Raw genomic sequence first — 64,900 nt, 5'->3', positions numbered from 1 at the left:
CTAAATAACTAATACACGAGTACACTACAATCTGACATGTACTATATAAATCATCATCTAATACAATAAAGTATAAATATAACAATCAATGATACAACTCAATTTCTATATAAACTATCATCTATATCATCTCGCGCCTATAGCTCATCTCATCAATTTAAAATATCTTCTCAGGATATCTAAAGTCACTATCATGTACCACATATCTAGGAGGGTTAGAAAATAAATAAAGAGAGTCATGAGCAAAACGATCAGTGAATAGACTTTACCCCGAATCAGTGATGCCAAACAGAGAGTAAATCATATACTGGATAATATGGATCAGAAAGAGCATGATTCCATGTATGAGCATGCATATATGTATCCTCAATGACATATATATAAATAAAATCAATTCTCATGAATGAGCATATTATATTCTCAACCAAAATTATATCTCATGATGAAATTATAATATAACATCATCGAATATAACAATATATCATGTATAACAATCATGATCCAATGATATTAGTCACATCAATGATGATGCATGATGCATGCCAACCACTAGATAATCGTATATGTCAGAGCTAGATATAATCCATATATCTCTCACTATCACAATCATCCATCTCAACTCTGAATATCATCTATCATGCTGGACTATGGTACCCAGCCCCAAATTCGATATACATCATGCCACAAACTCAGAGTATACCCTATCATACGTTAAGACTATTTTTGAAGATAAATCATACCGTGCCAAATGCTAAGGGTATCTTAGAAGAAAATAATTATACCCTGCCATACGCTAAGGGTATATCAATGATAGTTGTACTCTGTCATACGCTAAGAGTATAACCATCAGCCATCATCATACTTTGCCATACGCTAAGAGTATATCCAGTACTAGTCGGACGAGATATCGTTCCAACCATCACATCACATCACATCACATGACATACATATGTATTTTTATGATTTTCTATACATAATAGATCATATGCATATATCAAGTACTACAACAGATCATGCAACTCAAAAATTTAGGTGGTAAAGAAGCCAAGAGAAAAATGATGTAATGCAGACTCCAACCATGTATCTAACATATGCATACTTCTGCTAGTCTATCACATGCACACTCATGATAGAGATCATCCTGACATAAAATCATAATAGTATAATCATCTCCAATTATCTCTATATATCACGAATGTACTCATATCCTAGATTAGTCTAATCAAATGCATGATAAACTACGCTTGACTGAAATTATCTCTATATAAAGTCATATAATCATGCTGGAGGCCAAAATATGTATGTACATAATATATAATATATCCTAATTTGAGAAAGGCATCTAAGGGATAAGACTACTCATCTCTGATTAGAAGACCCAATACACATATCCCTCACGTCTATCAATCAACCGTCACACATCACTAGCAAGGTCCACGGGGTCTCAAATAAGGGGGTTCGAACTCTAAAAATATTTAAGTAACATTAGTTAGTCGTTTATCCAATTAGAATTAGTTCAAACAGAATATAAAGGTTTATTATGTTTAGAATCACTTCTTTTATTCTATGCACAACTAGATCAACATTATAGGTATGATTCAAATACTATAACATACTATTAACGTAAAATGCTAGTTATAACATAAGGAGAAAGGTTTATTTCTTTTTATTTAAAATATTCTAAATATGTAATTATAAAATAAAAGCTAAATAATTATAAATAAGATATACGTATAGACAAGATCTATTTTTTTATAATAAATTTTTTAATTCTTACTCTATCTTGATTAATCAGAAATTATACAGTATTTATTTAATTATGCAAAATAATTAATTAATTAATTAATTAATAAGACTAGTATCTTATTCTACACATGAAAGTATATAATAAATTGTTAAAATTACTTAAAATGCATATATTATGAATATCAGTACATAAATCAAATAATTATAATTTACAAAACTTTCTATTAATCTAATAGAAATATAAATACATAATTAAATAAATATAAGTATTACCTATATTTATGCGTAATAGTTTATAACCTAGTTAACCATTAATTATACTAATTATAATTAATAATCATCATGTTGAAGAATATACATTATTATTAAAATAATTTAATGTCTAAATAAGTTATCTACATTAATTAAGAAAGCAATACCTAACTAAATAAATAAACAAAATTAAAATAAAATAAATAAATAAATAAATAAACAATGCCACCAATGTTCTGCCACCGTGCTTATAGAAAGAAGAGGAGGAGAAGCTGAGGAAGAAGAAAGGAGAATGGAAGAAGAAGAAGAAGAAGAAATAAGAAATAAGAAATAAGAAGAAAGAAGAAAGGAGGAGGAGAAGAAGAAGAAGAGAAGAGGAAGAGAAGAAAGAGAGAAGGTGAGGGAGGGGGTTGGGGACCCGGGCTGGTGGGGAAGGCACTGGCCGCTGGTGGCCATCCACCGGCCAGCCTCTCGCTGACGGCTCGGCTCCGGCAAGCCCGAGCTCGAGGTAAGAAATAGAGAAAGAGAGAGAGATAGAGATAGAGAGAGAGAAGAAGAAAGTGGAAGAAGGAGGAGGCTCACCTGCGGTAGCACGGCGACAGCGGCGGCGAGTCGGCAGTGGGAGAGAGAGAGAGAGAGAGAGAGAGAGAGAGTTTGAGGGAAGGAGGATAGAGAGAAAGACCGAAAGAGAGAGAGTGGGGAGGAGAAAAAGATAGAGAGAGAGGCGGTGGGGGTTGGAGGCACTGGGGGCAGTGCTGGGGCCCACCGCAGTCGATTGGCTGCGGCGACGCTAGGGGGTGCGTGGGACCCCCATGCCGCATCGCGTTACATGGCCATGAGGCCAGCCACAGTTGTGCCCATAACAGTTTTTTTTAAGGATAGGTTGTTACAGTAATACTCATATTTTCTAAAAATATTCATAAAATTTTTATAAGATAACTCACTAGCATTAATACAAATCAATAGATCATCATACATAAGGTGGCTAATAACAATATTATTCTGAATTTTAAGAGGTTGAATATTAGAGTTTAATACAACTTCTTTCATAAGAGTTGAGAAAATTTCATAAACTAAAATGAAGAGGTATGGGGACAGGGGATCCCCCTATCAAATACCTCTATTACTTTGAAATTATTTGGATGGAAAACCATTTAACAAATCAGCAAAAGAAGGCAATGAGATGCAAGCTAAAATCCAATCTACAAAAACTTATGGAAAACCAATTCAAGACATAGTGGTTGTGACAACCTCCTACTGTATATCATAGGTTTCTCATGATCTACTTTAATCACAATATAGTTCTCGTTGGCCGTAGAGGCAACAAGAGAGTGGACTACTTCCTCGATTAAAATAATATTGCCATGGATGTGTCTACTAACGATAAAGGCTATTATGTGTCTACCAACGATAAAGACTATTATGTGTCTACCAACGACAAAGGCTGTCTACTCATGTCCTACCAAAGAGGTTAGGGCAAGCTTTATTCTATTTGCAAGGATTTTAGCCAACATTTTACAGTTTACATTACGGAGAGAAATGAACCTATAATTCACAACCTTGATGGGATTATCTCTTTTAGGGATAAAAGGAATATAAGTATAACCTCAAGTCTAGGGAATAATATTGGTGTGTTGAATCTGTGAAATAGACTTATACAAGTCCTCACCTATGATATCCCAATAAATTTTACAAAATCCACATGAAATCTATCTGGACTAGGAGCTTTCCTACCCGGCATGGACCACAAAGCCTATTTCACCTCCATAAGATCAACATCATAATTGAAATCATCATCGCAGATAGTCCTAAGGTAAGGAACCATTGGCTAGCCCTTCGAGGACATATGTTCCTCGACCTCCTTGCGCCAGATATTCCTATAAAAATCAAGAAATTTATTTTCAATGTCATGGAACCTACTAGTTATGTCATCCACCGAATTGGTAATGTTCAAAATCTGGTTTCTCCGACGGATTTTGATATAAGCATGAAAGAATCTAGACTTAACATCTCCATCATTGAGCCAAACTACCCAAGACTTGCTCTACCACTTTAGACTAATCTGTCTAAGCAAGGTAACATACTTATCGTTAAGGGTAGAAACTACTATCGACCTCATTAAAAAGCCTCAGGCCCTCTTTGACCTCAAGCTTAGTGATATTAGCTTTGGAGGTCAAAGGACAAGTTTTCAACTTACCAAGACAGTGCATATTCTAGTTTTAAAATATAGTATCTGACTTTGACTAAATTGTTGTTTAATTTAGAAAAGGGATCATAGCTATCCTGAGAAAAGGAAAGAGCCCAAATTTACTCCATAATATCCCTAACTTTAGGGTACTCAAACCATAACCACTCAAATCTAAAGGGAGTAGGGTGTAATTTAACATCCATACCAAAATTTATCACCATGGGAGCATAATCAGAAGTAACTCTAGGAAGATGATTAACAAAAATTTTGGAAAACAAATTCATGAGAGCATGGTTACTAAAAACTTTATCCAACCAAACTAAAATCCTAGCGGTGCTATGATGATTATTACACCAAGTAAAAGGTAAATTACAAAAACCAAAGTCGATCTGGGTAGCTGTAGAAACAAAATCACATAAAGTCTTAATAGAATATGTAAGCCTAAAGGAATTTCCACCAAGTATGTCCTTAGAATTTAAGATGCAGTTAAAATCTCTCATGATACACCAAAGCAGATTCCTATAGTTCAAATAACTAAGCTCATGCCACATCCAATTTCTATCAACAGCTGCTGCGCAGATAGAAGCTAAGTAAACTTACCTATCTCAGACGCTATATAGTGTAGATCCTAGGGGAGGAGCTAATGATAGTAGTCATAATCTAATCGACCTTGAAGCAGATCATAGTGCCCCTTACCGCACCTGAATCCACCACAAACACTTATCCTAAGTAGGTCTCATTCTACAAATTAAACCCAAAGATTTGGTATCATTAGTATGCATTTCCAACAAAATAAACATATCAAAATTTTAATGATTTAATAAAGTGAACAGAGAAGTATGCCCTTCCTTTTTTGTAGAGCCCCTACGATTCTAATAAAGGACCTACATCAGGAAACCATGGGGGAGGTGTTGTCCGCCTCGGAAGTGGCAGCTGCCTGCAGGGAAGCAAAGGAAAACTTTTCACTAATTCCTTCACTAACCCGGCTAAGCTTGATTGACCCGACCTTACTAGCCTTGTTCTTATTGGTGGCTTTTGCTAAAACCATTGTTTTTTGGATCTTGATTTTGTATAGTTGGATCTTGGGGTCCTGGCTCAAGATCGCGGTTTGGAGGTTCCTCAGGCATATCTATGTTGGTTGAGCATGCTCGGTAAGAGGCAGCTCGAAACACATTAGCCATAGTACAAGTAGCCTCCTTGAAGGTAGTGAGAGGTATGGTGGAGGTGGCAAGATTTGAAGGGGCAAGAGTGGGTCCGGCAAATATGGATGGCTTGCAAGACAATGATAGTGAATAAGGTAAGGGTGAAGGATTTAGAGAGTGAAAAATAAGAGAGGATACTAGGAGGAATAATCCCATTAGCCCCAACTTGGTTGAGGGAAGTCAAAGTGATGGCTTGTCTATCAATAGCCATTAATTCTCCTTGACAAGGATCATCAGAGCCGTTGGAAGGGTCAACAGAAAAATTGAGATAAATGACAACAACATGAGCCTTATGAGCATCCATCACATCAGCATTAACATTCGGCCCAACGCTTATGGCATCAAAGACAACATCATCATGGCTCGGGGTGAGAGGAGCATTTAATTGACCCCTTCCTTCTTAGGTCATACTAACGAGCTCAAGCTGTCCATGGGTAGGATCTTAGATCTTAGAAGATCTAGCATCAGGGGAAGGCTCCCAAGGCAAAAGATCCTTGAGGATACCCTTCCCTTTAAGCCTTCTTTCCGTAGATCTACCATAGTGTAACCGTTTAGGCTGAGATAGATTGGATCCAGTGGGATTAGACCTAGTATGTTTTGGACTAAAGATAGACCCGATAGTTTTAGCCAACTTAGGTTTGCGAGAACAACAAAAACCACCATCTCGCTCTTTCCTTTCTTCAGTGCTACCTTTTTCTTTCCAACGGATGCTCCTCGTCGAGTAGATCTTGCATCCAACCAATCCTTGTTTCACCAAGAAATGGGGGAATTCCCACTACTACTGGCTGGCTAACCGAGTCGTGAGCGCAGTGGGAACGAGCTTCCCAACAATTGGATCTTTCTTCCTGAGCAATCCACCCCATTATAGCTATTCTTGGGTTGGATAAATTATCTAAGGAGGATCGTTTAACTGTAGCAAGAGCATGAAAAATTGAGCATTTCTTATCGCAATCCTTCTTCATGGCAGAAGTATTTACTGGTTCTCCAAGCGCCATGCCACTACATTGCACCCGACCAATTTGGAGCTAAACGGGATCATTTACCATATAAAGAAAGAAAAAGAGTCAAAGAAAAGATGGTGATTCAAGTCAAGATGTCTCTAGTACCCGATGTCAATAAAAAAATAGAAAAAGTAGAATATTTGATGGAAGAACAAGAGATCTTTTTGAAATTAAAGCGAATCTTGGTTTTCTTTTCCCTTGTGATGGACCTAGACGAGAGGGGATATGTCAAGTCTATGCCTGGAATCTATTCATTGAAAAGAAAAAGAAGAAAAGTGAATGGTGATTGGATTGATTATAAAATAGAACCCTGGGTTGTGAATAGTGATTCGATTGATGACAAAGAAAGAGAATTCTTGGTTTCGTTCTATGAAATATCCGAGAGATTAAAAGAAAAAGAGTCACAGATGGTTTATTTATCACCAAATAGAGATGAATATTATATGGTAGCAGCAAGAAATTCTTTAGCCTGGAATCTCGACATCGTGGTTCGTAGCCATGTACTCTAATCCTCTAAATAGACATTACATACACTCAGTGTGACCTCCCAAACCATCTTTTTTTTATTTCATAACATCATCCATCTTCTTTCCTATGACTCGAATGATTTGTGGCACTATTCCAAATAAAATTTTAACATATTTTACTTTATTATAATTATGAGAATCAATCCTACTACTTCTAGTCCTAGGGGTTCTCCTTTTCATCCTTCTTCAGTTAGATTGGCGATACATATACATATTCCGGCGGCTCGGATGAGTATAGTGACTGCTTTAGGGGATCCCAACAATACAAAGCAATAAGTTGGAATTCAATCTCAAGAGATTAATTCAACTAAAAAAACTAAAAAAATTCTTTGTGCTCAATACTAGTAGGCACATAAGGTATTGTAGTATGAAAGTCTAGGTCTCCCGAAAAGCTTCTAGCTAGGCTACTGGCTCTGCGGGATCCGCTAGGTATCAAATTGCTTGCGTTTGTCAAGATCAAGAAACCTCAATGGATGCTTATGTTTATTTTCAACTTTTCCATTTTCCTTCTTGTTTATAAATCTCCAATCAAGACAAACCGAGCACTACGGTGAGACGTGAAAACACCTGATCCCAAACCGCAAGGCAATTTCAAAAGTAGTTTATTCATCTTATTTACATTTATATTTTAGTGAAAGGATCCCAAACTGCAGGGCGATTTGAAAAGGAGTCTATCTTCAATTTTTCCTGATAAATGATTAGTTACAAAAGGATTTTTTTTAGTGAACGTGTCACAGCTGATTACTCCTTTTTTTTTTACCTTTTAAAGATTGGCATTCTATGTTCAATACCTTGATCTAAGTATAGAGGTTAGACACCGTGAAAGAAGATGGAAAAAGCAATGATGAAAATCCCGAAGAAGGTCTTCTAGAAGTCAGAACATAGTCGGCTATTATCTGATCAGAGTTTTTATTTATTTATTTTTTAGAGTAGTTTTGATTAAAGTTCCATTAGTTTAGTCTAGAAATGATTTGCAGGATGTCTCAGCTTATTAATAATGTATAATCAAACTTATTTTCATAATACCCTTACTAGTGACCCATTCGACCAAGGTAGGTGAAACACTCAAACCTTTAAATACACGTGTAAATCGCATGGGTAAATCCCCTCACGCGGTGCATCACATGACCCGTCAGTAATAAGATTTCACAAGGCACATAACAGCACAAGTTCATACCATAAATAAACTCAACCATAAGAGTCCGGATACAAGTTTCACAAGACACAACAAGCCTTCAAGGTACACATACAAAATATGACTCTAAAGTCCAAAATATAACTCTAAATTCCAAAATACAACGTCAATCATAACGTTCTCGTAGGGGCTCAATACAACAAATATACATACTGAAATGAAAAGCAGCTACTCTTCGCTAGCCACACCTGCGTCCCCTAGCTCTGAAATAATGCCACCAAGAGATGGTGAGCACACAACCTCGCAAGTAGGATATATACAATCTATAACAATGAAATTACAAGTGCATATCCAATGCATGCCTATACTTGCTAGCAATAATAATATGCTTGTTTAAATAACTTACCATGAGTTACTAAATCAATACAATCAATAAGGATTACACGTCACTATCCTGGAACATGCCAATTCCTAAACGTATTAGGATAAGTCCACATAGATATGAAGCTTACTATAATCTTTTATTCACACAAATCTCAATCATAGTGTTTACATATTATGCACAGCAATAAAAGAGTAGTCTAGTCATCTTATGCCCACCAAGGCATTAATCATGTTTATCATAGCTAACCGAGCTATTCACCATACATGGTAATACTCTTAAAAAAATTATTCATCACATAACCATCCATCATCTTATACATCGAGGGGAGGTATATACACATCTAGCGGTAATGCCACCTAGACATGCATTGTGACACTACATGTGACTGGTTGTCTGTGGCCATCAGATTAAGGACCCCGGTCGTAAGCCCATATCTCACTCTCTCTAAATCATCACCGCCCTCAATGGGAGAATCGGGAGCCCTCGCCTCATCAACGGACGCCCTAACCCTGCGTTGTCGGGTACCGCTAAAGATATATCTCTGCCTCATAATTATGTTATTCTATCATCATAATCTAGTCTTGACTATGCAGTATAATTACCTAAATGCCACACAGGCTCCCGATCTCATGTGAAGATCGCTAATAGTATAGTCATATAAGATACACTCTACCCTTAACCTTGGGCAAAGTGAGTAGGGGCACTGCCTAGTGAGAACGCGACTATTAATGATAGGTGGAAGTGGTGCAGTGTCTGTGACTGTATAAGGCATGTCATAGTCACCATGATCGTCACATTCTATATTCACAACAGATATTTATGGAAGAGTCTATCATACATGATACATGTAGAGCATCGTTATACTAATGCATATGCTAACATTCTCATAATATTATGATGAGTAAATTATCAATAACAGCACATGTCAAGATATATCATGGTACACTAGATGCATATATTAATACCGATATTTCCTACAGTGTTATGAAAGGTATAATAATTGTAACTATATTATTCTAGACTTGTATAAACTCTACTCGCTTGGGGGATCTCCACAGTATATTAAATATCGTCAGCTAGCCGGCTCCTCCGGAATCCCAAAATCCTCCTCACGCAATGTCAATCCTATTAACTCACGCAAGTAAAGCCATACGTAAGATTAATAAACTAATAGAATTAATTATCTTTTTAGAGAATTTATGTTTAGGCATATACACGAGTCAAGGGTCCCCTAGGGTGAATTCTATGTCATCCTAAAATTCACACTAATTAAGTCATAATAATTTGTCCTCAGGGGAGTGGTTAGGCTAAAAAATCAGGTGAAAATAGATAAATAGAGTTATTAGGTCCAAATGGCTCCAAATGGGCTAGGCTGGGGCATTGGGTTAGGCTCAAGCCTACCCAATAGGCAAGAGGGGCCTTGGTGGGCTAAGGTGGGCTGGGGTCCAACCACAACCCACCAAGGTTGCATTAGTGGGCTGCAGTCTGCAGCCCACCCAACATTTGGGGTTAGTGGGCTGCGGCCTGCAGCCCACCAACACCTATCTCCCCCCCTCCCCCCATCTCATTCGAGGGAGGGAGACGGAGGGGACGAGAAGCGGAGGCCCGGTGCTGTCGGTGGTCCATACCACCGGTAGCCCGCCCTCAGGTTGGTGGCTCGCGACCCTCGCCTAGGAGGGAAGGGAAGGAAAGGAAAGGGAAGGGGGGCTCGGCTCAGCTCGGCTCGACGGGCATAACCCACGCCGCGGAGGAGACATCGTTTGTCCTCCCCGCCTACAAGAGAGCGGGAGAAGCTCGCCCCGCAGCCGGGGTGGCCGGCGAGGCAGTGAGGCATGCTCTATGGCCGGCGGCCATGGAGGTCCCTTCTCCCAACTCAAAGGCCCGAAACCCAACTAGAGAACCCCTTCCACCGAAGCTCTCGAATCGATGGCCGAACGCGGGGTCATTGGTCGCCGAGGACGATGGTGAGGGGGAGAGGAGCTAGCGACCAAAATTTAACGATGAGGTAGAGGCTTACTGCGAGCTGCGCGCTCGGCTTCGTCGGCTCCTGGGCTTTGTCAGCTCCGACATCGGCAACCTGACAGAGAGGATAGGGAGAAAGGTAGCGAGGTGGAGGAGAAACGGTGCGGTATGAGGGGAGAGAAGGGGATTAATGGAGGTGGGGAGGATGGTGTGCACGGCAAGGGAAGAGGAAGAAGAAAAGAGAAGAGAGGATGGGGGGAGGGTGGCAGGGCCTAACGCACATGCTCGGCTCGTGCGTCAGGTTATTTTTTTAATTGGAGTGCTACAGTAAGGCTTACCACTCGAATTCCAAGAGGTAAGGAAACATCTAGTTGGTAACCTTAGTAGCACCTCGATCAGGCTCATTTGCTTTCTCCGACAGCATCATGCCATCACTACCAATAGAGGTAGCGGCGGCGCCACAAGAGTTGTGAGGTTGTTTTCACTTTTTCTAAACTTTAATCAACATACCAATCTTGGCTAGCAGTAGGAGGGTCGATGCCCTTTTCAATGTTATCCTTTGAAATACCTTCACTTGGGGCTGAACGACCCCCCTTCTATCATCACTGGCACCCGGTTCCGGACTATCACAAGTCGCCAAATTATGCCTGATCCTCCCACATCGAAAGCACATCGTGGGAAGGTTTTCATAAACCACAAGTTGAAAAAAAAATTCACCCAATGGTCCGACCTCGGTGGACTGCTTCAACGGGGTGAACAAATCTATTTTGATATAGATCTGCTCGAAGCATCCCCTCACCCGAGCCAAAGTATAAGCATCGATATTTATGGGGCAGCCAATATCAGACGCCACCTCTAGGGGGAGATCTTTCGGCTAATATTCAATCAGTAAGCCCAAAAATTGGACTCAGACTATAGCCGACTTGATCTCCTCCATTAGTTGCTAGAAATTTAGGCACCAAGGAATTAAATTTAATACCAAACGTCTAAAAATTTAAGGCTCTCCTATAAGAATGTTAACCATATCAGCTTTAAAACTAAATTTGAAAGTGAAAAAACATGCTGCCACATTGAGGACTTCTAGGGTTCCTGTCTCCATCTCTCATCGTTTCCTTGCTCAGATAGGCCAACGATGGGGGCAGCCTAGAAACTTTCTAATGAGGATAAATCTCTATTCACTCTACTACTTTATAACCTCTATATATCAAGGTCCACTCTGGTGGACGACGATGCCTAAAGCCCTCTTAGAATGGAGTTGCATGTGGAAGTATCAAATGGAACACCCGCAACCTCATGTCCCTTTAAACAATTGGGCCCAAGAGGTGGGAACCGTATGAAGTTTTGTAGATGAAGATGTAGTATTTCTTTGGGAGGTCGCATTATCTTTAGAAGATGTAACGCCCCCGCCCGGCACGGGCACGTGCACGCCTAAGTGCCCACACGGCACGCGCGGCGCACGCGACAGAACGGGCGGGGCCCGTCACGCATAGATACTCTCCTGTGCACATACAATCATGACATCATCAACTACTACCTACTAATATGTCCATGCTCACATAATCTAACACCAAATAAAATATACTATCAACCAAATAAACCTGTTAACATGTGAATATCCGAGTCCACAATAATATACACCAGACCACTAATTAATTTGATAGGACCCCACACAGCCACAATAAACCATCAAGGTACAACTAAACAATTAATGCAAGAGTACACTATAGTTTGACCTATATTATACCAATTATCGTCTATACAACGAAGTACAAATATAAAATAATGGTACAACTCAATATCTGATTAAACTATCTTCTATACCATCTTGCGTCTATAGCTCACCTCATTTTTCTAAAATATCTCATCGGAATATCTCGAGTCGGTATCACGTACCATATTTTTTGTGGGGGTTAGAAAAGAAATCAGGAGAGTCATGAGCAAAAAGCTCAGTGAATAGACCTTACCCCGAATCAGTGATGCCAAACAGAGAATAAATCATGTACTGGATAATATGAATCAGAAAGTAGCATGATGCCATGTATGAACATGTATATATGTATCCTCAATGATATATATATGAATGAAATTAATTCTCATGAATGAGTATATTATACCCTCAACCAAAAATATATCACATGATGAGATTACCATATAACATCACCGAATATAACGACATATCATGTATAACAATTATGATCCAATGATATTAGTCACATCAATAATGATGCATGATGTATGTCAACCACTAGATAATCGTATATGTCAGAGTCAGACATAATCCACATATCTCTCACTATCATAATCATCCATCTCAACTCTGAATATCATCCACCATGCTGGACTACGGTATCCAGCTCCAAACTCGATACACATCATGTCACAAGCTCAGAGCATACCCTGTCATACGCTAAGAGTATCTCTGTAGATAAATCATACCCTGCCATACGCTAATGGTATCTCTGTAGATAAATCATACCCTGCCATACGCTAAGGGTATCTCAGAAGAAAGTAATCATACCCTGTCATATGCTAAGGGTATATTAATGATAGTTGTACCCTGTCATACACTAAGAGTACAACCATCAACCATCATCATACTCTGTCATACGCTAAGAGTATGTCCAGTACTAGTCCGAACCAGATACCGTTTCAGCCATCACATCACATCACATACAGATGTACTTTTATGATTTTCTATATATGATAAATCATATGCATATATATCCAGTACGACAATATATCATGCAACTTAGGAATTTAGGTGGTAAAGAAGCCAAAATAAAAATGATGCAATGTCGACTCTAACCATGTATCTAACACATGTATACTTTTGCTAATCTATCACATGCATACTCATAGTAGAAATCATCTTGACATAAAAACCATAACAGTATAATCATCTCTATATATCACTAATGTACTCATATCTCAGATCAACCTAATTAAATGCATGATAAAATATGCTCGATTGTAATCATCAATAGATAAAGTCATATAATCATGTTGGAGGCCAAAATATGCATGTACATAATATATAATATAACATAATTTGAGAAAAACGTCTAGAAGATAAGACTACTCACCATCTGATCAAAAGACACAAACCATGCATCTCTCACGTCTGTCAGTTAACCGAGTGACACTCATCGCTAGCAAGGTCCACGGGGTCTCAAATAAGGGGTTAGCCGTTTATCTAATTAGAATTAATTCAATTAAAATATAAATGTTTATTAGGTTTAGAATCACTTTTCTTTATTTTTGATTACATAACTAGGTCTATAATATAGATACGATTCAAATACTATAATTCTATTATTATTATAAAATATTAGTTATAACATAAGGAGAAGAGGCTTGTTTCCTTTTATATGAGAGTATTTCTAAATATATAATTATAAAATAAAATAAAAGGCTAAATAAGTATAGACAAGGTCTAATTATAATTAATTTTAATAACTCATACACTATATTTATTAATTAGGGGCAATGCAGTCTTTACTCGATAAAATAATAAATAAATAACTAAATAAGTTTAGTATTTTATTTGTTGAAGAATAATCATAAAATTAATAGAAATACTTAAAATATATATGATGAGGGTATTAGAATATAAATCTAATAATTATAATTTACAAATCTATCTATTAATCTAATAGATATATAAATAAATAAATAAATAAATAAATATAAGTATTACCTATATTTATACCTAATTAATCATTAATTATAAAAATTATCATTAATAAAATTATATTGAAGAATATATAATATTATTAAAATAGTTAATGTCTAAATAATCTATTTGCATTAATTAAGAAGAAAAATACCTAAATAAATAACATAAATAAAATAAATAAATAAATAAATAATTAATTAATAAAATCTGCCATCAGTGCTGGGCCGAGCCCAACACTGTGCAGAAAGAAAGAGGAGGAGCTAAGGAAGAAGGAGAAAAAGAAAGAAAGAAAGAAAGAAAGAAAGGAAGAAGAAGAAGAAGAGGAGAAGAGGAAGAGAAGAAAGAGAGGAGGTGAGGGAGGAGGTTGTGGACCTGGGCCGGCGGGGAGGGCACCGGCCGTTGCTGGCGACTCGGCTCCGACGAGCCCGAGCTCGGGCAAGAGAGAGAGAGAGAGAGAGAGAGAGAGAGAGAGAGAGAGAGAGAGAGAGAGAGAGAGAGAGGAAGGGTTTCTCATCGGCGGCGGCGGCTTCGGGAAGGTGGCAGTGGGTTGACGTTGGCAATGAGGAGAGGAAGGAGTGCAAGAGAGAGTAGAGTGAGAGAATGACCGAGAGAGAGATAGAGAGATAGAGAGATTTAAAGAGAGAGAGGGAAGGCGGTGGGGGGGTCTTGGCGGTGGTTGTGGCGGCGTTGGGGGTGCGTGGCACCCCCCCTCCCCCCATGCCACCCTACTGCATGGGCACGAGGCTGACCACACTATGGCCGGCCACGTCGTGCCCATGCAAAGATTTTTTTTTCTAAGGTTGGGTTGTTATAGATCGACACCAAATAGGGTAGGTGAACTCTTAGCCCCACTCTGGGAAGGATCAAGAGCTTGTTTAATCAGAGTTGGTATGCTAGAAACGACTGGCGGGTTTTCCTAACCATCTTCCATGACTCATACTCTTATAGATTCAACTTGTAATCTGAGTAGCATTGGCAGCACCGATTAAAATTCAATTCACCACAACCATCACAAGAAAAAGAAGTATGACGCTCTATATATCTAATTTGTTTCACTTTATTTATTTATTGTAAAATTAAAATTGTTATTTTTTATTATATTTAACTAATTTATATGTTGAATTTAAAATATTTATTAGAGACAAATTTACATATAATTAGATAAGCTTTTCAACATAGCTAAAATAATACTAATAAGATTTCATATGATAAAGATATGATGAATATAATCTAAAAACTAATATTATTTTAAATGTGTTCGAAAGCTTATTAAATTGTTTACAAGTTAATTTCTAATGAACATCTTTAAATTTGAATAGATTGATCAAATATGACAGAAAAAATGAGTGTAAATATAATCACAAGAGAAAAATTAAAATAAATTAAATTATAGGAGATAGAATAAATTTAAGCCTTAAAACTGTAAAATATAATATAGTTTCTCCTAAATTAATTTATGTATTTAAAAAGTTAGCATCTCTATCGCTATAAGGAAAAAAAAGGGGGGGTATAAAATATTGTTAATCTTAAACATTTATACATTTAACATTCTGATCTCTTCCTTCACCACCAACCTCGCCCTCTTCTTCCCAGATACCTAATTAAGCTATGTCACTCTCTCCTTATCTACTCCTCCTCTTATCACTTTCGTTGTCGTCGCCCGCGTCGAGCAAGTGGCTCTCTGTGTCGCCGCTGCCACTGCGGTTCATCAGTAGGAGAAGCGGCCTCCCGTCACCGCCGGCTCCTGTGAGCAACAAAGGTAGGGGCTTCTTCAAGCTGCCACCGCCACCTCCTCCGCCACCATCCCCCTCTCACGCATTGCCTCCGCCGCCACCGCCGCATGAAGGAAGGCCATTTCCTCCTGTTGTAGGTTTACCCTACTCGCCTCCACCGCCGCCAGCCTACTAACGGGTGAAATCATCATTTCGTTTGGACTATTTCCTTTGCAATTTATAAATGGATTGATAAATTCTCTCTTTCTCAAGGCTAAGGAAAGAGATATCTTCTACATGAGGAAGAGACATAAGTTGGAAAATGTGTGTAGTGAATTATGCTGTCTAATAATTTCTCGATCTGTTATTAGAGCAAATTAAGTTGAAAAATTTGCTGATCTCTCTTCTAAGAAGCCTTTCAGAACAGTCTCTTTATTCCAGTAGCTTGTTGTTTAAGAGTTTGTTTATCTCAAATTCAATAAATTTTGACCAAACTAAGTACTTCATTAAGGTGCTATGTAGAGTGCTAAGTAAATGGTGTTAACCGATCGATTTCATACATACTATATATATTTTGTAACTAGATATAAGGGATTATTTAGTTGATTGTATTTCATAATGTTATATTCCTCAAACCCATATTTGGTTTACTATATTTCACAATATTGTAGTGTGATGAGTACAATGGATAAAAGATGTAAATTTTGAAATCTAGAGTTGATAGAAGTAAGTATAGATTGTGAATTCCTTAGAGTAATTATAAAAAAATACCCTTGTCACCAAGGTAATCCAAATTAAGATAGAGAGAAAAGAAATCTGCAACCTGCCTTATGTTGCTTAATTCATTACTTCTCTTAGTTGCATTAATTTCATACGTTTCACAAATTAGCAAGAACTTAAACAAACCTGGTCCTCAATCAGCAGAGATCAAATCCTTTGGCAGCAACAAAAAACACTGCTACAGGTCCTGAAACTGTAGACTTGAAAACAAGATGTAGACATAACTATCACTGATCATGTAAAAAATTCAAATAAAACTTTGTTTGAGCACTCTTCCACTTTTTCATATTCTAATCAAGCACTCTGCAAAGATTAGTCTCAGGAAGGCCACATAAAACTTGGTTACAAATATGATATGATATAAGTACCTGATAACACTGTTATGTTTGGTCCTTTGAGCCTAATGGGATTGGATTTAAGCTTGTTAAATAAGCCTAATTTTTAAAATTTCTCCTTGATACAGACGATGAGAGGGTTTACGGCAGCCAAGATTAGTGAAAAGCCTTTGTAAATCGTCAACAATATTCATTGTCCAGCATTTCTTCATCGTAACACCAAAAAAGTTTGTCTCGTCCTTCAACCAAAAGAAGATAAAAAAGAACGGATTCGCTACGTCAACGTCAACGTCAATGTCAACGTCAACTTGTAATCCGAGAAACATAAGCAGCACCGACTATACTATTGTTGTGCAAATTAAATTAATTTATATATGGTTAAATAAATATATTTTATCTTTTTATACTTACCCATAATATTAGTTTACCTCATGTATCTTAAATCACTTCATATACTTACTATTAAAGTAAGACAGTTAATTTCTTCTTCTATATTAACCGAGTGAAGAATAAAAATTTTAAAAATTGAATAAAGAGCTGAATTCCCTTTATTTTTAATTTTTATAGATAAAAATACCATACTCCATATATATATATATAAGTATTTCTTTTTCTTCAAAAAATAACTACATATTTTTTTTTCTCTTATTTTATAAATTATGCTAAATATATAATAAATTTTATTAGTCTCTTGATTCAAGTATCTTGCTGTTTAAGAGAGTGTTTATCTCAAATTCACTAAATTTTGACCAAACTAAGTACTTTAGTAAGGTGCTATATAGAGTGCTAAGTAAATGGTGTAAACCGAATATACGTGTCTGTGTGTTTTATATATTTCTGTGATTAGATATTGTTAAAAATATCATGTATTTTAAATATGAAATATTTTAAAAAATTTTGAGCTAGATTTAAGTGGGTCCATATATTATTGATGATGAATTAATGATGAAATTAAAAGAGAGAGTGTTTTAATGTCATATATTTATTTAAATTCACCAACTAATGGGCGGTAATAGTAAAAATATATTTCAGTCCAATCCAAGATGGTTCATAGGTGCGCTGGCTTATTTGTAGAGGGCCCACTGTCACTGATGATCAGCTCAACCTCGAGGGAGGACACTATAACAACTCTGTGTTCCCTGCCGCCTAATAAATACTATTTAATGAGCAATGACCTCATTAGGGGTAGCAATTGAGTCGGTCAACTTTACCCTTTACTCTAACACGAACACAACCCGATTAATAAATGGGTTGCATTTATTAGACACAAATATGACATGATTATTAAACGGGTAACACGACAAGATCCGTCTAACTTGTTTAATAAACGAGTCGTATTAACATGACACGATAACACGATCCGTCTAACCCGTTTAATAAATGGGTCGTGTTAACACGACACGATAACACAACCCACCAAAAATTATAATTCCATTAATTTTAGCACGAGTAGATCCTGAGCACAAAGAAGAGCAATCGCTGCTTTGGGAGAAGCGCCGACGAGGGCCATCGGGAGGAGCGCCGACGATAGCCACTAGGTGGAGTTGCTAGATCTAAAGTCAAGGGGGAGAAGGGAACAGAGCTCCTAGCTCCCCGCCGCCGGATCATAGATCTCTACGGCGAGGTGGTCCTCAATGTCAACTAGACTGCCGACGTAGCGAGCATCACCGACGACAACTAGGTTCGGCTGCTGGTTGCAACCGAAGGAGAAGACCGTGACGAGAGGGTTGCATCGAGAGAAGGAGACAGTAGGGGAGGGGTTGCCGTCCATTGGAGGGAGCGGAGGATGGAGGTGGCAGACGGAGGCAGGCGAATTTCTTTTCCCCCTTTCGTTGAGGCAGCTAGAGAGGAGTGGAGAGGTGGCATGTTAGGGTAGATGTAATTAGATTTAGGGTTTTATTTTATATATATATATATATTAAACAGGTCAAACGGGTTAGCGGGTTGACCTGACACGACTCGACCCGTATGCTTAAATGGGTCAAACGGGTCAGTAGTATAAACCCGAACATGACCCAATTATTAAACGGGTTAGGCAGGTTGATTCGTTTACGACCCAAATTCGATTAGACTAAACCCAAACCCGATTAAGAGTTGGGTTATCAGGTCGAGTCAAATTTTGCCACCCCTAACCTCAATGAATGTCATTCTCCCACTTGTATTCTAATGTACAATCCAACGTCTCTTTGTCGAAAAGGAATATGTAAATAACACGAAAAGGTTATCGTCTCGTCCTCCATATACAAATTAACATAAACAAAAAGAAGAAAAAAAGAAACAAATCTATTACACATCCCCATCAACTTTTAATCCATTTCACTCGACATATATACTCACGTTGGCCCTAGCAGTGCTCTGCTAGGGTTTGAAGATTTTTTGTTCCTCCCTCTCTTTCTCTTTCGGTTGGTTACTTACTCTCTCCCTTCCTCTTCTCTCTCCTTCCCCCTTTTTTTCCCCATCGTCGTCCGCCTCTCAACTCCTCTCTTGTTGGCGCCATCATCGTCTATCTCGTTGTTGTCCCCTCCCCGGCTAGCTGCGTCTCCATCGACTATCGTGGACCTTGCCTTGGTTTTGGCCATGGTTCCATAGTTTGCGCCAAGGGCGATGGACCTCGCCTTAGTCCCCTACTCCTCCTTTCGCCTCGCTGATGCTAGCGCGAGCAGCCGTGGACCTTGTGTAACACCCCTCGCTCAGCACGGGCACGTGCACGCCTACGCGCTCACATAGCACGTGTGGCGCACGCGACAAGACGGACAAGGTCGCCAAGCACAGAGACACCCCTGTGCTCACATAATTCATCACAAAATAAATAATGACATCATCAAGTTGAATCTGTTAATATTTTCATATCTAAATCCATAACAACCATACTAGATAGCTACATAATCTGGCATGACCCACACAAACTACGGCAAACTATTAAGGTACAACTAAAACAACAAATACATGAGTATACTATAATTTGATCTATATTATATAAATCATCATCTAATATAATGGAGTACAAATATTAAATAATAGTACAACTCAATATCTAGATAAACTATCTTCTATATCATCTCACGTTTATAGCTCACATTATCTTCGCTTTAAAATATCTTTTCAGGATATCTCAAGTCAATATCGCATACCATATATCTAAGAGGGTTAGAAAAGAAATAAAGAGAGTGACTCAGTGAATAGACCTTACCCGGAAATAGTGATGCTAACAAAGAGTAAATTATGTACGTATTGGATAATAGGGATCAGAAATAGCACTATGTCATAAATAAGTATATAAACGTATCCTCAATAAAATATGAATGTATGGTAGATTTTATGTCATAACTAATCAAAGTATATAATTATCGACAATGTATAAATAAACCTCTATACTATACCATAGATTTCATGTCATAACTAATCAAAGTATATAATTATCGATAATGTATAAATAAATCTCCATACCATACCATAATCATAACTCTCGCTCAAATATGACACATATGATGCATGTCGATCATGACCATGCTATGATATCAAATGCAACCACATATGATGCATATTAATTACTCGACAATCAGGTATATCAGATGATAATAAAATCATCTTTATTTCTCAACATCTCGGTCATCAATGTCATCTCTGAATATCATCATCATATTAGACCATTGTGCAGGGTCAACATCCAGCACTCGGTCTCGTAATCTAGCTTAAAGGCTCAAAGCATTTTCTGCCAACCGTTAAAAGTACCTCAATCATATAATCATACCCTTCTAACCGTTAATATCATCATCATCTAGACCTGGGTACCCAATTACCTGATAGAAACCATATGAGGATAACTCGCCATATATGCTCTAGTGAACGGCATGTGTTCAAATGTCTACTGCGCACACAGACTACTAACTCGGACGTAAGGCCATAGGATCGCGACTATGTCGAGCAATTAATCATCTCTAGGCACGCCCTAACCCTTGCGCCCACTCGGATATCCTCATACTTTCTACCAACTATCTTATCAATTAGATTTCATGCTTTCTTTCTAAATGATAGATCATATGTGTTTTATCTAGTACCATAATAAGTCATACATATCAGGAATTTAGGTGGTAAGGAAGTCAAAAAAAAAATATGATGTGATGAAATCACCAATGGTACATGTATTATACGCATACTCATGCTAGTCTATCATATACATACTCATAATAGAGATCATCTCGACATAAAGTTATAATAGTATAGTTATCTCTAATCATCTTTAAATATCATCAACATACTCATATCCAAAATCAGTCTAATTACATGAATGATAAAATATGCTTGATGAAAATCATCTCTAGATAAGATCATATAATCACGTTGGAAGTCAAAATATGCATATACATAATTATATAATATATCCTAATTTGAGAAAGACGTCTAGGGGATAAGACTACTCATAGTCTGATTAGAAGATACAAAACACATATCCCTCATGTCCGCTAACCAAGGGTCATTACTAATTAGGATCCATGGGTTCTTACATAAGGATTTCGGGATCTGAAAATATTTAGGTAACATAAAATTAGCCGTTTATCTAATTAAAATCCGTTCGTGTAAAATATGATGATTTATTAGGTTTTAAAATATCTACTTATTTTTATAATAACAACTTTCATTGATTATTAACAATTTTTATAAATATAATAACAACTTTCATTGTTTTTCTATACATTGCAGAATTTATATATTTCACTATTATAATTTACATAGAAATAAATAATAATCATACAGAGTCATACTTTTGGTTATTATTTATTTATGTGTAAATTATAATGGTAAAATATGTAAATTATGATTAATTAAATAACCAAAAGCATGACTCTATATGATTATTATTTGTTTCTATGTAAATTAAAATGGTGAAATATGTAAATTCTGCAATGTATAGAAAAAACAACGAAAGTTGTGAAAAATTAATGAAAGTTGTTATTATATTTACGAAAGTTGTTAATATATAATTTTTCTTCTTCTACTACTTTTTTTTTTGCTATTAGTTCTTCTTTCTTCTCTTTTTTCTTCTTCTTCTTCTCTTTTTTCTTCTTCTTCTATGCTTTAATTTTTTTTTCTATATAAGTCTCTCTAATCACTCTTTAATTAATAAAAAGATTAATTAGAGATAGTGGTGAAAATTTATATTTTGTTATCTTTTAACAACTTTTATTTTTTTTCTTCTATACACATTTCGTTGTCTTTTAACAACTTCAGTGGTGAAATAGATTAAGAAGAAGCAATAACAAAAAATAATAAAAAGAAAAAACATATTAACAACTTTCATAAATATAATAACAACTTTCGTAAATATAATAACAACTTTCGCAAATATAACAACTTTCATTATTTTTTCTATACAAGTTTCTATTAATCATTCTTTTTTTTTTTATATACAAGTCTCTATAAATACTCTTTAATTAGTAAAATAAGAGATTAATTAGAGATAGTGGTGAGAATTTATATTTCATTATCTTTTAACAACTTTTAATTTATTTTCTAAACACATTTCGTTGTTTTTTTTAAGGAGTAACAACAGAAAATAAGGAGAAGAAACATATTAACAACTTTTGTAAATGTAATAACAACTTTCGTAAATATAATAACAACTTTCGTTATTTTTTTCTATACGCTTTCTATACAATTCTCTATTAATCATTATTTTTTTATACAAGTCTCTATAATCTCTTTTTAATTAATAAAGTAATATATTAATTAGAGATAGTGATGAGAATTTACATATCATTGTCTTTTAACAACTTCAATGGTGAAGTAGAAATAGCGATTAGAGGCTTATATAAGAAGATTAGAGATTAGACAACGATTAGAGATTTGCATTAAAAAAAGATTAAGAGATAAAAAAAAGAAGAAGTAGAAGAAGAAGACGATGAAGAAGAAAATGACGAAGAAGAAGACTTATAATTACAGTAGCATATGAAGTAGAGGATGAAGAAGATGAAGGAGAAGATGAGTACGGATCATTTTTTTCTCTTTTATAGTGTCCCGTCAATATTTAATGAGGCACTAAATGACAGAAAATATAAAGTTGAAAGAAAAGTAAGAAATAAGGGAAATCAAAAATAATTCTGAGTTGCAAAATCAAAAATCAAGTAAATTTTCTGTGCAAATAACCCTTGATAAAATTATTGACTGTTTTTCAAAAAAAAAAAACTTATAATCCATTTCAAAAAAGGAAGAAAACTTATAATCCATAGAGCATCCACAGCACCGACGACTCCTCTATCTGCCGGTCTATGTGGTTGGCATCTTATTTACTACCAAAGAGATTATGAATTCGATCTATTATTGTCTGGGCTTATTGTGGCTTGTTCTTTAGACAAAGCACATTTATCGAAAAATCTAGCCAATTTATCTTCCCTCACCTTTATGCATTCTGACCTTCACCACTGACCCTCTCCCTCTTCCACTTCTTCTTTCTCGGTGCCCTTCCCACGTAGCTAATTAAGCTATGTCACTGTCTCCTCATCTCCTCCTCCTCCTCCTCCTCCTCGTGATGATTCCAATCTCCTCATTCTCGCTGTTGTCGGCCGCGTCGAACACGAGCCGTTCTGTGTTGCCACCGCCACTGCGGTTCACCAGCAAGAGAAATGTTCGACGGCCAGCGCCGCCGGCTCCTTTGGGCAACCAAGGACCGCATAGCAGGGAAGCGCCCTTCAGGCGCCCACCACCTCCGCCGCCATCCTCCTCCTCTCCGCAGCCTCGAGGGTCATTCCCTCCTGTTGTAGGAATACCCAACTCGTGTCCGCCGCCGGCAGCCTATTGATGGTGAAATCATCGTTTCTTTTGTATTATTCCTTCGCAGTTTATAAATGGATTGATAAATTCTCTCTTTTCATTAGGCTAAAGACATCTTCTACATGAGAAAAGGTATAGAGATATAGTGTGTGAGAGAGAAAGGAACAAAGGAAAGAGAGGAAGAAAAGAAGCAAACAAAAGAATGTGTGTAGCGAATAATTTCTTCATCTGTTATTAGAGCAAATTAAGTTGGAAATTTCTTTTAGTTTCTCTGCCCAGTAGTTTTCTTAACAAACTAATTTGTCTAGTAATTAGACAATCATCTTTCAAGAAAGTATTGACGGATTTCATGGAACTCATATTCAAAATTGCCTTGCAGTTTCTTATACTTGACAGCAACGAGCAATATATGGACCATCTACTACGCAATATCACGCTAACTGAAAGCTAGAGCCCTCCGCCGGTCCTAGCTCTGCTGGGGTTTGGCGCAGGGGCTTTTGCCCTTCCTCTAAGAGGGACTTTTCTCCTCAAGCGCCGGCAATCCTCCGCTCCCCTAGGAGAGCTTTCCCTTCTTCTCCCCCAAAATCTGTTGTTTTTTTAGCTCATCGCCACTCCCCACAGCCATCTCTCCGCTCCCCGTCGCCGTTGGACCACTCCTAGCCACGGCCAAGCTAGCTTACTCACTTGACGCAGCCGCCCTCGGTTTCGGTTTGCTCAACCGTTGTTGCACCCTCATCTTAGCCTCCACCCTCACCTCTTGGCGCCGCAGTCCCTCTGACCACCGTCGCCGCCGCTACTCACCTTGGCCTCCACCTTCCCCTTGGCGCCGTCGTTCATTGCCACACCACCACCCCACACACACTACGGATCCACTCCCCGCTGCACCGGCCTTGGTCCCTACACGGCGCGCTCGACTACTGCCATTTCCCACTGCTGCTGCTCCCTCTTGTTTGGTTGGCCCCGTCGGCTTTGTCAGTGCAGAATTCTCACTCCTTGCTTGGCCCACCATTGAGGGCACCAGCGGCGGTAGCGGTTGCCGATGCCGTCTTGGTTTTTTCTCCTTTTTGGATAACGTGCTTACTTGCTTGGTCATGATCGGTCTATAGAGTTTCTTAAAAAAAAATAATAAAAAAAAGACAACAACCAGCAATGCCGCCTAAAACAACCACAGTATTCTGGCATACTTGAAAAGATGCCAAGTTTTCATCACAGGAAATTCTATGGAACAAATAGGTCAAGAGCCAAATTAAGTACGTGTACAACTACCTTAACCTTAAAATAGTATATAATACTATATATACGGCACAAGAAACTATTTCAGTCATACATGTAAGTTCTGATCTAATAATGATCATATCCAACAATGATTTCCTTCTGAAGTAGAAAATTAATAGTAATAGGTAAAGTTGGATGTTATTACTCTTACAATGTACTTATAATGAGATTCACTTGCAAGCGTCACGTATAAATATCTAAAGTTGCTTTCAAAATGCTTTTCCAGAAACATTCTTTATGATTAGCAAATGTGAATCCTCTTTCCTATATCTAGTGTCTACCTTGAAACTAATAAAGTTACGAATTAATTGACTCATGCTAATACTGCTCGGATCATAGGTTATAGTTATACTTGGAGTAGAGCCTACGGGCCCATCTTATACATATTTTGGCCTCAGATAATTCTGAGGCATTTTGTAGTTGTGACGATTAATTAATCTAAATTCCTGACTGATAGTCTTTGTGGGTGATGTTTTGTGTCAAATGACAATTTTATTATAACGAAGATAAATATTAGAATAAATTATAAATTTCCTCTCTGCGGTCTAAACTAATATGAAATTATTATGTTTTTCATCCAAAAGCCAAAGAAAATTTAAAAATTCTTATACGGATTTTGCCCACTAGAATTGCCTTTCTCCTTCCATTATTTTTACCCATCTCGTTGGTTCTTCAAACTTAAAACAAAATATAATTTTCCCCTTCTATCTTCTCCTACTCTTCGATTCTCTCCTACTTAAGATTACAAGCATTAGATATTGGTTATCATCTATCACCATGTCCTCAATAATTTAATAGCATGTCTGATGGATAATTTGATTTTAGGCATAACTAATTTACCTTAAATAATACAAAGGTTTTTCTCAAAAATAAAAAATAAAAAAAAATACAAAGGTCGTTGGGCCGGTCCAATTCCAATTAGCGGGCCGCCAGCTCACCCAGAGCTCTTAATTGGTTCCTCGCTCATCTCTTGCTCTTCCGCCTCTCTTCTCTTTCGTTTCGATTCCCTCTCAAAACTCTCGCAGGCCGGACGCCAAAAGCACTAATCTTGGCTTTCTCCTTGCTCCGTTCGAGTTTGTTGCTCCAATTCGGATATGGGGAAAGCATCCAAAGACAAGAGGGTAATTTTTCTTTTTTGTTTTGATCGTCATCGCCTTGCTTGTTAGTATTCAATCTCCTAATGTTCTATGTTCGGATGTATGCATGCGCAGGATATCTACTACCGGAAGGCAAAAGAGGAAGGCTGGCGAGCGCGGAGTGCTTTCAAGCTCCTCCAAATCGATGAGGAGTTTAACATCTTTCAAGGTCAGGTGGTTGTTTGGTTCTGAGATTAGAATGAGATTGTCATGCCTAACTCACTTTGCTTGACTCGTCATGGATTTCTCCCCGTTAGTTTTTAGTGTACGCTATTTTTGCTGGTAACGATATTTCTTTGTAACTTAAGTTGTAGGCTAATTAGGATTCAGTAACTTTCGTTGATCTTAATGAGGATTAATCTATTGAAATTAGTATCTGTAACAACAAGTACTATAATTAATAGTTAGATGTTTTGCAAAAAATCAAGAGTTAGATGACTTTAATTGGAATCAGTAGACTAATTTAGTAGTGACATAGCATTGAATGCAAGGCTCTTTCAACAACAGAAGGAAGGAATTAGAATTTGGGGTGAGAAAACTATGTCACTCTTAGCCTATTTCACCCATTTTAATTGTAAAAACCATGACAGTTTATTCACTTTTTAGCCTTCGATATCTAGGTATTGTCATGTCACTCTTAGATCTTTTGTAATGTTGACAATCTTTAAGTTGTGTGAGAAATCTCTTTAAGTTAGTATCTTTTGATTCTTTTCCTAGTTTCAATAAGTTTTGTGTAATGTTTTCTATTGTCATGTAATGTTTTGCTTAATGGTTTCAATAAGTTAAAAACCATGGCAATTTTTCTATTTTCATGTAATGTTTTGCGTTTGTATTTCGAGTTTATTGTCCATTCACTTGCTTAGACACACTTTTCTATTATTTGTCATATTTCTATGTCTATATTTACACCCAAAAGCCACAAAGATATAACTTTTATATACCAAATGATCTATAAAATTTGAAACCTAAGACTGGTAATCAAACTAGTTTTTGAGTATGAAGATTTTGGTATGCAGGAGTTAAGCGTGTGGTTGACCTCTGTGCAGCTCCTGGGAGTTGGAGTCAGGTATAGTGGGATATTGATAAGGGTTGGTGTGCTTGTTGATTTTCATCCAATTACTCATTTTGTGTAATTGTGTATCATATTTCTTTTTAGTAATTATCAAACATGAATAGCGTGGAAGCATTTCATGAACAATATTCTTTTCCATGCTTGCTCTCAAAATATCCTCAAAAAGAAACTGTTTGCTTTCAAAAGTTTTTGACTTTTTGTATGATCAATGAGGGGAATGATGAATGCCTTTTATTTCTCTATGAATAAGAGAATTTTGGCATTAAACAATTTTGGTGACTTCTTGTCAGTTACTTCTGGACTTATCAGCAACTAGCAAAGAATAACCACTTGTTAGGATTGGAGGAGACTACCTTTACTATTCTATAGTGCTAATAAATTTTCTCATAGTATCATTGGTGTAATTATGCTGACACGCTTCTCACAACTCACAAGTACTGGAATGACTTCTTCCTTTCATTATGTTTGTCTAACTTGTTTGGTCAAGTCTGCAGGAAGATGAACTATACCTAGAAGGTTCTTAAATTGCTTAAGCAATGGACGCCAATTGCAATTAAAGAATACAGATTCTTAGACAAGTTAGAAAAAAGATTTCCTATTATAAACAGTTGAATAGTTGGCAGTAATTATTTTGGATATTGTTGTCTTATTACATGAGCCTCCCCCTAATGTGGGGGCCCGGTAAGGAAGGTGTATGCAAACTTACTCTCATCATTAAAGAGCTGTTTCCTTGACCTCTTGAATGCAACGGGCCATCTTTACTGTCACACCACGTGATACCTTGGATATTGCTATCATGTCCATATAAGTATGAACGATATGTCCATGTGTGCATGACTATGAAAGAAAGAACATAAGAAAGGTGAGTGAATTTCTTATCATGATAATTTGACACCCACTCACACATAACACGTGTCTTTGTTTATATGTATGTATGTACTCAGAAATCCAACTCTATCTAAGATTAGGTTTGCTAGGCTTTGGGTCATTATGTCTTTTGTTACTATTTGCCATGTCTGTTTTGGTCTTCCCCTTCTTACCAAGCCACTTTCTTATTGAATAACAAAAACAAGCCGTTGGTTCCAATTTGGGTTGGCCATATGGATTTTCTTCCATTTAAAGTGTATCTTTTGTTACTACTCCATGCCAGTTTTGGTATTTCTTTCCTATCAAGACACACTTCAATCAATCTGTCCTCTGTATTGTTAGATTATATACTTTTTGGCGTATCTGAATTATATCAATTGTGTAAGTTATCTGTTATAGCCTTCTAGGTGTTAACCATAACTTGGTTTTGATACACCCATCTCTAGATATCTTTTCTAGTAACTCTAGTCATTCACCTAACATCCTCATACTGAATCAATTTTTACAGTTGTTATTTCCAAGTTTGCTGACACATGTGCCAATCACACACTTGTTCGCACATTGTATATATGTATGTTTGTGAAGAACATTTAGATTGAATTAATAAGTAATAACTAGTGAGAGAACTGTAGGAGAGACGAGTGAAGATAATGACGAATCGTAGAAATTTTTGCCATTATGCCCCTATTTGGTTTAATTTGTTAGTCATTTGATAAGGAATTAGATCTCCAGAGGCTGAGCTAGTGGTAATCATTTGGGTATTGAATGAGGATGACACGATCATTTGATCCCTTAAGAAGGTTTAGATACAATTAATGATGATGATGATGATAATGAGATTCAATCAAGAATTGGTGACAGTAATAATGGGGATAGGACATGTTTTTGCTAGACAACCTTCTCAGAGACATTATTTTTACAGAGAAAAACTTTATCTATATCACCTAATATTATGACCATAGGGTCTGACCTAGATAAGCATGAAGCAGAATTTATTAGAGAAAAAAAAGAAAAGAGATCATCTCAAGCTTAACATAATTACAGTTAGATGAGGAAAAGACTTGAGTTTGTATATAGTAGGATATTAGGTGACTTGCACTTATAAAATGATATGGGTTCATCATTATCATTGACATCATATCAATCACATCCACTAGAGCGACATCTTTATTATACTCTATATCTATAATCAATTATGCGTATAGTTACAGATAGCAACCGGGTCGGGTCAATCTTTTCCTAACACAAATACGAGTAACATGATATGACTCGTCAAACCCATTTAATAACTGGGTCATGTACACGTAACACGTTAGCACAACACAATTACCCGATAACACGACCTGGACGACACGACTAACACAATTATTTTGCCTTACTAACATTTACCCTATATAAATATCTCAACTATTTTAGCCAAAAAATAATCTACTATATAGGCTCATATTACTTTGAAAACAAAGCACGAAATAAAGATACAATTCCTTTTCATAGAAAGCCCTAAAATTTATGCAACATACAAATGATACAATCTAAGTATTCAACAATAAATTCAATTAACACAAAAATGATACTCCATACATTATTCAACCACCACCATAAATCAATTAAGTTTAAATACTAATCATAGTTCAAACCATGGTTAGAAGGATCGGTCGATCCCGATCAGGATCAGTGGATTCGAGTCAATTGGGCTAGATCCATAATGGATCTTACCTAGATCTGACCCGAGGACATCAACAATCCATTATAGTCTTCCTCTCTCTCTCTCTTTCGTCTTGTCATATAGCCATTGTTTCTCCGATGGAGAGATCTAGCTCCGACGAACTCTCACGATGTAGATCCAATCTCGGCGAACTCCGGCAACCTCGGGTAAATTTTATTTCTCTCTCTCTAAATTTTTTCATTTCATTTCTTTCTCTCTTTCTTCTTCTTCATTGCACAACAATTTTTTTTTCTTCTTTTTGGTTTTTTTCCACTCTCTCTAGTCTCTTCTTCTTTTTACTGGCAGCAGCTTTTTAATATTTTTTCTTTTGGATTTCTCTCTGTCTCTCTTCTTCTTTCCAATTATTGTAGTAGGCTTTTATTTATTTTCTTTTCTTTTCTTTTCATTTTCTCTCTCTTTTTCTTTTTGTTTTCACTGTTCACTAACAACTTTTTCATTTTTTTTTGTTTTCTTCCACTCTCCTTTTAGTCTCTTTTTTAGTTTTTAGGCTTCCTATTTGAGTAATTATTATTTTCTTATGTTTTAATCATTTTTTCTAAATTTTTAAAAAATTATCTATATTTTTAAATAATATTTAGAATTTTACGTAATTAAAAAATAGTCTGATCTGAGCAACTGATATGGCCGATCTAGTCGATACGTATCATTTTTTTGAGAGGGCGATTTCAATCCTAATCCCGATTATTTAAATCTCGGTTCAAACTCTCAAATCTAATAATAATCCCATGACAAATAATGCATAATTTCAAGTTCACACTGTGTAACAAATTTCAATTAGTTTGAGGACCTTCCAAGAGAAAAAAGAAACAAAAGAAAATGTCAAATAACAAAGAGATATGATTACAACATTGACAAAAAAATGATGTGAAAAATTTATGCAAAATCAATAACATATAAAATAACTAGCATACAAAATATGAAATTTATGCATATTTAATAACATATAAAATAACTAGCATACAAAATATGAAATTTATGCACAATCAATAACATATAAAATAACTAGCCTTGCGTGATATATTTTCAATTCTAAGCAATGAAGCACGGACACCTCTCCTAGGAGGAGGTGTCTGTGTCGGACACAAACTCATGTAGGCCACATGTCCGACACGGGTCTAGAGTATCCATAATTAAAATAAAAAATAAAAAAATCGGACACGTGCGGGAAATTGCTAGGACGGGGGTGGGACACGGGGCAAAATTTTGGATAATATTTAATGGGTCTGGTTGGGTCAAATTTTGTTAACCCGGATCCAAACCCGATAAGAAATAACTAAATCTCACCCAGCCCTAAATCCCCAATCTCACACTTCACTATTGAGCGATAATCAAGCCCTAAAACCCTCGAGCGGAGCTGCTGAGCGATGATCCAACGCGACGATTGCGATGGTCTGAGCATGGCGAGGACGATAGGTTCTTCTCTCTCTCTATCTCTGTCTCTGTCTATCACTCTCTCTATCTTTGTCTCTGCCTCTCTCTCTCTCAGGCTGATCTAGTGATCTTTCAACATTAGATAGATGAAATTTATCATCAAATGTTAATATGTTTAAGAGAGTATTAACACTTCACTTCCGTTATTTGCAAATTAGAACTAAAATCAACTAATCGACATGCCTCCTGTAGCAAAACAATAACAATACGGGCCTCAATTAAAAACCTACGAGCAAGAAAACCAATAACACATGTACCAAGATTGATAAAATTCTAGGAGGAATTCGTCCTAATGTTCGTGCATACCTCAAATATGGGAAGGAATTATGACTTAAAAAACTTGAAATGTTCACGCAGGAAGAAAGAGAGGGACGTTGTACGAGGAACTTAAGATGTATGATGTCGTTAGCCGCCATGCGAGGAGCATAGAGAAGAAAGAAAAAGGAGATGCGAGCAGAGTGCACAACTAGGGTAAGAGATTTGAGGAGAAATAGGCAAAGTTAGGATAAGGGATTTAAAAGGAGAAATTTGACCTAAGGTTAGAAGATATGTCGGTTGGAGAATATTTGGGAAGATAGATGCATCGGTAAATAGTTGGGAAGAACAGAGGAGGTGGGATTTTGGAATTAGAAGAGTGGAAGACGACTGCTAGGGTAAGGGATTTCTTAAATCTCAGTGAGCTATATATATATATATATATGACGGATTATTCAGTTGGTGGTTTGGCAGGTTTACCCGACCCGAAACGACTCGTATAATCAAACGGGTTAAATGTGTCAAAACTCATCAAAGGTATAAATCCATTCAATTATTAATCGATTAGGTGGGTTGATTTGTTACGATTGAACTTGATTAGATAAAATCAAACATGTTTGGAAGTCGGGTTATCGTATCGGATTATCGGGTCGGGTTAATTTTTGCCACCCCTCTCTATAGTGTGCTTGTTCCAGTGCCAGTCATTCCCGTGCATGCTTAATATCAATATCACATTATAAGAGAATTGCAAAATTCACAATTATATGAAGATCATATGAGACACTATAATAATCAATACTATTAATGAATAACTTTTGATTATCGATAATATTTAACATAATATTTTCATGTTATTTCTGTGCTGATAAATGAAGTCTTTGATCATTTATATCATTCTATGTTCAACTAGGTATTAGTTTTTATTATTGAATTATTATCAATTAATGAATGTATTTTAATTATAATATGTGTTGAATAATGTTTCTATTCGACTTTTGCTACGTCTTTAATAATATAGGTTATTTACAAAAATAATCTAAGGATAAAAAACTCTAATGTAGACTTTAATATATATATTTGTACTAAAAATCAAGGATTGACATGCTAAATACCTAAAAATATCTCTAAATATACTTATTTTTTTTATATTAAAAGTGTGTTAAAGGCATGCCAATATATGCTGGTGGCATGTAGGAGTGTGCCGACCGGGGATCGGCATTGCATGTGCCTTCGACACATCCATCGTTGTATTAAAGTAAAGAAATATCGCAGTAGGATCTATTTTTCTGCAGGAAAGAGATTAGAGGGGTGGAAACCTATGATTTGAGTGATGTTCTGCTGTTTGGGAATTGGGCAATTTGAAACAACGGGTTCGGTACTTCAGTAGGCTATAAATCAAGTGATGTACTACAGCTCTGGGTTGATGATATCATGATAACATATCTAGCTGTTATTCTTATTCTATAAAAAGCTTTGTCTGTGCGCAAACAATCATGTTTATTTTCATGATTCCTATATATCCCACATGCAGGTTTTGAGCCGTAAGTTATATGTTCCAGCTAAACAGTCACCAGATTTTAGGTGAGTTATCTGTTTATTATAACAATATTTTCAATTACGAATCTTTGTTCTACAATTCTTGCCAAATTTACTTATAATGATTGTATCCTGCTGCAACAAATTATGGTGTGATAATTCTCTGTGTTGCAATTAGTACTACGTACTTTTACTTCATAGTGATATAAGCTTTTATGCTGTTAACATGCTTCAGTTCGTGTGCATGTTAAAAGGTTGTCTTTGGTAGCTTGGTGTTGAATTGAGATTATACACTATAACTTTTCAGAATACGGTATAGACATGGAAATCATTCTGTAATTGTTGACTCACAACTTGACATTGTTTTAAGATGGGTGTAAAGCAGTGTAGCGAAAAAGGTTAAGTTTTCTACCAAAATAGTTTACAGTGCACAGTGTTGTTCTTATCACATAAAAAAGTAAAGGTTTCAAGCTTTACTTGGACCGTAAATATACATTGTATTATATCTATGCGACATGTTTCTGAGTCCTTTAAGTGGAAAGAATGATTACAACTAACCAAAGTAATTTACAAGTTGCTCTTTCTTCAATGAGAAGAATGATTACAACTAACAAAAGTAATTTACAAGTTGCTCTTTCTTCAATGAGAACAACCAATTTTTATTAGTTTCTTTTATGAAAATCTTTGCAAAGAGTAGTTGTGTTTTTGGTATCCTTCTCCCACTATCTCAACTGCCACCACCAGTGTTCTCCTCTTCACTTCTATAACAGTCGCATCTATGAAATATTTCAAAAATTCAGGATTGTCCATAGAAAAAGTTGACCTTTCTACGTGAGATAGGATTTTTTTGTAAAGAGGCAGAACAAGTATCAGTTACATCTGCTTACTGCACTACTGCATATGGTATTAAGTTCAAAATTGTCCCAAAAACAATACATGGACAAATTTCATCACCAAGTATTCCCTGTTCAAAATTTACAAATCTCATTGGATTTATTTTGTGATGCTATTCATCGTTGTACAGAATTAATTATTTCTTATTATTCCCTTTTCAACTTGTTGGATATTTTTAGGGATGGTGATCTGCCGCTTATTGTTGCAATAGATTTGCAGCCCATGGCTCCAATAGATGGTGTAATTCAAGTACAGGGTGATATCACCAATGCTCGAACTGCTGAAGTGGTAAGCTGCAGATTTTTCATTTGAAATACTTTTGCGTTTATTTGAAATCTTAGATAGAAAACTTGCTTTTTGGCAATACTTTTACCTGATCTTTTGTACTTTAGCTCTTATGATTACAAAAAAACACATTCTTTTCATGGATTTGAAAAGTTGGCATTGGCTTTAAATAAGTTCTAACTTGTTTCTTCAAATTGCTTGTTAAATCTTTTTCAAGTGCATATGTTTGTGATTTCGCTTCACATTTTACTGAAAATTATTGATTTTATTTCAGAGATTGAATGTGACGTTCTTTGGCTTCTTTTTTGAAAGCTATATGTTCCACTGTAATTAAGTTACCTCGAGCTACTATTAATGTCAGTGTAGTGGACCAATTTTTATTTAACTGGGGTAAAATGGGTTTTAGGTTATCAGGCATTTCGATGGTTGCAAAGCAGACTTGGTTGTCTGTGATGGTGCTCCTGATGGTAAGCTAGGAGCTTGACACAAATTTCTGAATACATTCCTTTTCTATTTTCTACTAGCACAACCAATATATTTTCCTTAATTGTGATTTACAAATTGGTTGCAGTTACTGGTCTTCATGATATGGATGAATTTGTTCAATCTCAACTTATATTGGCGGTGAGGGCAATTTGTTTCATGTATTTCTTTTATTCAATCTAAATCTTATTCTTTAGCTTTTATATGTAATTATCTTAGTTTTGCTTGAGAGTTGGATATTTTTAGTTGACATCAGTATTCAATAACTTTTTAACTGTAAAATTCCTGCTGTTTTTATTTGTTGATGTTTGTTTCATCTAAATTGTATTTCTATTTTTTCATAAACATTGCCTGCTTATTTCTTATCTGATTGATCTTTGATTGATTTATCTAGGCACTAACAATAGTTACTCATGTGCTTAGAGTGGGTGGAAAGTTTATTGCGAAAATATTTCGCGGTAAAGATACAAGTCTCTTGTATTGCCAGGTAAGATGCTTTCTTCTTCTTCTTCTTCTTCTTCTTCTTCTTCTCTCTCTCCCTCCCTCTCTCTATCTCTCTCTCTCTTCAGATATGGGTAGTGATATATTACATTAGTTGGTTTGTTATCAGGTGATTCATTCGTGGAAGAATATATAATGTTAGTAGAGATAAGTTGAAATGAGTTATTATTATCAATATTTAGAATATTCATGGGCACTAAAGGCTGTCATTAGAAAGTACAGATGATTCAGGACTAAAAGAAGCTACATCTTTTACTTCTCCAATTTAGATAATTCAATTGGCTCCATTCCTTAATTAAGCACAATCTGTAAGCAATAGGCAGAAGTCATACATTGGCTAGTTGCTGCCACCAGTTTCTTTAAATGCTTAAGCTTACAGAGAACAGTGATTTTCTTCTTTTATACCCAAGATTCCCCATTGCTTTTGGGCTCAAGACATTTTAATATGCCCAAAAGTAAATTCGAATTAAATTGTTGGAGGTTTTATATGTTAAATAGTAGATAAGTTTGGCGGGATTTAAAACTCAAGATCTCTCTTCTGATACCATAATAATTTATTAATTTATCTAAAAGCTTAAGTTTATAGAAAACTGTGTCCTTTTTCTTTTATATTCTTAACTCATTTGAATCTGTATTTGTGACTAGTCTATAATGTTGGACAAACATAAAGAGATAGCACAGTTTTGTACAAACACAATGTAGAAGACAAGAAAGCTCAAGGATATATAAAATTTGTCTCTATCATTATACTGAAGTCTGAAACTCTCTAATTAATTAAGAAGATCATGAAGATACTTCTGATTGATAGTGAGAGTTTTATTCAGTGTAATTTGTGACATTCATCTTGTTTATAATTGTTTTCTTGTCTAAGTCATCTGGCGCTTTCCCTTACCGAAGTTTTTTAGTTTTAGGAAGTTTCGTGGCAACATTTATTTAATGATTTTTCTTTTCGTTTGCTTCCTTGCAGCTAAAATTATTTTTCCCTCAAGTTACCTTTGCAAAACCAAAAAGCAGCCGCAACTCAAGCATTGGTGAGGCTAGGTCCCTATGTCTTGTCATTGCCAACATTGCAAGATCTTGACATTTCATAGATGTAACATGCTAATTCAAGTTCCTGCAAGTTTTCAGCATGCACTGCTTAGGCATATAGCTTTTAGTTTCTTCCAGCCTAAGTATGAATTCTTCTGCATTTGTTAGCCAATGTCTTATATTGGCTGTTTCATGCTTCTAAACTATGAAATTGTGGACGAGATTAATACATGGTTGCAAAAAATTTAATTGTTTTTGGGTAATAGGCTCTTTCCCTGTTGGCAATTCTTTGCTACATTACCTTGAATTTGCATCATTCTTTCTTGATGATATGCATCAAGCAACTTGTGAAGACATATTCATTAGGGAACCTGCTATTCCTGAAGCATTCATCCATGATTATTTAGGAACTCTTTTGTTTAGTAGCACATTCTTGCTACATCATTTTTGATCCCTGATTGTACAGCACACAACTGTGCACTTAGTTAATGATAGTCATCTAGCTGGCTTTTAGTCAACAACCCAATAAATGATGTCATATACTCATAGTATGATATTATGCATTCTAGAATTAAAAGATGAACCTACACGATATGGGTTTAATATTTGTTACCTTTTCTTGTAAACAGAGGCATTTGCAGTTTGTGAGAATTATTCGCCTCCTGAAGGATTTAGTGAGAAGGATCTGTATCACCTGCTGGAGAAAGTGGGCACTCCTTCTGGAATCGATGATTTAGGTGAGAATGATATACATAGCCTCTTCGTATGTGAGTTCTCCCTTCTTTCTTAACACCTCCTAAGTTATATGCATAATGATCAGTTTCTGTCATGGATTGGAAGAATGTGCTGATTCTTAGTGGTCTAGAAAGTACATGTTAGCTTGCGGTCTATGGTGAATAGATTGATCGAAAGAATTTTGGATGGGGTTTCAGATGAATAGAGCCTTGTGGATTGATGTGGTTTCAGATGAAAAAAGTTGCAAAAGTAAATCAATTCTCAGGATATTGCATTCTGATATAATAACTTTTCAACAGAATCAAATATGCATTTTGACTTTTTAGGAAGTAGAGAAGATGGGAAATGATGTTCCCAGTTTTGATTGGTTCCGATCCAGATCAATCAAAATGCATTGGGATTAGCCATAGCCGATCCCGATTTAATGCTGGTTGCAGTCAAAAGACTGATTTCATTCTAGGATCCGGCGGATCTGCCCTCTCTCCCTCCCTCCCACTCTTCCTCTGTCATTCTCTACCTTGCTCTCTTTCTATCCCCCTCTCCCTCTCTTATCTCCTTAGCTGCAGCAACCCTTCAATTGTTGCGGCAACATAGCTTCTATCTTACGAAATCCTCTTAACGAAGAGAGAGAGAGAGAGAGAGGAGAATAGACTACAGGGTTGTTGACCTCTCTAGAGAATAGGATTTTCTGGGTTGGGGGGACAGAGAAAGAGAGAGAGAGTAGACAAGGAGAATAGACTACAGGGTTGTTGACCTCTCTAGAGAATGGGATTTTCTTTTTATGGTCCGTCTTTTTTGAGAAAGATAGAAAATCTCATTGACTTCACATAGAATAATTTATATGGAAATTGATAAAAAAATTGCCCTGTATTTTTCTTTTATTATCGTTTACACTCTACCTTATAAGTATTTATCATTCGACCCCTTTACTTCGAGTTGAATCCTTAAAACACTCCAATGTTAGTTTTCTTAACTGAAACTAACTATATATATTAGTTAAATTAATGCTAGGTGTAAAATGACCAAAATGTCCTTAAATAAGTTATCCCTCCCTAGCTCTAGTGTCACAGACTCTCAACTTCCCATCTCTTTTCCCTCTCCTCATCTTTTTCCTTCTCCATCTTCCTCAACCCTAATTCCTTTATCCTTCTCTTGTCTATCTTCACTTCTTCTGCTCTTAGAGATTAGCAGCTTCAGATAAATTTGTTGCCCACACACCACCATCTCGGCATTCATCTACTGCTACCAAGGCCATGATCCCCTAGGTTTCACCAACTTTGCTCGCCTTAGCCCTCGGATTCCCTCCCCTCTTTATCCTCTTCATCTTTCTTCCTCGACGTGATCCCTAGGATGGCATCGGGGTCTTGCACCAACCATAGGACTCTCACATTTGCACTCGTCTTCAGCCTTCTCCTCTCTCTCCTCGCTGATCTCTTCTGCTCCCTCCTCCGCCACCAAAGTTGGCCTCCATTTGACCCAAAGAAAAGGATTCGACGAGCACTGCAGAGGCGGCCCAAGCGGATTCGTCAACTCATTCCATCTCGAAGTTTCCTTTCTATGCCTGTGGTATCATGCAAGTTTCCATTACTTACCTCCTCACTAGCCCCATATAGAAACCACAGTGGCACCAATTCCGATGTCGGATTTAAAGCCTTTTAAGTGTCGTTCCTCGATCATGTCGTCTTCCTCGGCTTTCTTGAGCCTCTTGGCTACAAATTGCTTCGTGTACATCTTCAATCCTGTGTACAATGAAGTTGGCGGTGGAGGAGACGTCGATCTCGATGGCAATATGACTCGGTTTGAGATGTTGGAGACTTAGCCTTCGCATCTGGGTTTTGAAGAAGAGGAAGAAAGAAGACTAATGAAACTAGTTTTTACTATAAAATGAGGGGTAATTTATGTATTTAAATTTTTTATATTTGAATTAATGAAATATATTCTCTTTTCTGTCATTGGTTATCGGGCTAAATTTAACTCATGGGGTTTTTGGGGATTAAATTCAAGATGCAAGGGTCAAATAATAAATACCCATATGGTAATTGTAAACAATAATAAAAGCAATATTTTTTTAATTAATTTCCCTAATTTACATTATGCTATTTTTCTTTTTCTTTTTAATTTAAAATTTTTTCGTACGTATTACAATATTTTTTAGAATTTTATATAATATTAGTCCAATACTGAAGCAACCGATACGGTCGATACTATCAATCCATACTGTTTTTCCAAGCAACCGATCGAGCTCCCGATTTTTAAAACTTGATGGGAAGAATACTTAGGTATTGTTTCGTTGCTATGTCTTAATTTTTAAAGCTTTGTTTTATAAAACATGCATTGTTCTATCTTTTTATAAAATAAGCTTTAGAATTTTGTTTCTTTAAAAAATTGATTTGTCACTTTCAAACTATTTACAGGTTTAGGTCCTTTCTGTCGTCATTTGTCATCACATCTATCTCTGCCACATCACCATTTTCCTTTCCTCTCTCTCTCTCTCTCTCTCTCTCTCTCTCTGATCTGTACGAGGGAGATTATTACACGATGCCTAAAGAAGAAGAGTTGAGACTAATAAAAAGAAGGAAAGACTCTTTTTATTATAGGAAAATTTGCATATGATACCCTATCTTATAACAAACTAGTAGTTTATACTTTACAGTTTTACTATTTGTAAATCGAGCTCTATAAATATGTGTAGCAAATATTCTGTTGTTAGATCACCTTTTGTTTCATGTGGATTCATAGAGTGAACAAGTGTGCAGAAAATATATATCCACCTGTTTGAATTCAACTTTATCGTTGGAGATCGCTGGTGGTATCGTCTTTTTTCCTCAATCATCCTTATCAGGATGTAGTTTCCAGCACTTCTCCTTCTCGTGTCCTGTAATTTTGCAATGCTCACAGAACTTGTTAGAACTTGATGAGGAGGAAGAGTATACTCTCTTACTTTTTTTCTTGGCATGGCAGTTGTTGGAAATATAGGCTATTCGTCCACATCTCAATATTTGATGATGCCATCTAATTTATACAGATAAACTATCTAATCTGATGCCAGTCAGGTTAATGGGCTTAATGGAGTTTGCCTGAGGGCTGAGGCAAATGACTATTAATTAATCTCCTGATTACTGTTTCATCATAATTTAGAGCATACCATTTTAGAAGTGAAATGAGCGTAAGATACATAAGATGTGGTAATATTGGTATATTGTTTGTTACAATTGATTTCCACAAGCTGTCTAGGTGAGATAATGAACCATAAATCACCTAGATTGTTTTCAACATTAAAGGTTTTGAAGTTTGATAAATGCAGTAGCTAGTAAGATTTTTCCAACTTTCTTTGGAACATGAGGGCATTAATTTTTATCGATTGTCTTAAGTTATTTAATATTTTAATCACACATGGTACCTCTGGCATGATGCTTTTTCCTGTATCCACTAGGAGCATTTGCATCAGTTTCTCTAATTTTGAGAATTTGGCTACTCTTTTTTATTCCATTCCCTAAACTATTTAAAAGTTATAGTTTCCAAAGCATCATCATAGCATTTAAAGGAAGGGAAGCTACAATGCTTGTTTAAATGTAGAGAAGCACTATAGCTTTCTTCAAATTTAAAGAATTTAGAGAAGCACCGTAGCTTTCTTCAAATTTAAGGAATGGATAGGAAATGTGATGTGGAAGGGATTTTAACAATTTTAAGGCAAACAAGTAACCCTTTGTTGTCTAAATTTTAGTATAGAGAATGAGTTAGAGGCTGAGGAACGCTCTAATATGTTATACTTCTACTTTACTTTGCCAAGCTTTTACAGTTCTATAGTTTCAGTGGAAATCGTAGTTGTCACTACTTCCAAACTTTAGGCCTTGTTCACATTAGGAATGGATGTGAAATAACTCAATAAGTATAATAAATATAAATTGTTATTATCAAAATGAGGAATTTATTCTAGGAATAATTATTCTTATGTTTATTTGTATTATGAAATAAGAGTGTAATAATTATATTTAATATGATAAAGTGAAGATAAAAAAGTTATCAAAATACCGTTCGATTTGATTTAAAATAGATTGGTGGAATAGATGATAAATAAATTAATATATTTATGTATGTAATACTTGGGAGTTACATATTCAACGCTAGGCTAGAGCATTGCATATGCAATGCTAGATTAAGACATTACGTATGCAATCTAGGGAGATAGATATGTAATGTAGTACTAGAATAAAAAATATACAACGCAATACTAGAGAGATAGATATGTAATACTTAAAATATTAGTTTATTAATATTTGTCTTTTTCTACATTTAATCCTATTTAGTGCTTATAACGAAAAATATTTTAAATATTATTATATTTTATAGTCGAAATTAATAAAATTTTATTTTTCATGGAACATATATCTTTTAGCATATCTTGCAAAATGAGATTATTAATAATATTAAAATATTTACGCTTCCATATGTTTTATTTTTAGCTTATAACATGAAATTATTAATAAAATTTATCTGAGTAAATATTTAATTCAATAAAATATTAGTTTATTAATATTAAAGTTTTGATGTTACTTATTAGTACATATAATAATAATTTTAATAATAAGATAATTTATAAAAAATATTATATTAATTAAATACTATTTTATTATGAATTTTACAATATTTATGTTTATATTTAACTATATACAGTTAAAATAATATTTGGTAATAATAATATTTTTAAGATGTGCTTATTTTTATGAAATTATTGATATTTATTCTGTTTAACTTGAATTTTATTTATTTAGTATAAAATAAAATAAAAAATGATATGAGAGGAGAGAGAGTAGAAATAAGTAATAAATTATGATAAAATGTTGATAAGATATTTAAGAGAAAGAAGATAGGAGCAATAAATTATAATAAGATGTTGAGAAATGAGAGGAGCTGATATGTCGTAAAAGTCTATTAAAGTTAAGTTTACAGGTTTTCATGTGAAGCTAGATATCATTTGAAAGGGTGCTCATGATGCCATAGTCTGGTCTAGATTGTTACATTATAACCTGTATGATCAGTCTCTCAACTTTTTCTTTGTTTTAAGATTTTATGCATCATCCTATCAAACCTTTAAGCCAAGCAATTAAAATCTGAAACTTCAAGTTAAATCTTTCAGTCTGGTGCTTAAGCTCTAAAGTTGTGGATACTGCTGGTTTAGTGGAATTTTCCCTCCTGTTTCCTAAGCTCCTTCAAGCAGATAAACTATCCTTGTTTTATTATTTTCTCCAAGCATAGCCTTTTGCAAAATATATAATTATTTAACGCATCCTTGACAATGTCCATATCCTTTTGACAGATTGTCGAAGTGGATGGCTGGAGGGCCCAAACAAGGTTTACATTCCATTTTTGGCTTGCGGGGATCTCAGCGGCTATGATTCGGACCGTTCATATCCTCTTCCAAGTTCTGAAGGTGGTTCTTACCAGAGTCTGGATCCAATACAGCCCCCAATTGCTCCACCTTATAAAACAGCCTTAGAGATGAAAAAAGCCTCTAATCATGGGATTGTAGAAATTGACAAGCTCTCTCTGGATTCTTGATCTTTTCCGGCATTTTCTTTTAATATCTATATCTGCAAAACGATGCGGTAGCATTTATAACTTTATTCAGAATACGTTACATTTCCATATTGGATAAGTACTCCTGTGCAAAATTCATACTTGCACTAAGTTATCTCAATTTCTATTTCACTCCTTTTTCCTACTTCCCTAGCTGCAGCGCTGCCCAGAATTATTATTAATTACTTTTCATACTTTTTGTATTTGAAATAGATACTGCACATTCTCAGTGTTGAATAGATCAGTGGCTTAGCATATTATGATTGCCTATTTTAGGATCTCTATTTCCCTTTTTTCCCTCTCAGGAAGAAATGGATAGAGAAGTTTATGCGTACTTATCACTAAGAAGATATTTACATATGAAAGTAGAAAGAAATTGGATATGTCTGCAGCTTACTAGTGATTTTAGGGCACAGGAGTAGCTGGAGAAAGGACACTTGCACTGAGGAATTAAATAAAGGACGAGAGTGGATAAAAGAAGCGGAAAGACGAGTTATGCTCCAATAAATTGATTCTTAAGCACTTGTTTGCTTTGAATTTAGGGATCCTTCTAACTCGTTAAGGATTCCTAATCTGATTTAGTAATTTTTTTTATATCTAATCAAATTTACTCTTCAAAAATTTAAAATTAAGAAATAAAATTAACTAAGTAAATTCGGGACTTAGTCTCAAATCAAACAATACCTAATAGCTTCGGAGGACCAATTAACTAAGAAAAAGAAATCTTGGTCGTAGACGTAGGACCCACAATTTGGATCTTAGCATTAGTTCTTACACTCCACTCTTAACTGGCACATAGAGGAGAATAAAATGATAAAGAGGAGGCAGAGAAAGAGAAAAGTTTCATTATTATTAGCTGTTGCTGGTATTGATAATGGTGTAGATTCTACAATGTTTGTAGAAATATTTATAGACTCTGTCGCATTGAGTTTTGTAAGTAATGGGTACCATTTTACACTAGAAGTAACTCCTCGAATACTGTTGAGATACTTAGGATGATATTAGAGTTGAGCATCATATGATATTTTTGGTGAGCCTTGGATAACTTTGATATACCTGTGATAAGATTAAATCTTGGTGTATTATATTTATTGTACATTAGATCTGTTGCAGCAATTTAGTACTTATTCCTTCTTCTTGTTATTTTGATGTGATTTTAATGTGCATATATATAGACATTTGGTCTTGCTTTGCCAAAAGGTGGTATTAAAGTTATGCATAACACCTGTCAGGTGAATTTGGATGTACACTCTTTGTTAACTCATCAAATGTATAAAGCTATTGGAGCATTTTATTTTTTATATTACCAAATTTTGTTTTGCTAGATGTCAAAGAAAATTGGACGACATATCACTCTGTATATATATAACAGGTGCCTAAATAAAATAATAGTGAATATAGATTATTAGAAGCTAATAGTCCGAGTCAACGACAAAGATTATCATTGGATTATTGGATGCTAGTGGCGTCCGTTCATTGTTCATTTGTTTGGTATAACAATGTTTCTTTTGTCAAATATGGTGATTTTGGAAAACCAATCTTACTCTTACTAGGAGAAAAGGGAATTCATGAAAGGTATTCAAATTGATTTGTTATGCTACCTTATCTGATTTGAAGATTGAGTTCTTGTTGGAATGAGTAATGCTTAATGTTCTTTATAATGTTGTAGATAAATAAGACTGACTCATATGACAGTTTTTTTCTTAAAAGAACAGATTAATGAGAATCTAATGATATCTCAATGAAATTGATGTCGCTAAAATTTAAACCCAATACATTTATATAGTATGAACCTCTTTGATCACCTAAAGAATTATTGTCTTTTTAAAAACAATGAGAATTTATAGCATTTCAATTAAACCACATATCATTGATTCGTACATACTTGTATTGTAGTAGTTTAATAATTTTCTAATAGAATTTCTAATTTCTCTTGAAAGACTCTTGGACAAGCTATTCATAGTTGGACTACTTGATTTTTCTCCGTCCACCTTCTAGGTTCATAAGCAAACCTCACTTTGTATTACATAACTAATTTAGTTCATTCTATCCCCATCGATGGATGATTCCTCGTGTGGTACGAGAGTCTACCATAAAACACTATGTCAATTCGTTCTCGTTGGCCCACTCTCTCTTGACTGACTTTCGCAGATCTCTAGCATCCTTGGCCTCTCGGTCTGTCACGGTGGCCCCTTTTTCATAGAAGGGAGTCCAAAGAGAAGGCCCAACCTCTCAGTTTGTAGTTTTTATTATTCTAGTGGGAAGTTTTTTGAAATGTGAGCTCATCTCATTCTTAGATTGCGATGTCATTTGTTTGCATAAATGCAAACTTTTCAATCCCTCCCTCTTTCGCTTTTGTGATGGCTCACGACTTGGCAGTTGAGTTGGATCAATATCTATAGTGCTCGAGGGCAATCTTAATCGACTGATCCTTATCAACTTTCTCTTTCTCTCTCTTTGCCTCTTTAGGGTTCTCTATGAAGGCACCTTCTCCCTAGTGACCCGTAAAATACTATACATTAGAGGTTGACTTTTTTTGCCAATGTTTATAGGTCCACCACAATTAATGAGAAGGAATCTTTCTAAGCTGAGCTTTGCCTTATCGTTGCAACCTTCAGCGCCATCAGATTCTCATCGGACTACTCCTCGGGATTAGCCTACCCTAGGGACATGGTTATTTTTAATAATTTTCTATCAATGGCAGACCTCATTGATAGAGCCCTCCTTTCTTTAGGCTTGGATTAGACTTTTTCTGATTACTCTTGTTCTGCCCTTGCCTAATGTCAGATTATGCCCCACTACGCTTTGCTACCTAAGATACCCCAAAATCGCATACACTCTTTTAGTTCAAGAAAGTCTAGTTAAGAGCATCATGTTTCTCCTAGCTCATCAAGGGCTGGTGGCAGCCAGCCCTTTCTTTTCCCAACCAAGTAGCCTCCTTTCTCTTTAAGCTTTGTTCTGTGCATTGTATCTCAAAATAGTACGTCTTTGACTACCACAATATCAATATTAGAAAAAGGCTATTGGAGGGCATCCTCTCTTTTGATAGAAGGGAGAAGGAGATCCATTTATCTTCGAGAGAGGTTTAGAAGGGCTACCCTAAGAAAGTAGCTGGCCAAAATCTGAGAAGAGTTTCTATAGTGATAACACTTTCATCAACTTTGGTTAGCAGAATGGGATCTAAACACAAAATTCCATCATTCCTTCACTAATGGTTGGAGGAGAAAAAAATTTCATTTCCTTAATCTGGGTAAATAGGGCTCCCACTTTTAACTTATTCAACATCCAAAGGGCATTCTTACATCTGTATTAGAAACTCTTTTGTTCCCTATTTGCCACATGTATAGGTGAACTAAACTTCCATCTTCTTTGACTATAGCTCCCTCCTCGTGCCCCTCACCTCATCGTCTAAGGAGGAGATTCAAGAGGCAGTGCTCAATATGGGGGCAAAGAAAGCCATCAAGCTTGATGACTTTCTTATTTTATTTTATCGTTGGTTATTAGACACCATCGATAGAAGATTTCCTTGTGTCTTCAAAGACTCGTATGACTTTGACACCTGCTTTGCTGGGTGAAACAATCATTTACCTTCATTTCTAAGAATGAGAAAGCTAACATACTTTTTGAATTTTGCTCGATCAATCTTTTAAATTGTAGCTTTAATATAGTGATAAAGGTGTTAAGTGGCGGCCTTAAAATATTGACAAGAGAGTTGGTCATCGAAAACCAATGTGCCTTCCTTAATAGAAAACCTATCTTTGGTTAACTTTCTCTATTGAACAATAATTTCTTTTTAGAGAAATAGTGATGAAAGTTACTAGGTTCAAGCCAATCTTGTCGAAAGGACAAAGTACTGCACCTATACTATAGGAGGAGAATTTCCTTTAAAGGCCACCCTCCAAAATGTTTAGTTATCTGGCGGGGGGGGGTTTTAGGTGATAGGGGCTTTCTAGGTCAAGGTGTTCTTTGACCCGGCCGGAGAATAAAAGTTGGAAAAAAGTGATCCCAAAAAAGTGCTTTGAGATATGAGCTTCCTAGATCTTTCCCAGCATCCCACCAATAAGGATTCGTGTTGTCCGATATCTCATCGTTAAAGCATCCTAGAAGGTTGGACATCCGCATAGCTTGTGAGTGGGACTCCTTCTACAACCTCCTTGATTCCCTTCCTCCTCAACATTGAATTTTATAGATAATGTCTCTTTTGGATCCTTCTCTACTTGCTTTCTCGTCATTGTCATTTCTTTAGAGGCACTTCAGCTAATTCCTGCCCTTCAAATTTTTGGAGCTCTTCATATTGTTTATTGGTGCCATGGATCCTCTTAATTCTGTACACACCTATTAATTCTTGTTGAGTCATCTCCTTATAAATCCCCCTCACTCTCCTATTGTACAGTCTTTCTCTTTCATTTTAATAAATATAATTAGATTTAGCATAGAGAAAAAAAAAAAACTAAAAACATCCATGGTCGGTCCCCTGGCTACATTGAAGGTCATAGGACTAGATCGTTTATATAATGGAGAATGGTTTTATTGGTGTTTTACACTAAAAATATAGTGTATTTTTTTATTTTTATAAATCAAGCATGTTTTGTATTTTCTTTGCAACTATGATGGGATGGGCCCAACAGTTGAGGTGTTTGAAATCAATTCAATTACAATTTATTACATTATTAAATTATGTATTTTTTATATTAAGTAAGTAATACAGTATAATTGAATATTAAGTATATAATATATTTGAATTGGACTTATGTTATTTTGCTAAGTTCAAAGCAGGAATTAATTAAACATACTACTGCAATATTCGCAAAATTATGAGTGTCCAATAACTTTGAATTACGTGTAAATATATGAAACATAATTATTCTTTCAAATTGATGAAGCTTCAATTATTAGTCATCCCATCATAAAAATACAAGTATTTAATAACTATAAATTAGGTAATTAAATTTTTATTCAAATTCATTCATTACGATGCTTCAAACCTACAAACATTTGATAACCAATCTTATTCACTATAAACTAAAACTAAGTAAACTAAATGTAAAATCCATTAGATACTTGCGTAATATATTGTAATGAAACCAATGCTATTTTGGACTGCGAAGAAGAGAAACCATGACACTATTAACATGAAAGAGAATCCTCATATTATAGTTAGATTAGATGGTTATTCCATTCTTAAAACCATACACTAAAAGAGGGGGGGAGAGAGAGAGAGAAGAACAAGAAAACAAAACCATCACCTAGGATTCATTCAAAGGAATATTCGGGGCATATTAGTTCAGTAGTTTTGCAGCAAATAACAGATAATAAATACCAAATTATTAAGCAATATCTCAAAGTAGCCATAAATTTGTGGAGAAAGAAGAGAAAATTAGTAGTAATTTAACGAACCCCAAGCATATGCTTGTATTTTTATTCCCTTCAGTGGAATATACCTGCCATCTTTTATTTCCGGAATCCAAAACCCCCCACGTTCCCTTTGACAGCAACCCATCTTGTCATTCCTTTTATTATACTCCCAATCTCTCCGTATCTACTCTTCCAAGTTCCAAGCTTCCTGATCTCTCTCTTCTTCTCTCTCTCCTGCCGTTCTCTTTTCCTCACGTTATTCTTTTCTTTCTCTCGCTCTCGCTCTCGCTCTCGCTTTCTCTTTCTCTACTAAAACGAGGCAGTCGCCGTAAATTTGAGGAAACACAGGGTGCTGGTTGCGGAATATGACGATCGAGGAGGAGATCAAGGAAGAGCTGGAGGAGGCGCCTCCGCTTCTTGAGGAGAGCTCGGGGCCGCGACGCGTTGCGCTCTTCGTAGAGCCTTCCCCCTTCGCGTTAGTGTCCCTTTTCCCGATCATATGGTTTTTAATTGCGAAGATGACAAAAAAAAATTTCTATTTTCAAAGCAAAGTTTAGAACTTTGCTAGTTGATTCTGAGGAAAAATAAAAGCTTTGGTGAAGATTAAAGGGGCTGTTATCATTATTGTTATTTTTATATTAAATTTGTGGCCCAGCTTTGATGTCTGATTGTGTTCGTGATAGCATTTATTTCTAGTGTCAATGTTCAGATTGTTTGCCTCCGTTGAAACTTTCTTGTTGTTTCTTAATATCCAGTTACATCTCTGGATATAAGAATCGGTTTCAGAATTTTATCAAGCATTTGCGTGAAATGGGGGATGAGGTATGTATGAGCCTTCGTCATATTAATTTTTCATTTAATGAATTGGTTTTGAAATAATTAAGCATGGGGTTTGTAGTTTCCTGTGGATGTAAAGAAGGTATGGAAGAAAATGGATGACAATCCGAAAATTTTAGCAATTTCCTTGTTGTTGCCTGGCGCAGGTCATTGTTGTGACTACCCATGAAGGAGTGCCTCAAGAATTCCATGGAGCAAAGCTGATTGGTTCGTGGAGGTAACCCAAAGTTTCCTTTGGTTCAGCATCAGTCGCTGGTTTTTGTAACTATTTCATGCGCTGCCATGATCATCCTATGTCAATTTTCTATCTCACAACTTCTAATATCCTGGAAGTTTGTTGACATGTAACAGTTTAGGAAAAAATTTAGCTAAACAATTTCCCTCTCAAGTTTTCAATCAAGTAGAACTTTAGTATATCTACAGATCACTGCATTTATATGACATTTATGAAAACTGGTTCTATGATCTTTCAGCTCATTTTGTTTAATATAGGATAATACATTCACAAACAATCTTATCTACTGTAACTCATGGTTCTTTATGTGTACAAAGTTTCCCAATAGCACAGATGAACACACAAGTCTGTATCTACATTTTTATTTTATAATTGGACATTTTGGGCTACTGGATCTCAATCCTTAACTTGACTGTTCACCTACCTGCAGTTTATTGGAAGTATCGATGTTGTTATTCAAGTGATAAAGTTGTTGGAACCATACTGTTCTTCTGCTTATGGTTTTAAATGACTGTTTCCAGTTTTCCCTGCCCAATGTATGAAAGAGTTCCACTCTCGCTGGCGCTTAGCCCAAGAATTATTTCAGAGGTGGCAAAGTTTAAGCCAGACATAATCCATGCATCTTCACCTGGAATTATGGTAATTTTAGATCTGAAAGGCATATCCATTTATTAAATTTAAAATTTTCCTGTTCTCTCATGATCACTTCTTGGTACTTATTTCAGGTATTTGGGGCTCTAGTAATTGCTAAGTTGCTCTGTGTTCCTTTGGTGATGTCGTACCACACGCATGTGCCAGCGTGAGTTGGCTACTGCAAAATTTAGATTCTTATCTGATATGCACTGCAAGAGCAATTACGTTAGAATCTTGATAGTATTGTGGACTAGTGATTTATTAAAAAAATTGTCTTAGTTCTTGCTGAATAATAAACGTTGTGGCCACAAATTTTAGCTAATAGATGTACTCAAAGCACAAGTAGCTAACATTGATAACAACAAATTGGAGCTGATAGTTATATACATATATGCATTATATATATATATATATATATATATATATATATATATATATATATATTCATAAGAACAGTTACATGTATAAATATGAATACATATGTTACAGTACTTAGTAAGATCTGATGAGCTCAACAGAGTACTAAACTTGTTTGACACATCTGTAGTTTTGCCAGTAAAAAATTGAAAGAAAAGATAGTACAGATTGTTAATGGTTCATGATGTTAAGCAATAAATGCAGCAATAGATATGTACACGTGTGAAATATGTTATTTATACAAGGCAAAAAAGATGAACATGAAAAGCTTGATGACACCCAAAATCTGCTGCAGACTTTTACTTGAGCAAGCTTGTGATTTTTTACCAACCATAATTATGCCCTCTTTGTGATTTATCTGCTCCTTCAACTGGAGGCATTACTGACAATATTGGGAGATGACACCATAAACTTAATATTCTTTTAAACTTCCATTTGATATCAACAACACCAGAATTCCTCATTTTCCAATTTCCTGAAGGTATTTGCAGTTATATGTGTGTATATCATTGCTTAAGATATACCTTAATAAATTATAGTCTGGCACTTGTAATTAAATTTACCATTATTTGAGAGTTAGTTACTGTGCTAATTTGATTCTCATGGTTGCTTGGCAGATACATTCCTAGGTACACTTTTAGTTGGTTGGTAGAGCCAATGTGGCATATCATAAGTAAGCAACTTTTTTCTATTTCTGGTGTCTTGTTTCAACTGTCTCCATTTGTTACACCGGTTGGTACTGATTCTCTAATTACCCTCTAAGGATTCCTTCATAGAGCTGCTGATCTTACTCTAGTGCCTTCAGCTGCTATTGGCAAGGATTTTCAAGATGCTCATGTGATATCAGGTTAATGGAAATGCATTATTCTTTTCAAGTAAACTTATTCTACTTCTGCTAAAGGCTAATTGCTTACTATCTTTCCTTCCCCCTCTTCAGCTAATAAAATATGCCTTTGGAACAAGGGTGTTGATTCTGAAAGCTTCCACCCCCGATACCGAAGGCATGAGATGCGCATCAGGCTAAGGTACCTTGCTGCTCCTATCATCCCTCTGTCTTAACCACTGAATAAGCACACATCAATTGGAACACAAGAACAGTACTTGAACTAATCACTGAGGTTAATTTGTGATATGTTTCCTCTCTTGTTAGTGATGGTGAACCAGAAAAACCGTTGATAATTCATGTTGGGCGCTTTGGACGTGAGAAGAACCTGGATTTCCTCAAAAGGTGATTTCTCTTTTTTCAGATTTGTAACTTATGAACATGATCTGAATGACAGAGGGCTTGTTTTTTTAATCTATGTTGTTTCTGATCAGCTTTTAGGAAACAGGCAGTTTCTGTTGTAGCCCCTCCTTTCTTTAAAATTGTGCTTTATGGCAACTATATCATAGCCAAACAGAAGAAATTTCAGGTAATAGTTGGGGATAATGGGGAGGGGATGAGACAATTTCTTCTTTTTTTTCCTTTCTTTTGCTTTTATGATAGTAGCCAACTATACTGTGTCTTCCCAACAAGTGGCAGCCCTCAGCTTTCAAATGGGCCACAATGTACACCGGTCACTAACATGGACTTGAATGTCCTGGACACTATCTCAGCCTTTATCAGCCTGTTATACTTGCTGAGTTGGCAGGACTTAGAACCCAAACACCTGACTAGCTCGGCAAGTATCCTAACGAACTGAAACTAGCCAGATTAACTGAACAAAACGGTGCAACAAACTTCTAGAGAATTATGTAATTATAGGTTTTGATCTATCAGACCCCAGAAAGGTATGCGTAATCCATCTGATACATAACACTATGTATCAAACAATAATGTTATCCAATTGCTTTTTTTATTTATCTTGTTTTTTCACGACAGATTAATATAGACAATTGACTGTAATCATTCTTTTGTTATTATATGTTGTGACTGTTCTCCACATTGCACACTGATCCTGCATATGTGATTGAGCAGGGTAATGGACAGGTTGCCTGGAGTCAGAATTGCTTTTGTAGGAGATGGACCATACAGGTACGTTATCTCACCCTATTTGTGGCAAGATGTGTATGTCAAATGCTGATAATACTGCTGTCTTGTTCAGTCCTAATTTAGAATTTTCCTGAAGAACGATAATGTAGAGTTATATACTAGCTCACTCTGTTACCTTCTTTTACAATTAATTGGATCTTCTAAAGCCGATCTTTGGAGAAGAGGCATATGACTGGCACGCAAGAACTCTACCTTTCAATTCCTGAGATTGTACTGTATTGGTTGTTAACATGGTCTCTTGATGTCTTGGCAGGCGTGACCTGGAAAAGATGTTCACAGGCATGCCTGTGGTGTTCACAGGAATGTTTCAAGGCGACGAGCTCTCCCAGGCATATGCCAGTGGTGATGTTTTTGTGATGCCTTCGGAATCCGAGACCCTTGGACAAGTTGTATTGGAGTCCATGTCATCAGGTGTTCCTGTTGTTGCTGCTCGTGCAGGAGGTATACCAGATATTATACCCGAGGATCAGGAGGGCAAAACCAGCTTCTTATTCACACCAGGAGACCTTGACGACTGCGTGGGCAAGATTCAACTCCTCTTATCCTCCAACGAATTCAGAGAAGCCATGGGCAAGACTGCCAGGGAGGCAATGGAGAAGTGTGACTGGAGGGCGGCCTCTAAGAAGATTCGCAATGAGAACTACAGCGCTGCAATCTGGTACTGGAGGAAGAAGAGGGAAGAACTGCTTAAACCCTTTCAGTGGTTGATCCAAATGTTCCAATCACATCCAGAAGTGCCTAAACTTGAGGCCAGAAAGATGTAGATTGCCCTTAATGAAGAGCAATTGTGTGTCCATAAGTATTGCGCATTGGATTTATTTTCTTGTAAATTATCGTAGTAGTGCAAAAAGTTAGTTAATCAGGTATGATTTGTATTTAGATGGGGTAACAATGATGCAAGAATTTATGTAATGTGATACTAACAATTATTCTGGGGAATCCTTGAGAATTTTTTTTTTCCGTTTCAGACCCTACATTATGTATATATTGCGTTTCTAGTCCCATAAGGATAGCTATCACCTATAATAACCCGATAAAGTAATTTATCCTAACTTAAGATTAAACTTAACCATCCTCAATTTTGAAAAAAATAATCGAAATCTTCGAATCCTAGTAAGATTCGGATAACTTACTACGTCGTACTGTTCTAATACGACTGAAACTCCTACGTGCTAATCTAAATAAATCCGTTGATGCCATCTACTTTCCATGCACATCCTCCTCCGGCTCCATGGCGGCGAACTCGACAAGGCGGCGCCTCCTGCCGGACTCCATCGATCTAGAGAGTTCGTACATTGACGTTGACGCCGACGCCGACTATGAGCACGACCGCCGGCCGAATCTCCAGTTGAGATTCTTGCGCTGGGTGGGCGGCATAGCCCGAAAGGTGGAGAGGAACCTCCTCTCGTGGATTCTGGCGTTCATCATCGTTTTGACGGTGATGATAGCGGCGGCGTCGACGTGCGGTCGGATGTCGTGCTTCGGCGAGGAGCCGGTAGTACTGCGTCAGGCCGCCGGCGCCGGCGGCGACCCTTTGGGTTGGAGGGATGAGAGGCTGTTGACGCCCCTCAAGTTCCATAAATCTCCGGTTTGAGATTAATTATAATCTTTCTCTTTTCGCTAATTAGACTGCATTGCTTAGTTATTTATTTATCTTGTTATGTAATATAATGACTTTGTTGTTCATCTTCTTGCTTAGCTATATAGCCATCTAAGTAAATTAAGCGCACTTGGGTTAAATTTTTAGTTAATTTTTGTGGTGTATATTATTGTGCTTTCTTTTATACCTAGATCTTTTCGTTCTTCCTTTCTTGGCTTGTGAGTGTATATAATATATATATATATAGTTAATTATTTTGTTCTTTGGATAGTTAACCGGTTTAAATCTATTATCCCAATCATCCTTTATATATCTTTCTCCTTCCTAAGGTTTGAATCAAGTATCATTTAATTCAAGATCGACAGACTCAAATTAGGCTCGAATAGAACTCAGCTTAAATTCCACCAAGCTGCCGAGCTTTGATCTCATGGGCATAAAGCATGTGTTAACGTTGTGCTTAGTGTTACCTTTATGCCCATCTAATTAACTCTATTTTTACTCAATAATTTCCACAGCTCCCTGAGATTTGGTTGAAGCCAGATAGTGCTGGATACACCCAGTGCATTGAAGGATCAAAAGATCAACTCGGTAAATTTCTATCTTTTAATCTTGTACCCCTTTTTCTTTAATATTTAAGTTATCTTTCTTCCAAATTAATCCTAATAGGTCTACTAATCTCTATGTAGCAATAAACAATCCGACAAACGGCTACCTCGTAGTCCGTTCTAATGGGGGTCTAAATCAGATGAGATTAGGGGTAAAGTATCCAACTCCTAATACTAATCCTTGTACTAATTAATTCTATTTAGCATGCTATAATTGCAATATTTGTCTAACTTAGCCACATATATTAATGCAGATAAGTGATATTGTTGCTGTAGCAAAGCTAATGAACGCCACATTAGTGATCCCTACCTTGGATGACACCTCATTTTGGAGAGATCCAAGGTACGATTTTTTTTTTTTATGGGGTTTATTTAGTTGAGCTCATAAGCTTTTTGGGCTAAATAAAAAGGATTTTCTTTTGCTCGTATACTCTTCAAAAATCTCTTATTTTCTTTTATGTTCTTCTAAGATTGATATTTACATGTATACTCCTTGTATTCATCTTGTTACTTTTCAATTAAAGTCTCAATAACTTTATAATAAATAAATAAAAATATTCTTAACTAAAATTCTTTTGATAGTTTTATCGTTTTATGTCTAAATTGTTTGAATTTTAATAATTAGTTAACTCCAAAGAATATCTATAAGAAAATTAAGAATTTTAAAGGGTATACATATAGATACCAAATATAGAGAGGCATACAAGTAAATAGGAGATTTTAGAAGAGTATATATATGCAAGAATAATAAAAATAAAAAGATCATTAAATATAAACCTGATATCTAATTGACCTCACGATACTTATCATTGATCGGTAGAACTCGACCGTTAGATTACAGTTGCCAGATAATTCTTTATTAGTTATCGAACTCATGATACCTATTATTGGTTGGTAGAATCCAACCATTAGATTACAGTTGTCATGATAATTCTTTTTTGTTGATTTAGAAAGCTAATAAATTATTGGATGCATGCAGTGAGTTCAAAGACATATTTGACGTAGATCACTTCAAAGATTACCTGAAATATGACATTCCGATAGTGGATTCCCTCCCCAAAGCCTATCAAAATGTCACACCAAATCAGATTGCACCAATCTCGTGGTCTAAGGTACGTATGATAATTTCTATATATGTTTACAACCTAGCTTCTTAGTTAATTTATTTATAATTCCTAACAGTAACAATAATAATAATAATAATAATAATAATAATAATAATAAAAGGTCTCCTTATTTCTGTGAACAGACTTCTTATTACAAAGCTCTCTCAAGCCTCTTCAAGCATCACAAGGTGGTGAAATTTTCACACACGGATTGCCGGCTTGCCAACAATAACATCCCTCCTTCAGTTCAGAGGCTACGTTGCCGCGCCAACTATGGAGCACTTCGATTCACCAAGCAGATTGAACAACTTGGGGATAAGATTGTTGATAGGATGACAAATTCCAACAACAATCCTTATATCGCTCTCCATCTTAGGTAATTTTATGTCCGATTACAATCGTTCTATTACCTAATAACTTGAGTTATTGTGTCAACTAGTTATTTGTAGCTTCTTCGAGTTTAGATAATATTAATGTGATTCGCTTAAGCTTTTGGATCAAACTGGTTATCCTGACCTGTACTGCATTATAGGTACGAAAAGGATATGCTCGCGTTTACAGGTTGCGACCACAACTTGACCTTAGAGGAGGCAGAAGAGATCCGCAAATTGCGGTATTCGGTGAAGCACTGGAAGGAGAAGAAGATCAACGGGACTGCGAGGCGGCTGGAAGGGCGGTGCCCGATGACTCCCCGCGAAACGGCGGTATTCCTTAAGGCTCTAGGGTTTCCTTCCAGCACAAACATCTACGTTGCTGCAGGTGATATCTATGGAAGAAACAGCATGGATGCACTAAGGGAAGCATACCCTAATCTCCACACACACCGTACCCTAACTACAGGGGACGAAATAGAACCTTTTGAGAAACACCAGAGTAGATTGGCTGCAGTGGATTACCACGTCTCACTTCGCAGTGATGCGTTCATGTATACTCATGATGGTAACATGGCTAAAGCAGTGAGAGGTCATAGAAGATTTGAAGGATTTCTCAAGACCATTGATCCAGATAGGTATATATATACATGCATGCATGCATGCATTATTAATATTATTCATTCGATTTGTTAAAACTATGCTAACCTTTATGTGTATATAATTAGGGAGAAGATTGTGAGGTTGATTGATGAACTGGATGAGGGGAAGATAAGTTGGAAAACGTTCGAAGATGAGGTGAGAAAGTCCCATGCAAATAGATTTGGAGGTCCATATGCAAGGCAACCTGGAGCTGCACCAAAGAAAGAAGAGCACTTCTATGCAAATCCCTTCCCTGGATGCATGTGTGAGAAAAGATAGAGTGAGAGCTTGACAGATAATTAATTAGGTTTACGTACTTCTTAGCCAACATACTGATGTAGAAAAACTATATTCTTTTCTTTCCTTTTTATGGTCTTTTAATTCGTTGTCTGGGAGAGTGGAGCTGTTCATCCACAAAGGATGATGGAGAGGAAGATAAATGACCTTCTGATCAGCATGATTCTGTTTTTCTTTTTGGTTTAGAACGTAGAACATAAAGATAACTGTACAAAATAAATGATTTGATATATAAATTTAAATTTAAGTTTTCTCATTTATTTTATATATAAGTGTTGCATACTTGCGGGCATGTAATAAAATAAGTGAATGATAGGAGATAAGATATATAGGTGATAAAATTAGGTGGAGAAATTGAGTGATAATTTTTTATTTGTCAAATAAAATAGATAGGCGATACGTAGACTGTATTCTAAAAATAATTTTAGTCGAATTAAGGAGAAAATTATAACTGGACTTATGTGTAAAATAACATAACAAATATTTTTAATCTAGAATATATATAATTTAATAATTTTTTAAAATTTAAAGTAGTGTTCACTAATCTAGATTAGGAAAAGAGATATATCAAGCTAAAAGAAAGGACGGACATGTCATCGATCACTCTCCTAAGAATTATACTAAGAAAAATAAACACTAATTTAAATATGTACATGATCCAATATTAACTCTCAAGATGGGCTGCAAATGTGTTTTATCGTTATCATGGATAAAAGAGAAAATAGTAAAGAGAAAGGCAAAGCTTTAGATCGAACATGCATGAGCTTGATGAAGCCTCCGAATAAAATAGCAATCGATCTAAAGTTGTAATCCAGATTTTGCACTGTAACTTTATTTTTGAAATAGATTAATGCTTAAATTTAGAGTAAGTAAAAATAGAGTTTGTTAGGTTTTTATTGTTGGCAATTGTGAACAAAATATTCTAAGTATTTTTATATATGTATATGAGCATTTATACAAGTCTAAAAAATATTTATTTTAAAAAATTGCAAGATTAATGAAGAAGAGTTTAAGAGTTCACATCGTGTTCACATAAAATAAGGAGTAAGTAAAAATAGAGTTAAATCACATGATAAACTGTAATATTTTACCCTTAAATTTATTTAGATTTTGCACCAACTTTATTTTTGATTGAGATGATTGAGGCAATTAATCAATTACACCTCGTCTTACATCATGTACTATTAATTGTCCCTCAAATATCAATACTGTTTTGATGGTTTATTAACTATTTTCTCTAATCATATTAATTAAGGGAGAAGAATGAAAAATAGGAAATTTTTATTTTACCATTTGTGTGGTTAAGACTAAATTTAATTCACCCCATATATATAGTTTCGTTTATGTCATTTTACATTCTAATGGTTATATTCAAACTGAAGTTGTTATATAATTTTTAAGGCATCTAAAATAATACTGATTAAACTTCAAATGATAAATAATGATAAAAAAATATGCATATATTTAATATATATATATATATCATATCTTTATTATTTGAAATTTGATCCTTATTATTTTTTAGTGTATCAAAAAGATTATCTAAATATCTACAATTTTATTTATAATAAGTATTTTTAAATTTAACCTATAATATAAAAATATATATATAATTTTAGTTTAAATATAATTTTAAAGGGTAAAGTAACAGAAATGTAATTAGTAAATTTAGGTCTAACCACATGGTTAAAACTCACGTAGTTTGCTTATAAAAAAATAAGAAAAAGATAAAGAGATTTATCACGAGATAATGATGCATATTTTAATTTTAATCCTAATATCTAGTTTTAAAAAATAGAAAAAATAAATTAAAAAGTGGGATAAGAAAAAAAAAAATATCGTTATAGAGATCAAATTATGACGATTCTTTATCATGTGGGCTTCGCAGACCAAGTCTTGTCCAACGTTGGCATTAACTTTGTAACTTTGTATGTGAATAGACTTGATCAATGACTTGATTAGGTATTACGTTGGCCTTCCTCGTAGGTTAGACTTGAGTTTAATTTGATTGAATTTTAGTTAGCCCATTGACAAGCTTATTAATGAGCTAATCTTTTGAAACTCTTTTTACTCTTTTTTTCATAAAGAGGATGAGAACGTTTATGACTGATATAGACGTGAGGGAAAAAAATAGAAGAGAAATTAGGTTTTGTCTGTTGCTAGAGAAGATCTTACTACATTACAAAAAGGATTCTTCAATGTTGATACACTTGTATTTTTTTAAATAAAGTCATTTCAGATCTATAATAAAATATAAAAAACTAATTTCTACACTAAATTAACTCGTACAAGTAATTTTACCTATTAGCAAGAGAGTAATATCTCTAGAGATAGTTGCATCTATGGAAAACGTGAGGCCATCTATTTGGAATAGGATCTCTATATATAATATTCTTATGTATTTTAACGGTATGATATATTATTAGTCTATTACTTAATAGTTTAATTAGATCAACTTATTATTTGATATGTCTAAAGTTTAAATTTAATTTATTTTATCTATTAGTTATCTTTCAAGTAGTTAGGGTCATTGCTTTGGACTTTGTTCCCTTGGTGTGAAAGTAAATAGTTTAGTTCTTTGCTATTTAGAGTTTATCAAAATCGATTGAGCTTATAATTTAGGATTATTAGGATTAACTTTGGTGTTAAGGAAATCGACCTTGCTTTTCTTATACATGATAAAATGAGAGACAAGGTATGGGATTAAATATAGAAAGATACCAAAATTTTGTAGAAAGCAAACATCATGATGAAACAATAATAACCCAAGAAATCGAGAGAAAAAAAAACATCTCAAGTAATAACAATAACACACCGATCCAATCAGAAAAAAGAAAACTATAGAGTCAGTCTTACCCCCAGTAAACTTCTTTACTATGTGTAGCGAAATATAAATCTTTTTCATATCGCATTGGAACTAGACATACATATAAATATAAATATTCTTAAGATATCAAAGAACTCTTGAAACTAAAATAATTCACAACAAGGCTACTTACGCTTAGACCTAATGTAAAACAATAATTCACATTTGATTTTAATTCACAAGGCATAAATTAATTTAGAGAAGGAAAAGAAAAAAGTAGAAGCAAATTACAAAGACAATCACCCCTCTAATTGCGCTAAAGATTTGGCTTAAAAGTGTGATGTTCAATGCTTTTATTGATCTTTTATGACAGTGTAGCGATTTGTCTAAAATTTCATTTTACTTCAATTCTATATTTAGGCTTAATACAATATATTTATTATTTTCCGTCAAGCAGCAAGCGAAGCTTGTTCCAAATATCATCTCTTATTCATTGAATACTATCTCAACTATAAAAGAGAGAGAGAGAGAGAGAGAGAGAGAGAGAGAGAGAGAGTCGCAAGTCTTCTTGCTACCATGCATCATGCGAAGTCTTCCAAGAATATAAAGTATTAAATATATGTAATGCAGCACCGCATTAAGATTTCCTTTAGAATAATAATGATCAAAGACTTGCACATTAGAAAAAGTAAGTAAGCCAGCCTCATTTGGTCTCTTATAAATAGCAGTCTGCTCACGTCTCCTCCATTATTCCTAGTGGTTTGAAAATTATACATAATATAATTGCACTTGGTTTATTGAGTGTTTATCTAGAATTTCTATTTTCAAATTGGCATATTTCTAGATGTTTTGAACCAAGTAAATGGAAATGGATAAGAAAGTTCGTACTGTGGGTTTTGAAGCTTCCATCACGCTTCTAAATGGAAAACTAAAAGTCCAAGCAATAATTAACGGAAGCCTTTCCCGCGTGTTTTTCAACCAGAGGGAAATAAGCGCGTTCTCATACGTGGCAGGATCCGATTGGTCCCAATGCCTCCTCGCCGAATATAACTAATTGAATCTTTTTTTTTTAATGTTTTAAAATTTAAAATTTAAAGCCACAGACGACACCAAAATTATCGCAGACTTTCTCGGAACTCTCTCTCTCTCTTTCTCTTTCTCTTTCTCTCTCTCCTCCTCCTCCTCTCCCTCCTTATTCAACTCTCTATATATACCTCCCCCAACCCTCTCAGCTAAACCCAAACCCAAACCGTAGCATTTGAACAATCGCCTATTGCCCACCTAAATAGTAATACCAATGGCTTCATCTCTCAAGATGGCAGTGATCCTCCTCTCCTCCGTCTCTCTCCTCCTCCCTTCAGCTCTCGGTACGTAGATAAGAGATTTTTACTTCTTTTATATTTTATACAAGATTTAATTTAGCGAGCTTTGTAATAAATTTTTTTTTTTTTTTTGTCTCTATGTATATAGCTGGTGTGATATGCGAGGAGCTGCCGCAAGATTTGTGCGCGTTCTCGATCTCGTGGTCGTCGAAGCGGTGCTTGCTGGAGAGCGTGCCGCACAGCGGCGGAAGGCCGACGGAGTACCAATGCCGGACGTCGGACGTGGTGGTGGAGAGAATGTCGAATTGGATCGAGACGGAGGAGTGCGTGAGGACGTGCGGCGTCGACCGGAACACCGTCGGGATCTCGTCGGACTCACTCCTCGAGCCGCAATTCACCCAGAAGCTATGCTCGCCGGCGTGCTACCAGAACTGCCCTAACATCGTCGACCTTTACTTCAATCTCGCCGCCGGAGAAGGTAATTTTTTTTTTTTCTTAATAGATTCTTTTATCGTCTACGTAGCTGCCTGCATTTAAATGTTTACTATTTCTATTTTGACAATTATCGGACAACGATATATACCTAAAGTTGTTACGTGGGTGCAAAGTGTCACATAAATAAAGAATTAGAAGGGAAATAATAAAGCCTTCTCCTTTACTTTACTTCTACTAGAAGAAAGAAAAATAAAAGAGAGACTCCTTTCTCACGAATATGTGATTCAACACTATCTTATATATATATATATATATATATATATATATATATCTATTTAAAGCACAGTGCTTTTGGAATTTATTCTCGACAAATATTCTCCGCTAACAAATTTGACTAGAAGGTATTAAAAGTAGAATAGTTCATCATGATTAAACTTGATTTAAAGAAATTTGAAAAAAAAAGAGGCTATTTATGACTGGAGGCATTTCCTCTATATTCTAAATTTAATATTTCTTCCGTTATTTATTGGCTAATTAATTACCATTGAAATTTTGGACATGAACAGGTGTTTTCCTATCAGACCTATGTCAGGCTCAACGTGTGAACCCTCACCGAGCCATGGTGGAACTCATGAGCTCCGGCGCGGCCCCCGGCCCCGTCGCCGGTGGTTCTGTCAGCAAACTTGAGGCTTTTGCTCCTGCCCCTGCCCCTGCTTCTTCGTAATTAATTACCTCGAGAGAGTTATTACCTGGGATTCTTTGCTTTACCTCATGATGCATGATTTAATTAGTGTCTATATTGTTCAAGAATAATAATTGTTAGCAGAGCAGCGGATGGTGTATTAATATTTCAGGACATTTGTATCTTAATTTATGTGAGGCAAATTCTTTGATGCATATGTATGCCGACAAAGGATGGAAGAACTATTTGTATGAATTGGTGATTTGATAATTATGAATGTATACATTTAAATTCTTCTCGAGAACTTAATTATTTGTATGGAATGGCTGGCCTGATGCACCTACGGATTACTTTGTAATCGTGAATGCTTGAATGAATTTTTTACGGACTTTGATTAGGAAAAAAAAAAAGGATGGAAGAACCCAAGATGAAGAGAGAATAAGAAAAGCATCAGGAAAAAAAAATTACCTTTGGTATTGTTGATCAATAGCGAACTTCGACAGAGATATTAATATATCTCAACCTCTACTAATGTTGGTAGAATTTGTGAGAAGTGATCAGCTTATGCAGCTTCCATCATCATAATATTTTTGTGATCATGCAAGAATATTTTCCCCGGATGAAGAAAGGAGGAGTAAATTAATGGCTAGAGGAGGTATCCAAAGGGATGGCATGATCCTAAATTGGTGCACAAAAGGATCAATGCGATCCCTTTGGATGCTTCCTTTGAGCCATTGCTAATGAGATGAACTCTCTCTCTCTCTCTATAAGAGCCCAACATGCTAAAAGGTGAAGAGAGGTGTTGTGGAAGAACACTCAAACCAAAAGGAATCCCTTTTAAAGGAATAATTTCCACCATATAAAGAAATACTTAACTAGCTAAGTTGCCAATAAGGCCTCCTGTTTGTTGAGAATATAAATTATAATTTAAAGGATTTTCTTTTACATAATTATCATTAAAATCTTTTGATTCTTTTTAGAATTGTAACGAAAATATTTATAAATTATATTAATAAATGCATATAGATAATTAAAATACCTACCTTTGAGTGTAAAATAATTGCTATTCTTTTCTTACAAAAAGTAAGAATTTTCTCTTGTACTATGATATTAGATAATAATATTGAATAACTTTCAGATCATTTTTGATCAATTTATACAAGGTAAACATAGTATTCTTTTAATCTTATTTTAAAATGTGAAGTTAGTGATTGCAGAATCTATTGATCAGACGTTTCTGTTTCTCTAGTCCATACGACTCATTCTTATAAGATTCTTATCTGAATTAAGTACTTGCACTCTGCTATGAACTTTGCTTTTGCCACTAATAAATCCTAAAAGGTTTTTGAGTTTATAAGATTGAATAAAGTTGAGAAACATTATATATATATATATATATATATATATATATATATATATATATATATAAGGGAAGATTAATTGCACAAAAGTGGCCAAACATTTTGGTGTAGAATTATAATATTCAATCATGCATCCATGTCTACTTATAATGTAGTCATCTCTTGAAAGCTATGTTAATTATCTCTCAGTTAATGGACTTCATTTGCATCATAGTCATATACTTATGGCAAGCTAGTTTATTAAAGTGAAGTTTTATATAATTATCACTGAAAACTTCAAAAATTGATCATAATAACAATTTTGAAAAAGCATGAGAAGGGCAGGTTACACTCCAAATCCCTAGTTGGCTAGATCTAGTCCAGACTCTAATGCCCTAGGCTGAGTCCTCATCTTCTTTCCGGGCCAGGATCTTAACTTAGGATTGTATTAATTGTGTAAGATATTTATGTAATTGGTAATACATTTAAAATATTTATAATATGTAATTATGTCTAGAAATTTTGTATATGTACAAATATCATAAAGGTTGACTAAGAAAATCAAAGCTAAAAATAAGTTTTCTTTTCAATGTGTTCACACAGCAACATGAGTCTTTCAAACATAAATTTTGGTATTCTTAAATGCAAAGACTCAGTATTCCAAAGTTACATTTAAAATGGTGTTTAAACAAGTTAATTTTGACACGCTTTAAAAGTTGTTGGAATGCTAGTATTTAAAATTAATAAAAATATATAAAATATAATTTTGATATTTACTCATAGATAATGAATTTAATTTTTTCTGCAAATATTCAATTGATTTAAAAGATCTATTAATACTTGATTAAGAGTAAGAATATCCATTTACAAGGGTTGCCATATTAACTTTTTATTCATTATCTTCCTTTTATAAAATTTGTCAGTATAGTTTTACAATTTTGCATTTCGGCTCCTTCTGATTAGATATTACAAAACGTATGTATTTTATTCATAAATTGCTAATTACAAATTAAAACGCTAATTAGTATTTGCAATTCTATGCTTTGTGTAAGGAAATATTTGTTCATTCCCTAAGAGAGATATTTAAATTAAGTGTTGCTTAACTAGAAGGCTTGGAGATGATAAGATTGGACTTGCCCATTAGGTGTTTGGCAAAATGTGGGAATGAAAGATCCTGCACATGCCATTGAAGATAAGGAAGCAGCAGCCTGTTGAGGAGTACACGCTACTGATAGCATGTTTGAAGTCACCGGCTATGATCAATATATATATATATATATATATATATATATATATTCAAGCATAGCACATCTTTATCCACATAAATTTGGGTATGCCACCCTTGAAGGCCTATTCGTGTCAAAGCTACCAAGTCTCCCCATGTTTAAACTATTTGTGGTCATTGTAACATTATTAGGCTTGACCCTAGATTGGGTTGAGGGAGAAGAGAGAAGGAGAAGAGAAGAGTATGGGAGAAAAATAATTTGTATTTGCATATCATGAAAGAGAGAGCAAAGCCCTATTTATACAAGGTCATGATAAAATAAGATAAATGAATAATATATATATATATATATCTAATAACTTTAATACCCCCCTCAAACTCAAGGTGGATCATAAATTGAGAATTTGCTGACTAAATGCTCAAAACATGGAAGGGGAAGAGACTTCATGAAGAAGTCAGCAATCTACTCCTCAGTGCTGAGGTGATGGA

The 64,900-nt window shown here is 35.4% G+C and overlaps 4 protein-coding genes and 1 long non-coding RNA gene across 7 annotated transcripts; all 5 read left to right on the top strand.

The window, feature by feature from the left end:
- The first annotated feature begins 23,135 nt into the window (after positions 1–23,135).
- Positions 23,136–23,934, top strand: LOC140796732 (uncharacterized). Its single transcript, XR_012110518.1, has 2 exons — positions 23,136–23,699; positions 23,774–23,934. It is a non-coding gene; the product is annotated as an uncharacterized lncRNA (long non-coding RNA).
- A 1,950-nt stretch (positions 23,935–25,884) lies between these two features.
- Positions 25,885–42,616, top strand: LOC140780736 (uncharacterized). 2 transcript variants are annotated; one of them, XM_073126467.1, is made up of 11 exons: positions 25,885–26,065; positions 26,156–26,249; positions 27,097–27,146; positions 32,963–33,012; positions 34,041–34,149; positions 34,553–34,613; positions 34,718–34,770; positions 35,024–35,116; positions 36,098–36,161; positions 36,789–36,896; positions 42,212–42,616. In XM_073126467.1, the coding sequence occupies exons 1-11, from the start codon at positions 26,039–26,041 to the stop codon at positions 42,451–42,453; spliced, it is 951 nt and encodes a 316-aa protein (XP_072982568.1). In that variant the 5' UTR covers positions 25,885–26,038; the 3' UTR covers positions 42,454–42,616. The 2 variants fall into 2 exon arrangements, with proteins under 2 accessions (XP_072982568.1, XP_072982569.1); XM_073126468.1 differs by having other exon boundaries at positions 25,912–26,065; positions 34,718–34,790; positions 35,053–35,116.
- A 5,342-nt stretch (positions 42,617–47,958) lies between these two features.
- On the top strand, positions 47,959–52,940 carry LOC140802762 (sulfoquinovosyl transferase SQD2-like). 2 transcript variants are annotated; one of them, XM_073158367.1, is made up of 11 exons: positions 47,959–48,301; positions 48,582–48,648; positions 48,810–48,880; positions 49,420–49,537; positions 49,624–49,697; positions 50,566–50,621; positions 50,712–50,795; positions 50,886–50,973; positions 51,099–51,176; positions 51,906–51,962; positions 52,234–52,940. In XM_073158367.1, exons 1-11 carry the CDS (start codon positions 48,192–48,194, stop codon positions 52,742–52,744), a joined length of 1,314 nt encoding a protein of 437 aa, XP_073014468.1. In that variant the 5' UTR covers positions 47,959–48,191; the 3' UTR covers positions 52,745–52,940. The 2 variants fall into 2 exon arrangements, with proteins under 2 accessions (XP_073014468.1, XP_073014469.1); XM_073158368.1 differs by having other exon boundaries at positions 48,066–48,301; positions 49,329–49,537.
- Positions 52,941–53,211: 271 nt separating this feature from the next.
- LOC140780329 (O-fucosyltransferase 19-like) lies at positions 53,212–56,583 on the top strand. The gene is made up of 8 exons (XM_073125788.1): positions 53,212–53,568; positions 54,096–54,168; positions 54,267–54,337; positions 54,440–54,528; positions 55,165–55,297; positions 55,435–55,667; positions 55,824–56,300; positions 56,391–56,583. The coding sequence occupies exons 1-8, from the start codon at positions 53,212–53,214 to the stop codon at positions 56,581–56,583; spliced, it is 1,626 nt and encodes a 541-aa protein (XP_072981889.1).
- Positions 56,584–60,641: 4,058 nt separating this feature from the next.
- On the top strand, positions 60,642–62,150 carry LOC140794968 (uncharacterized). The gene is made up of 3 exons (XM_073147272.1): positions 60,642–60,774; positions 60,878–61,207; positions 61,731–62,150. Exons 1-3 carry the CDS (start codon positions 60,705–60,707, stop codon positions 61,886–61,888), a joined length of 558 nt encoding a protein of 185 aa, XP_073003373.1. The 5' UTR covers positions 60,642–60,704; the 3' UTR covers positions 61,889–62,150.
- Positions 62,151–64,900: the final 2,750 nt, after the last annotated feature.

This window comes from Typha latifolia, chromosome 1 (genome assembly GCF_019914945.1).
Source record: "Typha latifolia isolate L0001 chromosome 1, TyphaL0001v2, whole genome shotgun sequence".
NCBI classification, from domain to species: Eukaryota; Viridiplantae; Streptophyta; class Magnoliopsida; order Poales; family Typhaceae; genus Typha; species Typha latifolia.
The sequence above is the reverse complement of the archived record's forward strand: the minus strand, read 5'-3'. Positions and strand labels throughout refer to the sequence as shown.

Bases quoted from the DNA above. Each gene is read 5' to 3' on its own strand.
- LOC140780736 (XM_073126467.1), top strand. From the start codon at position 26,039: ATGGGGAAAGCATCCAAAGACAAGAGG. The intron at 34,614-34,717 runs GTAAGCTAGGAG...AATTGGTTGCAG, and splicing joins CTGTGATGGTGCTCCTGATG to TTACTGGTCTTCATGATATG. The intron at 34,771-35,023 runs GTGAGGGCAATT...TGATTTATCTAG, and splicing joins AATCTCAACTTATATTGGCG to GCACTAACAATAGTTACTCA.
- LOC140802762 (XM_073158367.1), top strand. From the start codon at position 48,192: ATGACGATCGAGGAGGAGATCAAGGAAGAGCTGGAGGAGGCGCCTCCG. The intron at 49,698-50,565 runs GTGAGTTGGCTA...GTTGCTTGGCAG, and splicing joins TACCACACGCATGTGCCAGC to ATACATTCCTAGGTACACTT. The intron at 50,974-51,098 runs GTACCTTGCTGC...CTCTCTTGTTAG, and splicing joins GAGATGCGCATCAGGCTAAG to TGATGGTGAACCAGAAAAAC.
- LOC140780329 (XM_073125788.1), top strand. From the start codon at position 53,212: ATGGCGGCGAACTCGACAAGGCGGCGCCTCCTGCCGGACTCCATCGAT. The intron at 54,529-55,164 runs GTACGATTTTTT...GGATGCATGCAG, and splicing joins TCATTTTGGAGAGATCCAAG to TGAGTTCAAAGACATATTTG. The intron at 56,301-56,390 runs GTATATATATAC...GTATATAATTAG, and splicing joins AAGACCATTGATCCAGATAG to GGAGAAGATTGTGAGGTTGA.
- LOC140794968 (XM_073147272.1), top strand. From the start codon at position 60,705: ATGGCTTCATCTCTCAAGATGGCAGTGATCCTCCTCTCCTCCGTCTCT. The intron at 60,775-60,877 runs GTACGTAGATAA...CTATGTATATAG, and splicing joins CCTCCTCCCTTCAGCTCTCG to CTGGTGTGATATGCGAGGAG. The intron at 61,208-61,730 runs GTAATTTTTTTT...GGACATGAACAG, and splicing joins CAATCTCGCCGCCGGAGAAG to GTGTTTTCCTATCAGACCTA.